Source organism: Sinohyriopsis cumingii, unplaced genomic scaffold, assembly GCF_028554795.1.
Source record: "Sinohyriopsis cumingii isolate HCF-2022 unplaced genomic scaffold, ASM2855479v2 utg003020l, whole genome shotgun sequence".
NCBI classification, from domain to species: domain Eukaryota; kingdom Metazoa; phylum Mollusca; class Bivalvia; order Unionida; family Unionidae; genus Sinohyriopsis; species Sinohyriopsis cumingii.
Window position 1 is genome coordinate 78,140 of NW_028316368.1, and position 67,647 is coordinate 145,786.

The 67,647-nt window shown below is 34.6% G+C and overlaps 3 protein-coding genes across 3 annotated transcripts; all 3 read left to right on the forward strand.

The window, feature by feature from the left end:
- Positions 1 to 4,067: 4,067 nt before the first annotated feature.
- Positions 4,068 to 16,474, forward strand: LOC149769928 (beta-1,3-galactosyltransferase 2-like). Its single transcript, XM_089949653.1, has 2 exons — positions 4,068 to 4,267; positions 12,996 to 16,474. The coding sequence occupies exon 2, from the start codon at positions 13,151 to 13,153 to the stop codon at positions 14,456 to 14,458; it is 1,308 nt and encodes a 435-aa protein (XP_089805779.1). The 5' UTR covers positions 4,068 to 4,267; positions 12,996 to 13,150; the 3' UTR covers positions 14,459 to 16,474.
- Positions 16,475 to 26,227: 9,753 nt separating this feature from the next.
- On the forward strand, positions 26,228 to 38,562 carry LOC149769929 (beta-1,3-galactosyltransferase 2-like). The gene is made up of 2 exons (XM_089949651.1): positions 26,228 to 26,427; positions 35,084 to 38,562. Exon 2 carries the CDS (start codon positions 35,239 to 35,241, stop codon positions 36,544 to 36,546), a length of 1,308 nt encoding a protein of 435 aa, XP_089805777.1. The 5' UTR covers positions 26,228 to 26,427; positions 35,084 to 35,238; the 3' UTR covers positions 36,547 to 38,562.
- A 9,759-nt stretch (positions 38,563 to 48,321) lies between these two features.
- LOC149769930 (beta-1,3-galactosyltransferase 2-like) lies at positions 48,322 to 60,618 on the forward strand. The gene is made up of 2 exons (XM_089949652.1): positions 48,322 to 48,521; positions 57,140 to 60,618. The coding sequence occupies exon 2, from the start codon at positions 57,295 to 57,297 to the stop codon at positions 58,600 to 58,602; it is 1,308 nt and encodes a 435-aa protein (XP_089805778.1). The 5' UTR covers positions 48,322 to 48,521; positions 57,140 to 57,294; the 3' UTR covers positions 58,603 to 60,618.
- Positions 60,619 to 67,647: the final 7,029 nt, after the last annotated feature.

A 67,647-nucleotide genomic window follows, 5' to 3' on the forward strand; every position in this document is an offset into this window, starting at 1 on the left:
CGTGCCAAGAACAAAAATTGTGATGGGATCTGAAACCAATCACACATGTCCTCCACCATTTCAGTTGTCAAGTTAGTTATTAGAACATTTGGACTAAAACACTATCATTCAATTATTTTGAATTCGACCATTGGTTTTCTGGATTAAATCATTGGGATACATCAAGTCTGTTAGTAAATCAAACTATTCAGGACTACCGGTACATCAGCACATTCAAGGCGTGGAATTCTTCCGGAATATTCCATAATTCTGTACATCTGATAGAACATTTAGGAATTATTTGGGATTTAATTAAAAGTGCTCTAAGTTAATTATATATTTCCACGTTATATTCTAAGAATAAAAAATATTTTGTCACATTGTAAGAAAATTGTAGGCTTTTTGTTTAATGTTATTTAGTTTAAGACCATAGAGTACGAACAATCTTTTTTCAGACATTCCAATACAATCGTCCTTACGCCAAGCATAAATAAAATGATCATCTTTTTGCAGTCTCAACAGGACCTAGACGTTGAAAGTTTAATTAGTAAATAGCATAGTTTAGATAAATAGCATGAACAGTGCAGCATAACCGATCATTTACCTCTCTTATTTGCCCCTCACTTTTATTGATTATTCCGATTTGCTTGCTATTTTCCCTTAGTAAATTACTAGTGTTTCGTTCTCGTCCTGAACAAGATATTTACGGAACATCTCGACCTCAAGGTACTTATTGTTCCAGACAAACCATTCTAAAAATGTTAGATGCAAGAAGACTAGCTAAGTAGCATACCTAAATCTGTGATGACAATATAATACCATTCCCGTACAAGCATCCTTATACGCACAATTCGCAAATAAGCACGCCTGTACACACAATTCGCATCGAAGAATGCTTCTACACACATTTCACTTCTAAGCATGTTTGTATAAACCATTCATATACAAGCATTCTTGTAGACACGCTTCACATACAATCAATATTGTACACAGTTCGCATATAAGCGTGCATGTACACACATTTGGTAAACAAAAATGCTTGTATACACAATTCACCTATAAACATTCTTGTACACGAAATTAACATATTAGCATGCTGGAGCACACAATTCACATATAAGCATGTTTGGTTACAAAATTCAAGCATAAGCATGCCTGTAAACAGCATTCACATATGAGGAGAAGTTTGCTAGTAGCTACATGGGAGGATTCAGGATATTACATGGGAGGGTCGTTAGGGGATTCAGGATATCCTTTAACAAAATACATCATTATCCTCAAGCTTAATCTACCATTCCACTCGGAAATCAATTTTAATATAGCTCATTGTAAATGAGAAATGTCATTGCTGATGAGTATTTTAGATATGTTTGAATAGACTAGAATGTTGAAGATAAAGGAATGGATTGATTTCGAATAAATAAGAAACTCCAACGTCATGAGACTAACATGGCTGATAATTGATTTTTCCAAAACAATGTTTACTTTACTACATATAATTTCATGACATTTGTCGTGCATACCACATAACCTGCAAATATAAATTGAAATAAAAGGTAATGAACAAGACTCAACCAATTGTTTTCTGTTATTAATGTACTGAATTGTGTGAAAATGTTCTGATACTCTTTGGTAAGGACATTCATTCCATTTAACTGGAAATATTTGGTTATCACATAAGAAAGATGAAACCATATCGAAGCTTAATACAAATATGAGCGATGGATATTTTATTTTGCATCTTTGTTTCCTGTAGGAAAAAGAAGACTTTAAACTTTGGAAAATATATTTTTCTGTTTTAACGCTTATCCATTTCAAGGTGATTATTTCATAACTAAACAAATACTTATTAAACTAAACGAATACTTTTATATCAGTCATATACTTTGTAAAACGCGGTTATTTTGCATAAATTTAGAATTAAAAGGTAGACATGACATTAATTTGAACAACTGCTAAGGTTTATGCCAGTGAGAAACGTCCTATGTACAAGGACATCACTTAACATCCAGCCGGCCGCTTGGATTTAGACATCCAATCTGGTTAGGTCCGTTGTCGGAGGATATGACAGCTATTTCTGCATTTGGTGATGAATGGTCTTCAACAGATGTTGCAAACCTCTCTCTCATCGTTGAGCTAGTCAGCCGTCCTGGCTTCAAACTTCCACGACATATGTTGACCACGCTAAACAGTTTTCGGGCAGGACAGGGTCGTTGTACAGTCAAACGTGTCCGATGGGGCAAGGCCAGTGAATCTTCGTTTATCTGTTAAGCTTTACGGACGATGTCACACACTGTGAACAATTGACAGGCTACGCACCATGATAATGATAACGATGTTAAATGGCTGCGCATGCATTACACACGATAAAAATAAATAAACATTTTTAAAAAGAAACTTCTATACTGAATTAAAAGCATTTCACATGAATATCCACTTGGCACATTAATGTCATATGAAACTAGTATCGCAATATATTGTCTATAATAATTAAAACAAAGGAATTATTCATGTTTGATTATTTTCTTTTTTATGAACAGATGCTTGCAAACAAATGGTGGATGCTTGCCTTTCATGCTAGGAAAATGTGCTGAAGTAATTGTATAACAAATGCATGACCCAACAAATCCCAAAACCAGAACTGCTACATGACCTGAACAGTCTTAATGATGAAATTTATGAGCGTGGAAATAATAATCAACAACAAATTAGACGTGTTTATTTAAACTTATGTGTCATGTCTAGTTACTTTAGTGTGAGAATTCAAGTTTTGCATCACAAGGGGAGATTTCTGGTATTTGAATTAATGTTTAAAGAATAAAAATAAACTGCCTCGATTGCCATCTGTTTCTCTGTTGACTGCCTCTTAACCATTAATTCACGACCTGTTCACCAAAGGCAAGTCAGTATTTACTATATTTGACATTTACACAGTGACTGAAATTTGTCTTTTTGGCATGTCCAGCTGTCATAATAACTAGCTTAGCATTATTTGATTCAACTATTCTTACATGATAAAATGCGTCTGATCAAAGTGTATCAGTTTGTTACAAAACATATATTGAATAAACTAAAAGAGTTATTAGGCATTATAACATTAGGGTAAACAGTATTCAGTAATGTTAAATCTCACTTCAATTTCAATTTATGTTACTCCAGAAGACTGAAAACATATTGCTGTCTGAAATGTATATAATATGAGCATTATATGCACAACGTTTAGAAAAGTTATATTCTATATTTTGAGTGGACGGGGAGGATATCACAATATCGCTTACTACAGTGGAGAAATAAAATGACATTCAAATCGCTTGTTTTCTGCATTTACCATTAATTCCTGTAAAAAAACAATTCGAGAATCTCCATTTCCGTCACGCCATTTATTTAACATCTTGTTTAGTTTTTCAACGCTTATTTTAAATAAAACACATTCACACGATTGTTTATTGTTTAAATATAGTATATTCTATTAGAATAACATTGTCTGTACTTTATGTTCAATCCAGTATAAATGAGTTTTAGAAATCCTATCGAAATATAAAGACAACCTCGTACAGAAGTAATCCTAATGAGATGTACTTTCCTGTACACAAAAATCATCCTAGCGAGATGCACACAGACATACTCATACACAAAAATTCCATCCTATCGAGATGTACACAGATATACTCATACACTTGAAATCTTAATAAAATGCAAAGACATACTCGTATACAAAATATCATAACGAGATGTACAGGCACACTCGCACATATATTTAAAGAATAAGAGGCTGTTTTTTATTTTTGTGAATGTGTATGTATGTACGTGTATACACACACACACACACATATATATATATATGTGTGTGTGTGTGTGTGTGTGTGTGTGTTGTACCCACTATTAATTGCTTTTGATTGGTCTATACAGTTTAATGAAGCATAATAATTTACAAAAATTCAATACAAGTACAAAAACACAGCGTCATTGCACACCTACAGATTGATTATAGTGCACATAAATACAATCTGTTACAGCGAAATCTATTGTGAGAGTGTATTTATATCCTTATGCAAATTTCATACATGCAGTCATGATGATTACTGGAAGAAGCTGCTCCGCCTATTTTTACGTCAACATTGTTGCCGCTTTTTTAAAACAATTTTCTTGACGTGCCCAGCATCCTATGTAGAGCTTCACCATTCAAAAAGTCCTTTTTATAAGGGTGTTTCTCATTTGGCGATATTGTTCTTTGATGGTACATTTATCTGATGCAATTTACATTTGAGACTCTACATCTGTTAAAAGGGTAAGTATAACATCATTTATTTGTGCGTGTGTTGATATATCAAGCTACGAGTAAATAGAAATGATCCCTATTATGTTCCCGGCAATTAACGATGCAGATGTCCAATCAAAGGAGAACGTGAATCATAATTCATAATTCTGTCCAGGTAGGTGTTTTGCACATTATTCTAAGCGATTAAAACAAACATTGTGATTAGGTTTATTTAAGACGACTCTTTTACTCGTCGTTAGAATTACTATTTTTAATGATATGAAACTAATCAGATAACAATCCTCATAACTTTCATCGAGCCACAAATGACTATTTTTCTTGGCGTGGTTGTAATATTGTTTTTGTAGTCTTACAAACTGGCCATATCATTGCATTGTGTAACTTTCATGTCATACATCCATCCATCCATCCATCCATCCATTCATCCATCCATCCATACATACAAACATACATACATGCATGCACGAGTACATTCATGCATACGTTGTACGTACATTAGCGCTTGCGTGTTTTATTTACGTTTCAATTTCTTCGCATAGAAGCGAAATTTACTAAGAAAACTTGATATTGAAAAATGTCAGTTTAGAGTATTAAACAGTCAGGATGATTTTTCTTCTAGGAGTCTAAATGAAACTGTTGCATATGTTCTCATTATTATATAATTAAAGAGATTACTTTACATCTATCCGTTGAACAAGAATAATGGATGGATTGAACAAATTTACGATTACATAGAGGACAGGATGAAGACTTACTTATCAATTTACTTATTTACATTCGACATGAAAATGTACATTTCAGTTTGACTATCTTTATTGTAATACAGATTAATATAATTTGAGCATGTGTATGGCGTTTTGCGTCATTTGAACGCATTACAGATATGCACACTTGTGAGTTTAAATAACTATATTCTGTGACGATTCGGAAACAAAGTTTTAAAGTAAACCAAAGCTGTGTTCTGGGGATACAGATGCACAGCCCATATAGAAAATTAACGTTCTTGCGATACAGATGTCCAGCCCGTATAACACTCTAAAGTTCTGGCGATAGAGATACCACGCCCATCTAAGACACTATCGTTCAGGCGATACAGATGCCAAGCCCATATCAAAAACTACCATTCTGGCTACACAGATGCCCAGCCCATATAGCAAACTAAGGAAACTGATGTTGAAACATAATTCAAAGTCAAACCAAAATATATCTCAGTTTGATGCGTGGAACCTCACCAAAATCGTTTTATATCACACAGAATAGCAGACATTGATTCAGATCACGGAATACTTTGCAAATATGGAAAGTAATTCTTAATTTAAGAACAGTGCTTTAACACAATAAATTCAAAATATGAGCTATATATTTTATTTACTGAGTGGGTTGGTTGTCGGTTTATGGAATGCATGCAAAGTATTAGAGCATACTGCATTCTTAGGCACTAATTACACTATTTCTTCTCAAAATATTAAAATTAGTTTATCAAATCCTGCAAACATAGTTGCGCCATGCTCAGTTAATTTCATAATTTCATGTCTTAAGTATATCATATATAAGTTGAATCTTACCAAAAAGATTGTGAACTATCAATGCAAAAAAATGTAAAATAATATACGAGTGTTTCCGCCGTAATGTGCCTAAGTCTGGAGTCGTGATGTGCCTTAGTATGGTGGTCGTGATGTGCCTTAGTCTGGCAGTCGTGATATTCCTTAGTCTTGGAGTCGTAATGTGCCTTGATCTAGGAGTCGTGATGTAATATAGTCTGGGAGTCGTGATGTGCCTTAGTCTGGGGGTAGTGATGAACTTTAATCTGGGGGTCGTAATATGTCTTAGTCTTGGAATCGTGATGTGCTAACATTCTAGATGTTACAAGATGATATAATCAAAAAGTCTCAAATTGCCATCACAATAGTCCCTTGAATAGTAATATAGTCCGAAGCATTAATGATCATTTATTAAATCCAATAAAAATAATCCTCTCAAATTAAAAATTAAACAGAACTAAACGACCGACTCCACTTGAAATGTTAAAACAGGAATAAACATTTCTGATGTAAAGAGTCTTAATATAAAAACCTTAGTCACAATCAGAGGCCAATGTTAAAGGTCAGAAATTCCAGAAAATTATATATTGTAAACAAGGTCATATCATTCACTCAAATTTTATTAAAGAACATGGCAAATATCAAATAGACAATGAACAATGCAAAATATACATGTGACAGTACATCTGCAATTAGATTATCCTTTCCCTTCGTGTGCCTAATGTCAGTGTTGTGTTCGTGCAAAATCAAACGACCTTAACAATCTCTGATATTTTGTTTTGTTTTTCATTTTGTTAATGAAAAACAGGGGATTGGGATCACTGAATACAATATTCGGAGAAGGAACTCAATTCGCATACTCTTCAAAGTGGCAAATCCAGTATCAAAGCCAAATATTGCTTCCGAATTGTGGAATAATTTATAAGGTGCTTGTTTAGGTTTTTGATAAAAAATATAGCACAGCGGACGTTCCATCCCATTTTTGTCTTCTTGAATGAATACTCCACTAACTCTTACATCACTTGCATCAGCACGTTTTAACTTACTGATTGTAATCTGTAGCGGCAAATCGTGCACCTTTAATTCCAGAATTAAAATGTATTAGAAGATTCCTGATATTTATTCACACCAATGAAACTTAGTTTTCTTACTCAACAAATTGGTTAGAGGAACTTCAGTCAGGGACAAATTTGATAATATCCAGCCATTCCCCAAATTACATCAGTTGCTTTTACTGATAGGCATGAAATGCTGAGTTATCATGGACCTTATTTTATATTGGCTTAACTTGACCGTGTATCACAAAATGTTTCAAAAGCTATAACAAAAACACGGCAAAACTCACTTTTACCTACAATAATTGTCATGTTTGCAAGCATTAGTCGTTCAATGAATTTCCAAACGTTTTTCAAGTGATTTTTCCAGATGGCTTCATAGATGACTACGTCATTGATATAAGCGTCACAATTATATAGACCAGACGTTATCATGTTCATGAAGCTCTGGAAAGCTAAAGTAAGACATCTCATACCAAAAGGCATCCTTTTATATTGATAATGTCCATCTAGGGTCACAAATATCCTTGGCCCATCTAAAGAGTGGAATTAGATACAATCCTTTCAAAAGGTCTAACCCGGTATCATAGTTTGCATGTCCATCTTTGTCAGTGCAATAATCGATTTTAGACATTGAAAATTATTCTACTTTGGTGACGCTGTTCACTTTTCTAGTGTCGGTGCGCATTGTAAAAGTATTATGAGATTTTGGCACTATACTACATGGAGAACTGCAAATACATTGACATAGTTCTATGAAATCATTCTCCAGCAAATAATGAATTTTTATTCAGACATTCCTTTTAAGATGATTCATTCTGTAAATAAGATGTTGGATAGATGTAGAATCTACAATGTTAGAGATATGGTAGATTTTATTGTTCGTGTTGGCACATATGGAAGTGTCCATATTTATATTACAGCCATTTTCGTATGGATATTGATGTGAGAGTTTGTTTCAAATTATTTATATTTCTGAATTTGGAAGATCGTTTAACTATAGTCAAATTGCATTGCATCGTTTAAATACTCACTGTGTGAGACAGGTACAAATAAACTGAGTGATAGCATAAATATCTCTGTCAACATATTCCAATGACATATTTACAAATTATGTATGTTTTAGACTCTTATGAGATTTAATAATATAATTTAATTGGCTTAATTTATTTCATCTGTATTAGAGCCATGCTACATAGCCTGAAGAAGGTTTTGAGGTTTGGGGCAAGAAAGCCAGAACTCTATTACCAGGCCGAAAATTCTCGTCCTTTGCGTTGCTGTCATAACTTAATTTTGTTTCTGATTTGGCTAGACAGAGTGAATATTAGTACTTGCCACTTCACAAGTCTTTGGAAACTGATATTTGAACTGAGAGGCGTCGTCAGTGAGATTAATCTTTGAGTTTTCTATTGCAGGAAGTTTCTACTTTAATATTGTCATTGCTCCACAGACAGTATGTCCAATAACTATTACAACAAGGACTAAAACCTAATGTTTATTGAAAAAAATTTAATTCCGTAACGAACAATAGAGGAATACCTTCAACTCAATCATTTGATGTATCAAAGCGATATGACAGAATGATATTTTCCAAAGTTTGATGAAATCTCTCTAAAGTCTTTTGACTTTTATGTTGAAATGCAGAAGACTTAAACTGTTAAATGCCGTAAATATGCAAATATACTGGAAAATATCGGACATGCAAATTTACCCTTGATAATGTTGGTCGGATTTAGGAAGGCCCTGAATTAGAGGTTTTAGTATGGTTTCAGTTGCAATATTCCTCCACGGAATCGCCTCTGAAAATTATGTGGTTGTACACGTTATGGTCAACAAGCATAGGTTGCCTAACGTGGTATTAGGTAAGAGATCGATCTGTTATTTGGTTTGTGAAATGCAAGGATATGTTGCATATAAGCAAAGGAGGTCAATAGCCTTGAGTAAGACTTTCCTGTCTATATGACTTAGGTTATGAGCAACAGTTTGAAAACACAATGACTACACGTAACCAGCCGGTGCATCAGATGGTCTATAATTTCTCATAATGACCCCCATTTTAACAAAATAACCAACTGATACATGTTAGGTTGCAATTTCTCTAATAGCCCTATGCAACATACATAAACACTTCCGGATCATATTCCCTTCCGATAACGAGAGACTGTTTTTTATTACAATGATTAGAATAAAAAGTATTTTAGTACTATGATTAGAATAAAGAAAATGAGTAGTAAAGATAGAATCAGTTTGATCAATTGATTGATCAATAAAAGGAGCAAAGAAGACGGAAAAACAAATGTGTCAACTAAAGGAATAATTTCCTAAGCTACATCATGTTCGAGACTATTTTAGTCACAGTCATTGGTGACACTCAATGATAAACTGCTCAAATTTGATGTTTAATGGAAAGAAACAAAAGGGAATATTTATAATTACTGGCAGAAGACTGTATCTGCATAAATAAGGTCCCTGTATGTGGTCATCTAGGTTTGTTGTGCTATGTAGGCTAATATGGGATTTTATTGGGCGTGGCCAATCTAGCACCTGAAAAGTGAGATTCCGCCATTAAGGGGTCTCAAAACTAATTGTTTGCTACCTGTCTTGTACACTTGCAGTTTGTAACTGGCTATGATTGCTTAAAACATTGAGTCACTGCTCTGTAGAGTTTGACAATGTTCCGCATGTTTGAATACGTGTATACGCATGTTTGAATACGTGTATGTGCATGTTTGAATACGTGTATATTCATGTTTGGATACGTGCATATTCATGTTTGAATACGTGTATATGCGTGTTTGAATATGTGTATATGCATGTTTGAATATGTGTATATGCGTGTTTGAATATGTGTATATGCATGTTTGAATACGTGTATAAACATGTTTGAATACGTTTACATGCATGTTTGAATACGTGTATATGCGTGTTTGAATACGTGTATATGCATGTTTGAATACGTGTATATACATAATTGAATATGTGTATATGCATGTTTGAATACGTGTATGTGCATGTTTGAATACATGTATATGCGTGTTTGAATACGTGTATATGCATGTTTGAATACGTGTATATGCGTGTTTGAATACGTGTATATGCATGTTTGAATACGTGTATATACATAATTGAATATGTGTATATGCATGTTTGAATATGCGTTTATGCATGTTTGAATACGCGTATATGCATGTTTGAATACGTGTATGTGCATGTTTGAATACGTGTATATGCGTATTTGAATACGTGTATATGCATGTTTGAATACGTGTATATGCATGTTTGAATACGCCTATATGCATGTTTGAATACGTGTATGTGCATGTTTGAATACGTGTATATGCATGTTTGAATATGTGTATATGCTTCTGACATGTATGCGTATTTGAGATTTAGTTTAACTTATACTTTATCAACAGTTTCATTTATACTATTAAGATTGTTTTAGGTGGGTTCGCAGAAAGTCAGATGTTATTTGGGCACTATTTACTGCCGTGGTTTTATTCTGCGTCCATTTCACGTTTTGGGCTCATATCTGGAAATTAACCTTAACAATTATCTGCTCTGATTATTTGGTTAACTTCATCTGACAACATTTACAATATATATATATATATATATATATATATATATATATATATATATATATATATATATATATATATATATATATATATATATATATATATATATATATATATATATATATATATATATATATATATATATATATATATATATTATTACCTTTGATGATTATCAAGGATCTTTAATGAACGAGAAGTGACTTGTATTGTTTCCGTATCATCATTTTGCTCATCAGCTGCACCAATATTTGTACTTCATGAACATGATGTATTCATTCATATTGAAAATATTTATTTTTATATTATGATGTCTTTAGAGGCATTCCATCCATATTTAGTAATGTTGCACTGTTGACATTTCCTTCTACCTTCATATATTACATGTTGCAAACAAAATATTTTTATTTAGCTTAGGAACCGTCATCTGAAAACTGTGTTCAGGTTTAATCATCTCTATTGTTTATGAGATATCGTAATGTGTGGTAGTCTCATTTTAATCTAACGTGGTATCTTTCATATCTGTGGCGAGTTGCTTTTAACTGTGTTTTCTACTTCTTTTGATATGTTATGATCTATTATTGACAAAATCTTGTAAGCGTAATGTACATTAACGTTCCTCACAAACGTGAAGAATATTACTTGATCATAAAATGATGACATCACTGCTTCCATTTATGATAGTTTGCTTTTTCTTGGATACATTATTCTTTCATGCTTTCATTTATTTTGTACTGCATAGAAACATATTGAACAACATTATTTCCAAGAATGTTCAAATAATGATCTACGCTTTTGTTACAAATGCAAAATCGTTTGCTCTTAATCTCTGCTCGAACTGCCTGATCTTAGTGAATCTTGTAAAATTGTTATCTGCTGCAGCCAAATCAATAATGATTTGCTCAAGTATACCAATATGTGAGTTGTTTATATCGTTCCGGAGAATATAATAATAGATGCTGAAAAGCATTATTTACTAACATGCATTTAACAATATATACAGAAAATGAATGCATTAGTTGGATAAGAACAGCTAATAGATTAAACTCGCTGCATCTAAACAAATAGTTTGCCTATGAAATGAGATTACCACCATATCTAACGATTGACGTATTCTTCAGACTGCCAAATTAGTTCTTACCTCGAATAATTACTTCTTTAAGAGCTTACGATAGAAAGACTGACGAAATCTTAGTCAATATTTCAAGCACTAATGTTTATTGTGAGGCTTACAGTTCATTATTTCATTTTCTGCTTGATCTCGTTAGTACTATAACTAGCGTCTAATTCTGTTAACATTAAGTATACTTAGATTTTAAAAAAATATTAAGCCGTTAAAGACTTAAACTTCTTATGCCAAGACATCTCATGAATACCATATTAGTAAGATAAGAACACGTACAATCAAAATAATTCTCTCCTTAATATGTAGGAGGGGGGAGGGGTTGGCAGTGCAGTTGTGATCATCCGTAGAAAGCAAGACAAATAAAAACAAGAGTTAGCGCTAGGAACGCCACTTGCAAGTCCAGTTTTCGTTCCAACATCTGCAGAAACAAACAAAAATGATAAGGCTAATAATTAACATAAAATACTATAGAAAATAATCAAGGAGTGTATTTCAAAAGAACGGTATCATCACATAATCAGCTATTACACACACAGACACACACAAACACACACATATATGCATATAAATATAGATATAGATATGTAGGTGGATAAATAGATATAATGATATAACATGGGGCTCTTTGGTGCTTTCTCAATACAACTAACTTAAGTCTGGAAAATACTCTAAACGAACGACAATTTGTTTGTTCATGATGGGCAAATTACCTTGATTCTGCATAGACAAACTACGTTCATTCCGCATGGAGAAACTACTTTTATTCCACGTGACAAACTACCTTCTGTCTGCATGGACATACTACCTTGATTCCGCGTGACAAACTACCTTCAGTCCGCATGGACAAACTGTCTTCATCCTGCGTGACGAACTACCTTCATTCCGCATGGACAAACTACCTTAATTCAGCATGACAAACTACCTTCATCCAGTGTGTCGTCAATGCATCTCTTATTACTGCCGATTTTAAGGGTTATTGTTCGCATCAATTAGTGTTAACCTTTGTAAGGAAACTCTTCTGGTGTAAAGATAAGTACTTGCATTGACTAATCGAATATCATATCCATGTTTAATAGTTAACAAGTAATCGTGACAAAAGTAAACGTTTCACTGAGTGTATTCAACGCTAAAATTGCATTAGCAAAGTAATGTCGTTCATAGTCAGTCAGATTCGAAATTATGCACATTATATAGTATACATTCAGGACACAATATGTCCCCTTCCAGCATTAACAATTAATATACGATGGATAATCGTGGTGGACTTTTCAGGGAATAATGTTTACCTATCACGTATTCATGTTCCCAGATTGACTGAATATAGGGTTCTCCAAAAGAACCCATATAAATGCAACCTTTTGAGAGTGCTTCTTTCACATAGAGATGCGGGTTCCTTTATATCAAAATTGTCTTATTAATGTTATTTCGTTTCAGAAGATTTCGTGCTGGTCTGGTTTGATTTTGTCCAGAGATTATCATTGATGGAAAGCATTGTCAAGTCTTCCGACGAAAATAAAACCATGAAAAGGTCGACTGACATGAATGTGCGATGAACACATTTACAGAGGTCTAGATCCTATCCTGAAGGAATGTCCATTGGTAATATTAACGCTATGGATAATTTGATGAATGTGCTTGTGTCAACGGTTGCGGTACGATGGTGTTTTCGAAACATCCTAGTGGTCATTGTCTTTCTTGGAATATCATTCATAATTATGAGCTTCCATCACTTCTCGACCGTAAATCACCACGGTATCGTCCGACCAAGAATTATCGATTTTCACAGACAAGGTGGGTCAACATATAGGCCATACCGTATCCAAAGCGACGATGAATACTATACCATAAATCATAAAGGTGAGATACAAAATGGCTCTGAAAATCTTAAATTTAATCTCACCACGATTGATGGAGTCAACATTGATGGAGTCTACAAAACAGGATCAGGTCATACCAAAACTCTATATCCTTTAACATTAGACGCACCATATTTGTTGTCAAATCCAACCTTATGCAAGTCAGCGGTGAATCTATCAGCTCTTGTGATAGTTCACACTGCACCGAGTCATTTTGAGAGGCGTGATGTCATGAGAAAAACATGGACTAATAATTCATATTTTCGTCACTTAGGGTCTGTCAGGATTTTGTTTCTGCTTGGCACGGTTCTTGATAATGCAACGCAAATACAAATTGAGAATGAATTTATAAAGCATGGCGATCTTGTACAAGGAAATTTTATTGATGCTTATAGAAACCTTACACATAAGGGGGTCATGGGATACAAGTGGATATCAGAGAACTGCATGAATGCTAAGATGATTGTCAAGGTTGATGATGATGTAGTTGTGGATACATACAAATTGCTAAAAGAATATATTCCAAAACTTTCTGGTAGAACACGATACATTCTTTGTAACTATATTTTTGATCGCACGATGCCAATCATAAGAGACAAGAGAAATAAATGGTACGTCGATTCTGATTTTTTCAGGGGATACCAGTTTTATCCACAATATTGCAGTGGGTTCGGTGTAATTTTATCTACTGATATTATCCGTTTTCTCTACAGGGCTGCGTATTTAACACCGTTTTTCTGGGTTGATGACGTTTATCTCTATGGAATGTTACCATCGAAGGTCAAACATATAACCTATATCTCACTTGCCGGGAATTTTTCTTTGGATTTTAAAGAAGGACTGGAATGTATTGAACATAGCATAAATCCGTGTCCCTTTCTGATATCTGGTGGGGAAAATTTAGAAGAAGTCGTAAAGTTGTGGGATGCGATGGGGAAAGCATATGAACGAACTTTAAATGTACAGTTTAAATTGTCAAATACACCATATGAAATGAATGCCGCAAATAAAACAGAGTGGCAAAGGCAAAATGAAAAATAGCCTTAGTGATAGACATTGGATGCCACAACTTAGCATTATATTAATAATAGAGGAACGACTTAAAAGCTGCAGCGAAAACGATCATAGTAACCTTGATGTAAATAAGACAGCTGGCGAAAAGGAGCAAATAAAACAGCTAAATATTTGTCGCAGAATAGAAACCGAGTGGGTTTTTGGACTAATTGAATACGACAAGGAAAATGTGTGAAAGATGGAAATTTATAAAATGAATTGATAAAGAAAAAGATATGGTTTAAAAAATACAATGATTCTCTGAAGCTGTTAACATACGACTGACCCAATCACTCTACACAAACATTCACACATTGAAAATAAACCAAATATATGAATTCAATATGAAATACAGATCCAAGAAACCTGCAGATACGTTTCACACAGTATCATATACTACACGAGAGATTCACATAATCTCAAATATGGACTCCGATAAAGATTCAAAATAATGTCATAAACTATAACAGACATTCACATAATCTCTTGGAACACAACAAAGATTCAAAATAATCTTATTAACATAAAAATGCACCCAATTTTTGGAACAACAATTGAACCAAACGTATGCTTCTAGACCCTTGTACAGTCGTACGATTCCTTGGGTTATCCCATGCTCTTATCGGCCGCTCGCACCCTTCGTGGATCCACCACATGTACAGTCATACGTATACACAAGTACAGCCAGCATACAGCCCCCTTTTGAATTAGCTACGTCTACGTCCGTGGCTCAGACATACGTACATACATACGTATCGACAGCACGCAGCCTTAAATGCTTTAGAAACTCCAGACAGCTCTAAACAGTTTCAGATAGCTCTAGACAGTTCTAGTCAACTCTAGGCAGCTCTAGTCATAGTCACAGTCAGCTACAATAAAACCAAACTGCTCATAATAATAGATTCTGTAAAAACTCTAGATATATGCTAATACATTAACCTCTAATAGTGACTTGTAATTCAAAGTTCAAATCTGCGGTGTAATAAATGCATTATTACGCGATAAGACATTACAAACCGAATAAGCTTCTCATATCAAATGAAATATAAATTGAACACTTACCCCTATGGCTGGAGAACAATGGAGAGCGTACACTCCTTGACGTGATCCAAAACGACCAGTGTCGGTTTAGAAATTGATCTTACTTGAATCCATAGGAGAGTGATCAAAAGTCAGGGTAAAATACCCGTGCATATCATATTTTTAATGTCCCTCGTCGCAAGTAATTTCCGGCGATGTACATATTAATACAGTCACTTACCTGGAAAAACACTTATTCACCCTAGACAACGTTGTACGTATGTACAACGAAAAATAGTCCAAAGGCAAAACTAAGTTATTATTTTGCCTAACTCTGTGACAATGTTTAAAACATGTTCCTGGAAAAAGAACTTTCAAATGCAGATAGGGACGCTTGATGTGGGTGAAACTAAGTTAGGAACATAATGTATGTGAATGAAACGGGAATATTATAGCGACATAGTTGAAGTGCGGATGCATAATGAAAAATATCCTTTTGTCAACGAAGTGTTCATTCAAATCTTGATATCATTTTTTGGAAGTCAGTGATTCGAGATTCTAGTTGCGTTCAAATAATGTTAGAGGAATCATGATATTTATTCATTGTAATAGCAAAGTGATCATCTTGGACCAAAACTCTACTTTGGGATTATTGTCAAATTAAATACAGTTTTCATTATATCATCGTCATCCACGAAAATTATTAGGTATAAGTATGGAGGCATATTCAAGATTATCGGTACATCAGCATGGTCAAAACTATACTTCTGGACGTGTAGTTGAAATTTAAAATTATTTGCAATTTAAATTTCCACCTTTGTATTTTAAGGAAATAAATTGTTGGTTGAACTTTACAAAACTTGTGTTTATTTCCTTCTGTTACATAGTTTAGCAACATAAGTTAATTATAAATTATCATTGATTAAACGGAACACAATGACCTTTATGTACAAATCTTTAGAAAAGACTGATAAAAGGTTGCACATTTTAAGAGAAAACAATCTGTTTCGTACATATAATTTGGAGATAATGAAACACAGAGCGCTCCGCCATTGTTTGTAGCTTTCAACTACCGATCATAAGATTAGTTTTAAGTTGTTGAAAATCAATAAAGTTAGAAAAGAATTGTTCAAAAATATTTAATATAATTGAGATGTGAGCATACTGTATTTTATCGGATAGACGTTACCATTGCAACGACAATAAATGATGTGGGTGTCACGGAATTGTGTATGATTTATATCAATATGTATATCTGATCAAAAGTGTTTTCGGGTTTCTTTGCCACGTACAGCGTCACCCGAGGGTGGTGTATTTTTTTCGGCTCTAGTTATTAAAAAATACTGAGCGCGACTCAACTCATGCTGCATGTGCAATTGCCTGCAGTCAAAACCTAAGTACCTAGCTGAGCATATCTGTAGGGTGGTGTATTTTTTTCGGCTCTAGTTATTAAAAAATACTGAGCGCGACTCAACTCATGCTGCATGTGCAATTGCCTGCAGTCAAAACCTAAGTACCTAGCTGAGCATATCAGCTAGTATACATATAGAGCAAATTCTCTATAAATAAATTAAACTACGACGCGTCTTGTCAGAAAACTTACTTCTTTACTGGAGCAAATCTTGAAAGTGAGGACTCTCGATTGATCATTCAACGGACTGAGAGGGGCCGGCAATGCGTGGGCGCTTCTTTGACCATTGATTAGTTGACTAGAGCGGGTGGAACCGGAGATACATCTTGGACGTCAAATGGGCGCCACGATAGTTATGTATATATATATATATAAAAGACATCTTAAACAAGACGCCAATCAAGTTGTACAAATAGGTGATAAGTAGTATTAATGATGTCAAATCAGCGAACAATGTATGTCCTTACCTAGAAAGAATTTAGTTCGCTCATTGTGTGATGTCAATTTTTCCGTCCAATTACTTATGTAACTCTACAATTTTAGAAACAGTTTGTGTTGAGGAGGCCGATCCCAGAGTCTTTTTGAATTTCAATATTGATATACAGAAGGAAGCGATTAACACATTTATACACCTAATTTACAAAGTGCAGGTAAGGGAATGTGTGATAATGTTTAGGAATGGACTGAAGACTGGGAAATACAGCGCAAAATAAGTTGTTAAACTCTCATGATTATATAGATACCTGAAGCGACAACGACAAACTTACAAGCATTTGATCTGAAAATACTAATTGTATTACACTGGACAACAAATTTTTACAAAAGTCATGTTACTGAAATAAAATTAGTCAATTCTTATCAATTTTTATGTGCTGAACACGAATATGACAGTCAAATTGCAAAATTGGCTCTAGTTTTTTTGTAATCTGCAAGAAATTAATGTTTACATAACGAAATGCATTCCAATAGTAAAAGGTCAACTGTAATAGCCTACCTATAAAAAATCAAGTCATTGACTACATCTTAGATTTCTTCGCCTGTCTCTTGTACAGCTGTTCGGGAGCATCTCTGAGGAGTGTCCAGCAGTAGTCAGCCAGCATTGTAGTGGACCATTTTCCTTGGTATCTTTGTTCCATTGTTGCGATATCTTGATGAAAACGTTCGCCGTGTTCATCACTAACAATACCACAGTTGCTAGGAAAGAAATCCAAATGGGAATGAAGGAAGTGAATCTTTAGAGACATATTGCAGCCAAGTTTCTTATACTTCATCAACATGTCTTCTACTAGTTCCTTATAGTTTTCTGCCCTAACATTTCCGAGGAAGTTTGTAGAAACTAGGCGAAAAGCATTCCATGCTTGTTTCGCGTCACCTTCCAGCAAGTTGTTGAACCGGTCATCTTTGAAAAGCTCTCGAATCTGAGGACCCACAAAAACTCCCTCTTTAATCTTTGCTTCGCTGAGTCAAGGGAATTTTTCATGCAGGTATCGGAATGCTGGCAAAGTCCGGTCAATGGCTTTCACGAAGTTCTTCATCAAACCTAGTTTGATGTGAAGGGGTGGTAGCAAGATTTTCTGAGCCTCAACCAGAGCTGGGTGTTGGATATTCTTCTCTCCAATGGCTACATTCTGCCTGTGAGTCCATTCCTTCCTCATGTAGTGCATTTCCCTTGCTCGGCTATCCCACTCGCATAAGAAACACATGTATTTTGTATATCCTTGCTGCAGTCCCATTAAAAGGGCAACTACCTTCAAATCACCACAGAGGTGCCAGCTGTACTTGTTATACTCAATGGAATTCAGTAGCTGCCTTAAGTTATCGTATGTCTCTTTCATGTGGACAGCATACGCTACTGGAATAGATGGAAGAATGTTTCCATTGTGCAAAAGCACAGCCTTGAGACTCAGTTTCGAAGAGTCCACAAATAGTCTCCATTCTTGTGGGTCATGAGTGATTTTTAAAGCATTCATGAGGCCCTCAATATCGGAACAGAATATCAGATTACTTTCCTTTCTGAAGAAAGGCTCCAATTGCTGGTGGCGCTTTCGATATGCAGTAATTGTGACATCTTCTTCTAGAAGATTCCATTGTTGGAGTCTTGATCCTAGCAATTCTGCCTTGTTCTTTGATAAGTCCAAATCACGAATCAGGTCATTTAGTTCTTCCTGTGTTATTCTGTGTGGGGTTGATGATGCACCACAGTGAAAATCTGGATCACTGCATGCTGATGGACCAGGAGAAGAACAGGTCGACTCACCTTTGTCTTCGTCAGATGAATCAAGAGAATATTCTGCTGAAGGTTCTGGAATAGGAAGTCCCTCACCATGTGGAACTGGTCTCAATGCAGACGGAATGTTTGGGTAGACTATTCTCGACTTCTTTCGCTTCGTTATTCCGCCGGAAAGAGGAGGAACCAAGCAGAAGTAACAGTCATTTAGGTGGTTGCTTGGCTCTCTCCACACCATTGGGACTGCAAACGGCATTGATGACCTTTTGCAATTCAACCACTGTGAAAGCTGTGTTGTACATGTAGCACAGCATATATGCGGAGCCCAAGGCTTGTCTTGGTCACCAACCTTGCATCCGAAGTAAAGATGATATGCCTTCTTCACTTGAGAATTGATACTTTTCTTCTGGTTGGCAAAAGTCACTTCCCCACAAATATAGCAAAAATTGTCCGCGGTATTAACACACTTTCAAGGCATTACTGTTCTTTATTGTACGTAAATGGATAAAATAATAAGTTTTATGTAACAGTAGCTTGAACTGTCTCGCACAACGTCTAAAATATTTTAAATGCTGAACCTATCTGATTGGGCTTTATATAGTACACTGCTTACGTCAGCTTCAGCAGCCGCCTGGCATTAGTATAATAGGCCTACACATGTATAGTACACTGCTGACGTCAACTTACTTCAGCAGCCGCATGGCATTAGTATTGCATTGCATCAGAAAATGATGCAATCAACTGTGGATGATGTGAGCATGATGGTATTATGCAATGTTACATCATTATTCCGGATGTTGCTGCAGTCCTACTGGAGAAATTTACACAGTGAAACATAGAAAATGAGGTATATGAATATCTTCAAAACGAGAGCCAATACAAATTTTTCACGGTTATATTCGTGTTCGGCACACCAAAATACTACAGATTAGGGCCTTTTCAAGTCAGTAATGATTTCACTGTTGACCAGTGATATCCAACCATGTACATACCATTCAACACTAAATATCCAACCATGTACATACGATTCTTCATTAAATATCCAACCATGTACATACCATTCTACACTAAATATCCAACCATGTACATACCATTCTACACTAAATATCCAATCATTACACTAAATATCCAACCACGTATGAGATAGGAATGCTAATATGCATTACATAGTTTGCTTATTTGGGACCAATAATAGCGAATGGACCATTCCTACAGTAACAATTTCACAAAAGAGATTATATTTGTTCAACATTTCAGAAGTGTGCTTTATTAAATGTTTTAAGTGCAGATACGACGACAACAATCCGTCAAAGGAACAGTGTTGCGTCATAAACCACTATCAGCATAGTTGACAACAGAATGTTTGCGTTAACACTTTCTTTACGAAGCCTAGATTTGCCACTTCCATCTGAACAACATCCTTACCGTCAAACATAATCAGGGTAAATCTTCAACAGCATGTATGAATGAAACCCTTTTTCTGCCAGTGTGTATTAATCATACAATTATGTGGTACATTCTTTGAGTAGCAATGTATTCTAAGGATAAAATAATAATAATAATAATAATAATAATAATAATAATAATAATGAGAAGAAGATGAAGAAGAAGAAGAAGAAGAAGAAGAAGAAAAAGAAGAAGAAGAAGAAGAAGAAAAATAATTGATAAGAGTCTATGCTTTTAAAATAAGTTACAGAAACAAGTGAAGACAACAAGCTTTGTAAAATTTAACAAATACTTTATTTCCCTAGCATTCAAAGTGAAAAATGAGAAAAATGAAGTTAAAGTGTTACGAACTAAATCCAAAATTAATCCAAGAATTAAAAAACACAAGACCTATCAATGAAAACTTCTAAATGAATCTCAGTTCAAATCCCGATGAAATTCCAAGATGGAAGACGATGGCGACAATATTAACCTACGAAGTGCAGATGTGTCAACAGTCTTTTGTTGAATCACTGAAAATATTATTCCACTGTTAAATTCCTTATAAATTCAAGTGCATGTCTTTGCCCAAGAATTATTGTAGCAATTATTTTTTTCAGAGATAATAATCCCATGGAATTAAAAAAATTGAAGAAAATAAAATTCAGTCAACTGGTCACAACATGATACAATTTAACGTGTCAGATGTCAAAGAACGACTGGCAATCCTTTATCATTACATCAATTATACGCCTAAGACACAAAACAAATTCCAGAATGGGGGACAAAAGTTAATTCTTCTGGAAGAAAAAAGAAGTTCGTTTGCCAATTGACACACGATACTTGTCATATCGTCCAGGTGTGACCTTTACTCAACTTAATGATTCTTACTCTGGGAAAGATTTAAAAAACATTTTTAAAATTGTTTACCAAAACTGTCACTGATTTTGGAACAAGGTTAGGAACTTGATACAATGTTTCTATTGTGAATTGTTTACGTCGAAAATATAAAAGAATCAGTCAGGTCAAACATAACTGACCTCTGTACTGGACAATATATAATCCCGTAAATAATAATACATTATAATATCATGTAGTGGGATTAAAAAAATTTAAAACAATAAAACAATTAAATAATAATAATAATAATAATAATAATAATAATAATAATAATAATAATAAAAATAATAACGTTCATCTAGGAAATTAGAAATATGCATCTCCCTCTATTAAAACGTGACATGTTTCCCTTTTTGAGAGATTGAGAATATTGAATGGTATGTTCAGGTATAAAAGAAAACGTGAATTCAATCATATAAGATATGATTAGTATCGATATACCTCGCTACAGGCAGCAAACATCAATCAATGCATTACAAAGAATAACAATATGATTACAGCAATCAGTAAAAATTGTAGTCCTTAGGTCATGCCTCTATTCTCAACGGGGTACCTTTGGTAGCTCATCGGTTACAGGTGCTGCTGCTTCAAACGATTTTGCTGCTGGTATCTGAACTGAAACAATGTATTTGTTTATATTCCAAAAGGTAACTCGTTGGTTCTGTTAATTGACGTTATTCTACATGCATGAACCGATAGTTTATTCACGTGCCAAGAACAAAAATTGTGATGGGATCTGAAACCAATCACACATGTCCTCCACCATTTCAGTTGTCAAGTTAGTTATTAGAACATTTGGACTAAAACACTATCATTCAATTATTTTGAATTCGACCATTGGTTTTCTGGATTAAATCATTGGGATACATCAAGTCTGTTAGTAAATCAAACTATTCAGGACTACCGGTACATCAGCACATTCAAGGCGTGGAATTCTTCCGGAATATTCCATAATTCTGTACATCTGATAGAACATTTAGGAATTATTTGGGATTTAATTAAAAGTGCTCTAAGTTAATTATATATTTCCACGTTATATTCTAAGAATAAAAAATATTTTGTCACATTGTAAGAAAATTGTAGGCTTTTTGTTTAATGTTATTTAGTTTAAGACCATAGAGTACGAACAATCTTTTTTCAGACATTCCAATACAATCGTCCTTACGCCAAGCATAAATAAAATGATCATCTTTTTGCAGTCTCAACAGGACCTAGACGTTGAAAGTTTAATTAGTAAATAGCATAGTTTAGATAAATAGCATGAACAGTGCAGCATAACCGATCATTTACCTCTCTTATTTGCCCCTCACTTTTATTGATTATTCCGATTTGCTTGCTATTTTCCCTTAGTAAATTACTAGTGTTTCGTTCTCGTCCTGAACAAGATATTTACGGAACATCTCGACCTCAAGGTACTTATTGTTCCAGACAAACCATTCTAAAAATGTTAGATGCAAGAAGACTAGCTAAGTAGCATACCTAAATCTGTGATGACAATATAATACCATTCCCGTACAAGCATCCTTATACGCACAATTCGCAAATAAGCACGCCTGTACACACAATTCGCATCGAAGAATGCTTCTACACACATTTCACTTCTAAGCATGTTTGTATAAACCATTCATATACAAGCATTCTTGTAGACACGCTTCACATACAATCAATATTGTACACAGTTCGCATATAAGCGTGCATGTACACACATTTGGTAAACAAAAATGCTTGTATACACAATTCACCTATAAACATTCTTGTACACGAAATTAACATATTAGCATGCTGGAGCACACAATTCACATATAAGCATGTTTGGTTACAAAATTCAAGCATAAGCATGCCTGTAAACAGCATTCACATATGAGGAGAAGTTTGCTAGTAGCTACATGGGAGGATTCAGGATATTACATGGGAGGGTCGTTAGGGGATTCAGGATATCCTTTAACAAAATACATCATTATCCTCAAGCTTAATCTACCATTCCACTCGGAAATCAATTTTAATATAGCTCATTGTAAATGAGAAATGTCATTGCTGATGAGTATTTTAGATATGTTTGAATAGACTAGAATGTTGAAGATAAAGGAATGGATTGATTTCGAATAAATAAGAAACTCCAACGTCATGAGACTAACATGGCTGATAATTGATTTTTCCAAAACAATGTTTACTTTACTACATATAATTTCATGACATTTGTCGTGCATACCACATAACCTGCAAATATAAATTGAAATAAAAGGTAATGAACAAGACTCAACCAATTGTTTTCTGTTATTAATGTACTGAATTGTGTGAAAATGTTCTGATACTCTTTGGTAAGGACATTCATTCCATTTAACTGGAAATATTTGGTTATCACATAAGAAAGATGAAACCATATCGAAGCTTAATACAAATATGAGCGATGGATATTTTATTTTGCATCTTTGTTTCCTGTAGGAAAAAGAAGACTTTAAACTTTGGAAAATATATTTTTCTGTTTTAACGCTTATCCATTTCAAGGTGATTATTTCATAACTAAACAAATACTTATTAAACTAAACGAATACTTTTATATCAGTCATATACTTTGTAAAACGCGGTTATTTTGCATAAATTTAGAATTAAAAGGTAGACATGACATTAATTTGAACAACTGCTAAGGTTTATGCCAGTGAGAAACGTCCTATGTACAAGGACATCACTTAACATCCAGCCGGCCGCTTGGATTTAGACATCCAATCTGGTTAGGTCCGTTGTCGGAGGATATGACAGCTATTTCTGCATTTGGTGATGAATGGTCTTCAACAGATGTTGCAAACCTCTCTCTCATCGTTGAGCTAGTCAGCCGTCCTGGCTTCAAACTTCCACGACATATGTTGACCACGCTAAACAGTTTTCGGGCAGGACAGGGTCGTTGTACAGTCAAACGTGTCCGATGGGGCAAGGCCAGTGAATCTTCGTTTATCTGTTAAGCTTTACGGACGATGTCACACACTGTGAACAATTGACAGGCTACGCACCATGATAATGATAACGATGTTAAATGGCTGCGCATGCATTACACACGATAAAAATAAATAAACATTTTTAAAAAGAAACTTCTATACTGAATTAAAAGCATTTCACATGAATATCCACTTGGCACATTAATGTCATATGAAACTAGTATCGCAATATATTGTCTATAATAATTAAAACAAAGGAATTATTCATGTTTGATTATTTTCTTTTTTATGAACAGATGCTTGCAAACAAATGGTGGATGCTTGCCTTTCATGCTAGGAAAATGTGCTGAAGTAATTGTATAACAAATGCATGACCCAACAAATCCCAAAACCAGAACTGCTACATGACCTGAACAGTCTTAATGATGAAATTTATGAGCGTGGAAATAATAATCAACAACAAATTAGACGTGTTTATTTAAACTTATGTGTCATGTCTAGTTACTTTAGTGTGAGAATTCAAGTTTTGCATCACAAGGGGAGATTTCTGGTATTTGAATTAATGTTTAAAGAATAAAAATAAACTGCCTCGATTGCCATCTGTTTCTCTGTTGACTGCCTCTTAACCATTAATTCACGACCTGTTCACCAAAGGCAAGTCAGTATTTACTATATTTGACATTTACACAGTGACTGAAATTTGTCTTTTTGGCATGTCCAGCTGTCATAATAACTAGCTTAGCATTATTTGATTCAACTATTCTTACATGATAAAATGCGTCTGATCAAAGTGTATCAGTTTGTTACAAAACATATATTGAATAAACTAAAAGAGTTATTAGGCATTATAACATTAGGGTAAACAGTATTCAGTAATGTTAAATCTCACTTCAATTTCAATTTATGTTACTCCAGAAGACTGAAAACATATTGCTGTCTGAAATGTATATAATATGAGCATTATATGCACAACGTTTAGAAAAGTTATATTCTATATTTTGAGTGGACGGGGAGGATATCACAATATCGCTTACTACAGTGGAGAAATAAAATGACATTCAAATCGCTTGTTTTCTGCATTTACCATTAATTCCTGTAAAAAAACAATTCGAGAATCTCCATTTCCGTCACGCCATTTATTTAACATCTTGTTTAGTTTTTCAACGCTTATTTTAAATAAAACACATTCACACGATTGTTTATTGTTTAAATATAGTATATTCTATTAGAATAACATTGTCTGTACTTTATGTTCAATCCAGTATAAATGAGTTTTAGAAATCCTATCGAAATATAAAGACAACCTCGTACAGAAGTAATCCTAATGAGATGTACTTTCCTGTACACAAAAATCATCCTAGCGAGATGCACACAGACATACTCATACACAAAAATTCCATCCTATCGAGATGTACACAGATATACTCATACACTTGAAATCTTAATAAAATGCAAAGACATACTCGTATACAAAATATCATAACGAGATGTACAGGCACACTCGCACATATATTTAAAGAATAAGAGGCTGTTTTTTATTTTTGTGAATGTGTATGTATGTACGTGTATACACACACACACACACATATATATATATATGTGTGTGTGTGTGTGTGTGTGTGTGTGTTGTACCCACTATTAATTGCTTTTGATTGGTCTATACAGTTTAATGAAGCATAATAATTTACAAAAATTCAATACAAGTACAAAAACACAGCGTCATTGCACACCTACAGATTGATTATAGTGCACATAAATACAATCTGTTACAGCGAAATCTATTGTGAGAGTGTATTTATATCCTTATGCAAATTTCATACATGCAGTCATGATGATTACTGGAAGAAGCTGCTCCGCCTATTTTTACGTCAACATTGTTGCCGCTTTTTTAAAACAATTTTCTTGACGTGCCCAGCATCCTATGTAGAGCTTCACCATTCAAAAAGTCCTTTTTATAAGGGTGTTTCTCATTTGGCGATATTGTTCTTTGATGGTACATTTATCTGATGCAATTTACATTTGAGACTCTACATCTGTTAAAAGGGTAAGTATAACATCATTTATTTGTGCGTGTGTTGATATATCAAGCTACGAGTAAATAGAAATGATCCCTATTATGTTCCCGGCAATTAACGATGCAGATGTCCAATCAAAGGAGAACGTGAATCATAATTCATAATTCTGTCCAGGTAGGTGTTTTGCACATTATTCTAAGCGATTAAAACAAACATTGTGATTAGGTTTATTTAAGACGACTCTTTTACTCGTCGTTAGAATTACTATTTTTAATGATATGAAACTAATCAGATAACAATCCTCATAACTTTCATCGAGCCACAAATGACTATTTTTCTTGGCGTGGTTGTAATATTGTTTTTGTAGTCTTACAAACTGGCCATATCATTGCATTGTGTAACTTTCATGTCATACATCCATCCATCCATCCATCCATCCATTCATCCATCCATCCATACATACAAACATACATACATGCATGCACGAGTACATTCATGCATACGTTGTACGTACATTAGCGCTTGCGTGTTTTATTTACGTTTCAATTTCTTCGCATAGAAGCGAAATTTACTAAGAAAACTTGATATTGAAAAATGTCAGTTTAGAGTATTAAACAGTCAGGATGATTTTTCTTCTAGGAGTCTAAATGAAACTGTTGCATATGTTCTCATTATTATATAATTAAAGAGATTACTTTACATCTATCCGTTGAACAAGAATAATGGATGGATTGAACAAATTTACGATTACATAGAGGACAGGATGAAGACTTACTTATCAATTTACTTATTTACATTCGACATGAAAATGTACATTTCAGTTTGACTATCTTTATTGTAATACAGATTAATATAATTTGAGCATGTGTATGGCGTTTTGCGTCATTTGAACGCATTACAGATATGCACACTTGTGAGTTTAAATAACTATATTCTGTGACGATTCGGAAACAAAGTTTTAAAGTAAACCAAAGCTGTGTTCTGGGGATACAGATGCACAGCCCATATAGAAAATTAACGTTCTTGCGATACAGATGTCCAGCCCGTATAACACTCTAAAGTTCTGGCGATAGAGATACCACGCCCATCTAAGACACTATCGTTCAGGCGATACAGATGCCAAGCCCATATCAAAAACTACCATTCTGGCTACACAGATGCCCAGCCCATATAGCAAACTAAGGAAACTGATGTTGAAACATAATTCAAAGTCAAACCAAAATATATCTCAGTTTGATGCGTGGAACCTCACCAAAATCGTTTTATATCACACAGAATAGCAGACATTGATTCAGATCACGGAATACTTTGCAAATATGGAAAGTAATTCTTAATTTAAGAACAGTGCTTTAACACAATAAATTCAAAATATGAGCTATATATTTTATTTACTGAGTGGGTTGGTTGTCGGTTTATGGAATGCATGCAAAGTATTAGAGCATACTGCATTCTTAGGCACTAATTACACTATTTCTTCTCAAAATATTAAAATTAGTTTATCAAATCCTGCAAACATAGTTGCGCCATGCTCAGTTAATTTCATAATTTCATGTCTTAAGTATATCATATATAAGTTGAATCTTACCAAAAAGATTGTGAACTATCAATGCAAAAAAATGTAAAATAATATACGAGTGTTTCCGCCGTAATGTGCCTAAGTCTGGAGTCGTGATGTGCCTTAGTATGGTGGTCGTGATGTGCCTTAGTCTGGCAGTCGTGATATTCCTTAGTCTTGGAGTCGTAATGTGCCTTGATCTAGGAGTCGTGATGTAATATAGTCTGGGAGTCGTGATGTGCCTTAGTCTGGGGGTAGTGATGAACTTTAATCTGGGGGTCGTAATATGTCTTAGTCTTGGAATCGTGATGTGCTAACATTCTAGATGTTACAAGATGATATAATCAAAAAGTCTCAAATTGCCATCACAATAGTCCCTTGAATAGTAATATAGTCCGAAGCATTAATGATCATTTATTAAATCCAATAAAAATAATCCTCTCAAATTAAAAATTAAACAGAACTAAACGACCGACTCCACTTGAAATGTTAAAACAGGAATAAACATTTCTGATGTAAAGAGTCTTAATATAAAAACCTTAGTCACAATCAGAGGCCAATGTTAAAGGTCAGAAATTCCAGAAAATTATATATTGTAAACAAGGTCATATCATTCACTCAAATTTTATTAAAGAACATGGCAAATATCAAATAGACAATGAACAATGCAAAATATACATGTGACAGTACATCTGCAATTAGATTATCCTTTCCCTTCGTGTGCCTAATGTCAGTGTTGTGTTCGTGCAAAATCAAACGACCTTAACAATCTCTGATATTTTGTTTTGTTTTTCATTTTGTTAATGAAAAACAGGGGATTGGGATCACTGAATACAATATTCGGAGAAGGAACTCAATTCGCATACTCTTCAAAGTGGCAAATCCAGTATCAAAGCCAAATATTGCTTCCGAATTGTGGAATAATTTATAAGGTGCTTGTTTAGGTTTTTGATAAAAAATATAGCACAGCGGACGTTCCATCCCATTTTTGTCTTCTTGAATGAATACTCCACTAACTCTTACATCACTTGCATCAGCACGTTTTAACTTACTGATTGTAATCTGTAGCGGCAAATCGTGCACCTTTAATTCCAGAATTAAAATGTATTAGAAGATTCCTGATATTTATTCACACCAATGAAACTTAGTTTTCTTACTCAACAAATTGGTTAGAGGAACTTCAGTCAGGGACAAATTTGATAATATCCAGCCATTCCCCAAATTACATCAGTTGCTTTTACTGATAGGCATGAAATGCTGAGTTATCATGGACCTTATTTTATATTGGCTTAACTTGACCGTGTATCACAAAATGTTTCAAAAGCTATAACAAAAACACGGCAAAACTCACTTTTACCTACAATAATTGTCATGTTTGCAAGCATTAGTCGTTCAATGAATTTCCAAACGTTTTTCAAGTGATTTTTCCAGATGGCTTCATAGATGACTACGTCATTGATATAAGCGTCACAATTATATAGACCAGACGTTATCATGTTCATGAAGCTCTGGAAAGCTAAAGTAAGACATCTCATACCAAAAGGCATCCTTTTATATTGATAATGTCCATCTAGGGTCACAAATATCCTTGGCCCATCTAAAGAGTGGAATTAGATACAATCCTTTCAAAAGGTCTAACCCGGTATCATAGTTTGCATGTCCATCTTTGTCAGTGCAATAATCGATTTTAGACATTGAAAATTATTCTACTTTGGTGACGCTGTTCACTTTTCTAGTGTCGGTGCGCATTGTAAAAGTATTATGAGATTTTGGCACTATACTACATGGAGAACTGCAAATACATTGACATAGTTCTATGAAATCATTCTCCAGCAAATAATGAATTTTTATTCAGACATTCCTTTTAAGATGATTCATTCTGTAAATAAGATGTTGGATAGATGTAGAATCTACAATGTTAGAGATATGGTAGATTTTATTGTTCGTGTTGGCACATATGGAAGTGTCCATATTTATATTACAGCCATTTTCGTATGGATATTGATGTGAGAGTTTGTTTCAAATTATTTATATTTCTGAATTTGGAAGATCGTTTAACTATAGTCAAATTGCATTGCATCGTTTAAATACTCACTGTGTGAGACAGGTACAAATAAACTGAGTGATAGCATAAATATCTCTGTCAACATATTCCAATGACATATTTACAAATTATGTATGTTTTAGACTCTTATGAGATTTAATAATATAATTTAATTGGCTTAATTTATTTCATCTGTATTAGAGCCATGCTACATAGCCTGAAGAAGGTTTTGAGGTTTGGGGCAAGAAAGCCAGAACTCTATTACCAGGCCGAAAATTCTCGTCCTTTGCGTTGCTGTCATAACTTAATTTTGTTTCTGATTTGGCTAGACAGAGTGAATATTAGTACTTGCCACTTCACAAGTCTTTGGAAACTGATATTTGAACTGAGAGGCGTCGTCAGTGAGATTAATCTTTGAGTTTTCTATTGCAGGAAGTTTCTACTTTAATATTGTCATTGCTCCACAGACAGTATGTCCAATAACTATTACAACAAGGACTAAAACCTAATGTTTATTGAAAAAAATTTAATTCCGTAACGAACAATAGAGGAATACCTTCAACTCAATCATTTGATGTATCAAAGCGATATGACAGAATGATATTTTCCAAAGTTTGATGAAATCTCTCTAAAGTCTTTTGACTTTTATGTTGAAATGCAGAAGACTTAAACTGTTAAATGCCGTAAATATGCAAATATACTGGAAAATATCGGACATGCAAATTTACCCTTGATAATGTTGGTCGGATTTAGGAAGGCCCTGAATTAGAGGTTTTAGTATGGTTTCAGTTGCAATATTCCTCCACGGAATCGCCTCTGAAAATTATGTGGTTGTACACGTTATGGTCAACAAGCATAGGTTGCCTAACGTGGTATTAGGTAAGAGATCGATCTGTTATTTGGTTTGTGAAATGCAAGGATATGTTGCATATAAGCAAAGGAGGTCAATAGCCTTGAGTAAGACTTTCCTGTCTATATGACTTAGGTTATGAGCAACAGTTTGAAAACACAATGACTACACGTAACCAGCCGGTGCATCAGATGGTCTATAATTTCTCATAATGACCCCCATTTTAACAAAATAACCAACTGATACATGTTAGGTTGCAATTTCTCTAATAGCCCTATGCAACATACATAAACACTTCCGGATCATATTCCCTTCCGATAACGAGAGACTGTTTTTTATTACAATGATTAGAATAAAAAGTATTTTAGTACTATGATTAGAATAAAGAAAATGAGTAGTAAAGATAGAATCAGTTTGATCAATTGATTGATCAATAAAAGGAGCAAAGAAGACGGAAAAACAAATGTGTCAACTAAAGGAATAATTTCCTAAGCTACATCATGTTCGAGACTATTTTAGTCACAGTCATTGGTGACACTCAATGATAAACTGCTCAAATTTGATGTTTAATGGAAAGAAACAAAAGGGAATATTTATAATTACTGGCAGAAGACTGTATCTGCATAAATAAGGTCCCTGTATGTGGTCATCTAGGTTTGTTGTGCTATGTAGGCTAATATGGGATTTTATTGGGCGTGGCCAATCTAGCACCTGAAAAGTGAGATTCCGCCATTAAGGGGTCTCAAAACTAATTGTTTGCTACCTGTCTTGTACACTTGCAGTTTGTAACTGGCTATGATTGCTTAAAACATTGAGTCACTGCTCTGTAGAGTTTGACAATGTTCCGCATGTTTGAATACGTGTATACGCATGTTTGAATACGTGTATGTGCATGTTTGAATACGTGTATATTCATGTTTGGATACGTGCATATTCATGTTTGAATACGTGTATATGCGTGTTTGAATATGTGTATATGCATGTTTGAATATGTGTATATGCGTGTTTGAATATGTGTATATGCATGTTTGAATACGTGTATAAACATGTTTGAATACGTTTACATGCATGTTTGAATACGTGTATATGCGTGTTTGAATACGTGTATATGCATGTTTGAATACGTGTATATACATAATTGAATATGTGTATATGCATGTTTGAATACGTGTATGTGCATGTTTGAATACATGTATATGCGTGTTTGAATACGTGTATATGCATGTTTGAATACGTGTATATGCGTGTTTGAATACGTGTATATGCATGTTTGAATACGTGTATATACATAATTGAATATGTGTATATGCATGTTTGAATATGCGTTTATGCATGTTTGAATACGCGTATATGCATGTTTGAATACGTGTATGTGCATGTTTGAATACGTGTATATGCGTATTTGAATACGTGTATATGCATGTTTGAATACGTGTATATGCATGTTTGAATACGCCTATATGCATGTTTGAATACGTGTATGTGCATGTTTGAATACGTGTATATGCATGTTTGAATATGTGTATATGCTTCTGACATGTATGCGTATTTGAGATTTAGTTTAACTTATACTTTATCAACAGTTTCATTTATACTATTAAGATTGTTTTAGGTGGGTTCGCAGAAAGTCAGATGTTATTTGGGCACTATTTACTGCCGTGGTTTTATTCTGCGTCCATTTCACGTTTTGGGCTCATATCTGGAAATTAACCTTAACAATTATCTGCTCTGATTATTTGGTTAACTTCATCTGACAACATTTACAATATATATATATATATATATATATATATATATATATATATATATATATATATATATATATATATATATTATTACCTTTGATGATTATCAAGGATCTTTAATGAACGAGAAGTGACTTGTATTGTTTCCGTATCATCATTTTGCTCATCAGCTGCACCAATATTTGTACTTCATGAACATGATGTATTCATTCATATTGAAAATATTTATTTTTATATTATGATGTCTTTAGAGGCATTCCATCCATATTTAGTAATGTTGCACTGTTGACATTTCCTTCTACCTTCATATATTACATGTTGCAAACAAAATATTTTTATTTAGCTTAGGAACCGTCATCTGAAAACTGTGTTCAGGTTTAATCATCTCTATTGTTTATGAGATATCGTAATGTGTGGTAGTCTCATTTTAATCTAACGTGGTATCTTTCATATCTGTGGCGAGTTGCTTTTAACTGTGTTTTCTACTTCTTTTGATATGTTATGATCTATTATTGACAAAATCTTGTAAGCGTAATGTACATTAACGTTCCTCACAAACGTGAAGAATATTACTTGATCATAAAATGATGACATCACTGCTTCCATTTATGATAGTTTGCTTTTTCTTGGATACATTATTCTTTCATGCTTTCATTTATTTTGTACTGCATAGAAACATATTGAACAACATTATTTCCAAGAATGTTCAAATAATGATCTACGCTTTTGTTACAAATGCAAAATCGTTTGCTCTTAATCTCTGCTCGAACTGCCTGATCTTAGTGAATCTTGTAAAATTGTTATCTGCTGCAGCCAAATCAATAATGATTTGCTCAAGTATACCAATATGTGAGTTGTTTATATCGTTCCGGAGAATATAATAATAGATGCTGAAAAGCATTATTTACTAACATGCATTTAACAATATATACAGAAAATGAATGCATTAGTTGGATAAGAACAGCTAATAGATTAAACTCGCTGCATCTAAACAAATAGTTTGCCTATGAAATGAGATTACCACCATATCTAACGATTGACGTATTCTTCAGACTGCCAAATTAGTTCTTACCTCGAATAATTACTTCTTTAAGAGCTTACGATAGAAAGACTGACGAAATCTTAGTCAATATTTCAAGCACTAATGTTTATTGTGAGGCTTACAGTTCATTATTTCATTTTCTGCTTGATCTCGTTAGTACTATAACTAGCGTCTAATTCTGTTAACATTAAGTATACTTAGATTTTAAAAAAATATTAAGCCGTTAAAGACTTAAACTTCTTATGCCAAGACATCTCATGAATACCATATTAGTAAGATAAGAACACGTACAATCAAAATAATTCTCTCCTTAATATGTAGGAGGGGGGAGGGGTTGGCAGTGCAGTTGTGATCATCCGTAGAAAGCAAGACAAATAAAAACAAGAGTTAGCGCTAGGAACGCCACTTGCAAGTCCAGTTTTCGTTCCAACATCTGCAGAAACAAACAAAAATGATAAGGCTAATAATTAACATAAAATACTATAGAAAATAATCAAGGAGTGTATTTCAAAAGAACGGTATCATCACATAATCAGCTATTACACACACAGACACACACAAACACACACATATATGCATATAAATATAGATATAGATATGTAGGTGGATAAATAGATATAATGATATAACATGGGGCTCTTTGGTGCTTTCTCAATACAACTAACTTAAGTCTGGAAAATACTCTAAACGAACGACAATTTGTTTGTTCATGATGGGCAAATTACCTTGATTCTGCATAGACAAACTACGTTCATTCCGCATGGAGAAACTACTTTTATTCCACGTGACAAACTACCTTCTGTCTGCATGGACATACTACCTTGATTCCGCGTGACAAACTACCTTCAGTCCGCATGGACAAACTGTCTTCATCCTGCGTGACGAACTACCTTCATTCCGCATGGACAAACTACCTTAATTCAGCATGACAAACTACCTTCATCCAGTGTGTCGTCAATGCATCTCTTATTACTGCCGATTTTAAGGGTTATTGTTCGCATCAATTAGTGTTAACCTTTGTAAGGAAACTCTTCTGGTGTAAAGATAAGTACTTGCATTGACTAATCGAATATCATATCCATGTTTAATAGTTAACAAGTAATCGTGACAAAAGTAAACGTTTCACTGAGTGTATTCAACGCTAAAATTGCATTAGCAAAGTAATGTCGTTCATAGTCAGTCAGATTCGAAATTATGCACATTATATAGTATACATTCAGGACACAATATGTCCCCTTCCAGCATTAACAATTAATATACGATGGATAATCGTGGTGGACTTTTCAGGGAATAATGTTTACCTATCACGTATTCATGTTCCCAGATTGACTGAATATAGGGTTCTCCAAAAGAACCCATATAAATGCAACCTTTTGAGAGTGCTTCTTTCACATAGAGATGCGGGTTCCTTTATATCAAAATTGTCTTATTAATGTTATTTCGTTTCAGAAGATTTCGTGCTGGTCTGGTTTGATTTTGTCCAGAGATTATCATTGATGGAAAGCATTGTCAAGTCTTCCGACGAAAATAAAACCATGAAAAGGTCGACTGACATGAATGTGCGATGAACACATTTACAGAGGTCTAGATCCTATCCTGAAGGAATGTCCATTGGTAATATTAACGCTATGGATAATTTGATGAATGTGCTTGTGTCAACGGTTGCGGTACGATGGTGTTTTCGAAACATCCTAGTGGTCATTGTCTTTCTTGGAATATCATTCATAATTATGAGCTTCCATCACTTCTCGACCGTAAATCACCACGGTATCGTCCGACCAAGAATTATCGATTTTCACAGACAAGGTGGGTCAACATATAGGCCATACCGTATCCAAAGCGACGATGAATACTATACCATAAATCATAAAGGTGAGATACAAAATGGCTCTGAAAATCTTAAATTTAATCTCACCACGATTGATGGAGTCAACATTGATGGAGTCTACAAAACAGGATCAGGTCATACCAAAACTCTATATCCTTTAACATTAGACGCACCATATTTGTTGTCAAATCCAACCTTATGCAAGTCAGCGGTGAATCTATCAGCTCTTGTGATAGTTCACACTGCACCGAGTCATTTTGAGAGGCGTGATGTCATGAGAAAAACATGGACTAATAATTCATATTTTCGTCACTTAGGGTCTGTCAGGATTTTGTTTCTGCTTGGCACGGTTCTTGATAATGCAACGCAAATACAAATTGAGAATGAATTTATAAAGCATGGCGATCTTGTACAAGGAAATTTTATTGATGCTTATAGAAACCTTACACATAAGGGGGTCATGGGATACAAGTGGATATCAGAGAACTGCATGAATGCTAAGATGATTGTCAAGGTTGATGATGATGTAGTTGTGGATACATACAAATTGCTAAAAGAATATATTCCAAAACTTTCTGGTAGAACACGATACATTCTTTGTAACTATATTTTTGATCGCACGATGCCAATCATAAGAGACAAGAGAAATAAATGGTACGTCGATTCTGATTTTTTCAGGGGATACCAGTTTTATCCACAATATTGCAGTGGGTTCGGTGTAATTTTATCTACTGATATTATCCGTTTTCTCTACAGGGCTGCGTATTTAACACCGTTTTTCTGGGTTGATGACGTTTATCTCTATGGAATGTTACCATCGAAGGTCAAACATATAACCTATATCTCACTTGCCGGGAATTTTTCTTTGGATTTTAAAGAAGGACTGGAATGTATTGAACATAGCATAAATCCGTGTCCCTTTCTGATATCTGGTGGGGAAAATTTAGAAGAAGTCGTAAAGTTGTGGGATGCGATGGGGAAAGCATATGAACGAACTTTAAATGTACAGTTTAAATTGTCAAATACACCATATGAAATGAATGCCGCAAATAAAACAGAGTGGCAAAGGCAAAATGAAAAATAGCCTTAGTGATAGACATTGGATGCCACAACTTAGCATTATATTAATAATAGAGGAACGACTTAAAAGCTGCAGCGAAAACGATCATAGTAACCTTGATGTAAATAAGACAGCTGGCGAAAAGGAGCAAATAAAACAGCTAAATATTTGTCGCAGAATAGAAACCGAGTGGGTTTTTGGACTAATTGAATACGACAAGGAAAATGTGTGAAAGATGGAAATTTATAAAATGAATTGATAAAGAAAAAGATATGGTTTAAAAAATACAATGATTCTCTGAAGCTGTTAACATACGACTGACCCAATCACTCTACACAAACATTCACACATTGAAAATAAACCAAATATATGAATTCAATATGAAATACAGATCCAAGAAACCTGCAGATACGTTTCACACAGTATCATATACTACACGAGAGATTCACATAATCTCAAATATGGACTCCGATAAAGATTCAAAATAATGTCATAAACTATAACAGACATTCACATAATCTCTTGGAACACAACAAAGATTCAAAATAATCTTATTAACATAAAAATGCACCCAATTTTTGGAACAACAATTGAACCAAACGTATGCTTCTAGACCCTTGTACAGTCGTACGATTCCTTGGGTTATCCCATGCTCTTATCGGCCGCTCGCACCCTTCGTGGATCCACCACATGTACAGTCATACGTATACACAAGTACAGCCAGCATACAGCCCCCTTTTGAATTAGCTACGTCTACGTCCGTGGCTCAGACATACGTACATACATACGTATCGACAGCACGCAGCCTTAAATGCTTTAGAAACTCCAGACAGCTCTAAACAGTTTCAGATAGCTCTAGACAGTTCTAGTCAACTCTAGGCAGCTCTAGTCATAGTCACAGTCAGCTACAATAAAACCAAACTGCTCATAATAATAGATTCTGTAAAAACTCTAGATATATGCTAATACATTAACCTCTAATAGTGACTTGTAATTCAAAGTTCAAATCTGCGGTGTAATAAATGCATTATTACGCGATAAGACATTACAAACCGAATAAGCTTCTCATATCAAATGAAATATAAATTGAACACTTACCCCTATGGCTGGAGAACAATGGAGAGCGTACACTCCTTGACGTGATCCAAAACGACCAGTGTCGGTTTAGAAATTGATCTTACTTGAATCCATAGGAGAGTGATCAAAAGTCAGGGTAAAATACCCGTGCATATCATATTTTTAATGTCCCTCGTCGCAAGTAATTTCCGGCGATGTACATATTAATACAGTCACTTACCTGGAAAAACACTTATTCACCCTAGACAACGTTGTACGTATGTACAACGAAAAATAGTCCAAAGGCAAAACTAAGTTATTATTTTGCCTAACTCTGTGACAATGTTTAAAACATGTTCCTGGAAAAAGAACTTTCAAATGCAGATAGGGACGCTTGATGTGGGTGAAACTAAGTTAGGAACATAATGTATGTGAATGAAACGGGAATATTATAGCGACATAGTTGAAGTGCGGATGCATAATGAAAAATATCCTTTTGTCAACGAAGTGTTCATTCAAATCTTGATATCATTTTTTGGAAGTCAGTGATTCGAGATTCTAGTTGCGTTCAAATAATGTTAGAGGAATCATGATATTTATTCATTGTAATAGCAAAGTGATCATCTTGGACCAAAACTCTACTTTGGGATTATTGTCAAATTAAATACAGTTTTCATTATATCATCGTCATCCACGAAAATTATTAGGTATAAGTATGGAGGCATATTCAAGATTATCGGTACATCAGCATGGTCAAAACTATACTTCTGGACGTGTAGTTGAAATTTAAAATTATTTGCAATTTAAATTTCCACCTTTGTATTTTAAGGAAATAAATTGTTGGTTGAACTTTACAAAACTTGTGTTTATTTCCTTCTGTTACATAGTTTAGCAACATAAGTTAATTATAAATTATCATTGATTAAACGGAACACAATGACCTTTATGTACAAATCTTTAGAAAAGACTGATAAAAGGTTGCACATTTTAAGAGAAAACAATCTGTTTCGTACATATAATTTGGAGATAATGAAACACAGAGCGCTCCGCCATTGTTTGTAGCTTTCAACTACCGATCATAAGATTAGTTTTAAGTTGTTGAAAATCAATAAAGTTAGAAAAGAATTGTTCAAAAATATTTAATATAATTGAGATGTGAGCATACTGTATTTTATCGGATAGACGTTACCATGGCAACGACAATAAATGATGTGGGTGTCACGGAATTGTGTATGATTTATATCAATATGTATATCTGATCAAAAGTGTTTTCGGGTTTCTTTGCCACGTACAGCGTCACCCGAGGGTGGTGTATTTTTTTCGGCTCTAGTTATTAAAAAATACTGAGCGCGACTCAACTCATGCTGCATGTGCAATTGCCTGCAGTCAAAACCTAAGTACCTAGCTGAGCATATCTGTAGGGTGGTGTATTTTTTTCGGCTCTAGTTATTAAAAAATACTGAGCGCGACTCAACTCATGCTGCATGTGCAATTGCCTGCAGTCAAAACCTAAGTACCTAGCTGAGCATATCAGCTAGTATACATATAGAGCAAATTCTCTATAAATAAATTAAACTACGACGCGTCTTGTCAGAAAACTTACTTCTTTACTGGAGCAAATCTTGAAAGTGAGGACTCTCGATTGATCATTCAACGGACTGAGAGGGGCCGGCAATGCGTGGGCGCTTCTTTGACCATTGATTAGTTGACTAGAGCGGGTGGAACCGGAGATACATCTTGGACGTCAAATGGGCGCCACGATAGTTATGTATATATATATATATAAAAGACATCTTAAACAAGACGCCAATCAAGTTGTACAAATAGGTGATAAGTAGTATTAATGATGTCAAATCAGCGAACAATGTATGTCCTTACCTAGAAAGAATTTAGTTCGCTCATTGTGTGATGTCAATTTTTCCGTCCAATTACTTATGTAACTCTACAATTTTAGAAACAGTTTGTGTTGAGGAGGCCGATCCCAGAGTCTTTTTGAATTTCAATATTGATATACAGAAGGAAGCGATTAACACATTTATACACCTAATTTACAAAGTGCAGGTAAGGGAATGTGTGATAATGTTTAGGAATGGACTGAAGACTGGGAAATACAGCGCAAAATAAGTTGTTAAACTCTCATGATTATATAGATACCTGAAGCGACAACGACAAACTTACAAGCATTTGATCTGAAAATACTAATTGTATTACACTGGACAACAAATTTTTACAAAAGTCATGTTACTGAAATAAAATTAGTCAATTCTTATCAATTTTTATGTGCTGAACACGAATATGACAGTCAAATTGCAAAATTGGCTCTAGTTTTTTTGTAATCTGCAAGAAATTAATGTTTACATAACGAAATGCATTCCAATAGTAAAAGGTCAACTGTAATAGCCTACCTATAAAAAATCAAGTCATTGACTACATCTTAGATTTCTTCGCCTGTCTCTTGTACAGCTGTTCGGGAGCATCTCTGAGGAGTGTCCAGCAGTAGTCAGCCAGCATTGTAGTGGACCATTTTCCTTGGTATCTTTGTTCCATTGTTGCGATATCTTGATGAAAACGTTCGCCGTGTTCATCACTAACAATACCACAGTTGCTAGGAAAGAAATCCAAATGGGAATGAAGGAAGTGAATCTTTAGAGACATATTGCAGCCAAGTTTCTTATACTTCATCAACATGTCTTCTACTAGTTCCTTATAGTTTTCTGCCCTAACATTTCCGAGGAAGTTTGTAGAAACTAGGCGAAAAGCATTCCATGCTTGTTTCGCGTCACCTTCCAGCAAGTTGTTGAACCGGTCATCTTTGAAAAGCTCTCGAATCTGAGGACCCACAAAAACTCCCTCTTTAATCTTTGCTTCGCTGAGTCAAGGGAATTTTTCATGCAGGTATCGGAATGCTGGCAAAGTCCGGTCAATGGCTTTCACGAAGTTCTTCATCAAACCTAGTTTGATGTGAAGGGGTGGTAGCAAGATTTTCTGAGCCTCAACCAGAGCTGGGTGTTGGATATTCTTCTCTCCAATGGCTACATTCTGCCTGTGAGTCCATTCCTTCCTCATGTAGTGCATTTCCCTTGCTCGGCTATCCCACTCGCATAAGAAACACATGTATTTTGTATATCCTTGCTGCAGTCCCATTAAAAGGGCAACTACCTTCAAATCACCACAGAGGTGCCAGCTGTACTTGTTATACTCAATGGAATTCAGTAGCTGCCTTAAGTTATCGTATGTCTCTTTCATGTGGACAGCATACGCTACTGGAATAGATGGAAGAATGTTTCCATTGTGCAAAAGCACAGCCTTGAGACTCAGTTTCGAAGAGTCCACAAATAATCTCCATTCTTGTGGGTCATGAGTGATTTTTAAAGCATTCATGAGGCCCTCAATATCGGAACAGAATATCAGATTACTTTCCTTTCTGAAGAAAGGCTCCAATTGCTGGTGGCGCTTTCGATATGCAGTAATTGTGACATCTTCTTCTAGAAGATTCCATTGTTGGAGTCTTGATCCTAGCAATTCTGCCTTGTTCTTTGATAAGTCCAAATCACGAATCAGGTCATTTAGTTCTTCCTGTGTTATTCTGTGTGGGGTTGATGATGCACCACAGTGAAAATCTGGATCACTGCATGCTGATGGACCAGGAGAAGAACAGGTCGACTCACCTTTGTCTTCGTCAGATGAATCAAGAGAATATTCTGCTGGAGGTTCTGGAATAGGAAGTCCCTCACCATGTGGAACTGGTCTCAATGCAGACGGAATGTTTGGGTAGACTATTCTCGACTTCTTTCGCTTCGTTATTCCGCCGGAAAGAGGAGGAACCAAGCAGAAGTAACAGTCATTTAGGTGGTTGCTTGGCTCTCTCCACACCATTGGGACTGCAAACGGCATTGATGACCTTTTGCAATTCAACCACTGTGAAAGCTGTGTTGTACATGTAGCACAGCATATATGCGGAGCCCAAGGCTTGTCTTGGTCACCAACCTTGCATCCGAAGTAAAGATGATATGCCTTCTTCACTTGAGAATTGATACTTTTCTTCTGGTTGGCAAAAGTCACTTCCCCACAAATATAGCAAAAATTGTCCGCGGTATTAACACACTTTCAAGGCATTACTGTTCTTTATTGTACGTAAATGGATAAAATAATAAGTTTTATGTAACAGTAGCTTGAACTGTCTCGCACAACGTCTAAAATATTTTAAATGCTGAACCTATCTGATTGGGCTTTATATAGTACACTGCTTACGTCAGCTTCAGCAGCCGCCTGGCATTAGTATAATAGGCCTACACATGTATAGTACACTGCTGACGTCAACTTACTTCAGCAGCCGCATGGCATTAGTATTGCATTGCATCAGAAAATGATGCAATCAACTGTGGATGATGTGAGCATGATGGTATTATGCAATGTTACATCATTATTCCGGATGTTGCTGCAGTCCTACTGGAGAAATTTACACAGTGAAACATAGAAAATGAGGTATATGAATATCTTCAAAACGAGAGCCAATACAAATTTTTCACGGTTATATTCGTGTTCGGCACACCAAAATACTACAGATTAGGGCCTTTTCAAGTCAGTAATGATTTCACTGTTGACCAGTGATATCCAACCATGTACATACCATTCAACACTAAATATCCAACCATGTACATACGATTCTTCATTAAATATCCAACCATGTACATACCATTCTACACTAAATATCCAACCATGTACATACCATTCTACACTAAATATCCAATCATTACACTAAATATCCAACCACGTATGAGATAGGAATGCTAATATGCATTACATAGTTTGCTTATTTGGGACCAATAATAGCGAATGGACCATTCCTACAGTAACAATTTCACAAAAGAGATTATATTTGTTCAACATTTCAGAAGTGTGCTTTATTAAATGTTTTAAGTGCAGATACGACGACAACAATCCGTCAAAGGAACAGTGTTGCGTCATAAACCACTATCAGCATAGTTGACAACAGAATGTTTGCGTTAACACTTTCTTTACGAAGCCTAGATTTGCCACTTCCATCTGAACAACATCCTTACCGTCAAACATAATCAGGGTAAATCTTCAACAGCATGTATGAATGAAACCCTTTTTCTGCCAGTGTGTATTAATCATACAATTATGTGGTACATTCTTTGAGTAGCAATGTATTCTAAGGATAAAATAATAATAATAATAATAATAATAATAATAATAATAATGAGAAGAAGATGAAGAAGAAGAAGAAGAAGAAGAAGAAGAAAAAGAAGAAGAAGAAGAAGAAGAAAAATAATTGATAAGAGTCTATGCTTTTAAAATAAGTTACAGAAACAAGTGAAGACAACAAGCTTTGTAAAATTTAACAAATACTTTATTTCCCTAGCATTCAAAGTGAAAAATGAGAAAAATGAAGTTAAAGTGTTACGAACTAAATCCAAAATTAATCCAAGAATTAAAAAACACAAGACCTATCAATGAAAACTTCTAAATGAATCTCAGTTCAAATCCCGATGAAATTCCAAGATGGAAGACGATGGCGACAATATTAACCTACGAAGTGCAGATGTGTCAACAGTCTTTTGTTGAATCACTGAAAATATTATTCCACTGTTAAATTCCTTATAAATTCAAGTGCATGTCTTTGCCCAAGAATTATTGTAGCAATTATTTTTTTCAGAGATAATAATCCCATGGAATTAAAAAAATTGAAGAAAATAAAATTCAGTCAACTGGTCACAACATGATACAATTTAACGTGTCAGATGTCAAAGAACGACTGGCAATCCTTTATCATTACATCAATTATACGCCTAAGACACAAAACAAATTCCAGAATGGGGGACAAAAGTTAATTCTTCTGGAAGAAAAAAGAAGTTCGTTTGCCAATTGACACACGATACTTGTCATATCGTCCAGGTGTGACCTTTACTCAACTTAATGATTCTTACTCTGGGAAAGATTTAAAAAACATTTTTAAAATTGTTTACCAAAACTGTCACTGATTTTGGAACAAGGTTAGGAACTTGATACAATGTTTCTATTGTGAATTGTTTACGTCGAAAATATAAAAGAATCAGTCAGGTCAAACATAACTGACCTCTGTACTGGACAATATATAATCCCGTAAATAATAATACATTATAATATCATGTAGTGGGATTAAAAAAATTTAAAACAATAAAACAATTAAATAATAATAATAATAATAATAATAATAATAATAATAATAATAATAATAATAAAAATAATAACGTTCATCTAGGAAATTAGAAATATGCATCTCCCTCTATTAAAACGTGACATGTTTCCCTTTTTGAGAGATTGAGAATATTGAATGGTATGTTCAGGTATAAAAGAAAACGTGAATTCAATCATATAAGATATGATTAGTATCGATATACCTCGCTACAGGCAGCAAACATCAATCAATGCATTACAAAGAATAACAATATGATTACAGCAATCAGTAAAAATTGTAGTCCTTAGGTCATGCCTCTATTCTCAACGGGGTACCTTTGGTAGCTCATCGGTTACAGGTGCTGCTGCTTCAAACGATTTTGCTGCTGGTATCTGAACTGAAACAATGTATTTGTTTATATTCCAAAAGGTAACTCGTTGGTTCTGTTAATTGACGTTATTCTACATGCATGAACCGATAGTTTATTCACGTGCCAAGAACAAAAATTGTGATGGGATCTGAAACCAATCACACATGTCCTCCACCATTTCAGTTGTCAAGTTAGTTATTAGAACATTTGGACTAAAACACTATCATTCAATTATTTTGAATTCGACCATTGGTTTTCTGGATTAAATCATTGGGATACATCAAGTCTGTTAGTAAATCAAACTATTCAGGACTACCGGTACATCAGCACATTCAAGGCGTGGAATTCTTCCGGAATATTCCATAATTCTGTACATCTGATAGAACATTTAGGAATTATTTGGGATTTAATTAAAAGTGCTCTAAGTTAATTATATATTTCCACGTTATATTCTAAGAATAAAAAATATTTTGTCACATTGTAAGAAAATTGTAGGCTTTTTGTTTAATGTTATTTAGTTTAAGACCATAGAGTACGAACAATCTTTTTTCAGACATTCCAATACAATCGTCCTTACGCCAAGCATAAATAAAATGATCATCTTTTTGCAGTCTCAACAGGACCTAGACGTTGAAAGTTTAATTAGTAAATAGCATAGTTTAGATAAATAGCATGAACAGTGCAGCATAACCGATCATTTACCTCTCTTATTTGCCCCTCACTTTTATTGATTATTCCGATTTGCTTGCTATTTTCCCTTAGTAAATTACTAGTGTTTCGTTCTCGTCCTGAACAAGATATTTACGGAACATCTCGACCTCAAGGTACTTATTGTTCCAGACAAACCATTCTAAAAATGTTAGATGCAAGAAGACTAGCTAAGTAGCATACCTAAATCTGTGATGACAATATAATACCATTCCCGTACAAGCATCCTTATACGCACAATTCGCAAATAAGCACGCCTGTACACACAATTCGCATCGAAGAATGCTTCTACACACATTTCACTTCTAAGCATGTTTGTATAAACCATTCATATACAAGCATTCTTGTAGACACGCTTCACATACAATCAATATTGTACACAGTTCGCATATAAGCGTGCATGTACACACATTTGGTAAACAAAAATGCTTGTATACACAATTCACCTATAAACATTCTTGTACACGAAATTAACATATTAGCATGCTGGAGCACACAATTCACATATAAGCATGTTTGGTTACAAAATTCAAGCATAAGCATGCCTGTAAACAGCATTCACATATGAGGAGAAGTTTGCTAGTAGCTACATGGGAGGATTCAGGATATTACATGGGAGGGTCGTTAGGGGATTCAGGATATCCTTTAACAAAATACATCATTATCCTCAAGCTTAATCTACCATTCCACTCGGAAATCAATTTTAATATAGCTCATTGTAAATGAGAAATGTCATTGCTGATGAGTATTTTAGATATGTTTGAATAGACTAGAATGTTGAAGATAAAGGAATGGATTGATTTCGAATAAATAAGAAACTCCAACGTCATGAGACTAACATGGCTGATAATTGATTTTTCCAAAACAATGTTTACTTTACTACATATAATTTCATGACATTTGTCGTGCATACCACATAACCTGCAAATATAAATTGAAATAAAAGGTAATGAACAAGACTCAACCAATTGTTTTCTGTTATTAATGTACTGAATTGTGTGAAAATGTTCTGATACTCTTTGGTAAGGACATTCATTCCATTTAACTGGAAATATTTGGTTATCACATAAGAAAGATGAAACCATATCGAAGCTTAATACAAATATGAGCGATGGATATTTTATTTTGCATCTTTGTTTCCTGTAGGAAAAAGAAGACTTTAAACTTTGGAAAATATATTTTTCTGTTTTAACGCTTATCCATTTCAAGGTGATTATTTCATAACTAAACAAATACTTATTAAACTAAACGAATACTTTTATATCAGTCATATACTTTGTAAAACGCGGTTATTTTGCATAAATTTAGAATTAAAAGGTAGACATGACATTAATTTGAACAACTGCTAAGGTTTATGCCAGTGAGAAACGTCCTATGTACAAGGACATCACTTAACATCCAGCCGGCCGCTTGGATTTAGACATCCAATCTGGTTAGGTCCGTTGTCGGAGGATATGACAGCTATTTCTGCATTTGGTGATGAATGGTCTTCAACAGATGTTGCAAACCTCTCTCTCATCGTTGAGCTAGTCAGCCGTCCTGGCTTCAAACTTCCACGACATATGTTGACCACGCTAAACAGTTTTCGGGCAGGACAGGGTCGTTGTACAGTCAAACGTGTCCGATGGGGCAAGGCCAGTGAATCTTCGTTTATCTGTTAAGCTTTACGGACGATGTCACACACTGTGAACAATTGACAGGCTACGCACCATGATAATGATAACGATGTTAAATGGCTGCGCATGCATTAGACACGATAAAAATAAATAAACATTTTTAAAAAGAAACTTCTATACTGAATTAAAAGCATTTCACATGAATATCCACTTGGCACATTAATGTCATATGAAACTAGTATCGCAATATATTGTCTATAATAATTAAAACAAAGGAATTATTCATGTTTGATTATTTTCTTTTTTATGAACAGATGCTTGCAAACAAATGGTGGATGCTTGCCTTTCATGCTAGGAAAATGTGCTGAAGTAATTGTATAACAAATGCATGACCCAACAAATCCCAAAACCAGAACTGCTACATGACCTGAACAGTCTTAATGATGAAATTTATGAGCGTGGAAATAATAATCAACAACAAATTAGACGTGTTTATTTAAACTTATGTGTCATGTCTAGTTACTTTAGTGTGAGAATTCAAGTTTTGCATCACAAGGGGAGATTTCTGGTATTTGAATTAATGTTTAAAGAATAAAAATAAACTGCCTCGATTGCCATCTGTTTCTCTGTTGACTGCCTCTTAACCATTAATTCACGACCTGTTCACCAAAGGCAAGTCAGTATTTACTATATTTGACATTTACACAGTGACTGAAATTTGTCTTTTTGGCATGTCCAGCTGTCATAATAACTAGCTTAGCATTATTTGATTCAACTATTCTTACATGATAAAATGCGTCTGATCAAAGTGTATCAGTTTGTTACAAAACATATATTGAATAAACTAAAAGAGTTATTAGGCATTATAACATTAGGGTAAACAGTATTCAGTAATGTTAAATCTCACTTCAATTTCAATTTATGTTACTCCAGAAGACTGAAAACATATTGCTGTCTGAAATGTATATAATATGAGCATTCTATGCACAACGTTTAGAAAAGTTATATTCTATATTTTGAGTGGACGGGGAGGATATCACAATATCGCTTACTACAGTGGAGAAATAAAATGACATTCAAATCGCTTGTTTTCTGCATTTACCATTAATTCCTGTAAAAAAACAATTCGAGAATCTCCATTTCCGTCACGCCATTTATTTAACATCTTGTTTAGTTTTTCAACGCTTATTTTAAATAAAACACATTCACACGATTGTTTATTGTTTAAATATAGTATATTCTATTAGAATAACATTGTCTGTACTTTATGTTCAATCCAGTATAAATGAGTTTTAGAAATCCTATCGAAATATAAAGACAACCTCGTACAGAAGTAATCCTAATGAGATGTACTTTCCTGTACACAAAAATCATCCTAGCGAGATGCACACAGACATACTCATACACAAAAATTCCATCCTATCGAGATGTACACAGATATACTCATACACTTGAAATCTTAATAAAATGCAAAGACATACTCGTATACAAAATATCATAACGAGATGTACAGGCACACTCGCACATATATTTAAAGAATAAGAGGCTGTTTTTTATTTTTGTGAATGTGTATGTATGTACGTGTATACACACACACGCACACACATATATATATATATATATGTGTGTGTGTGTGTGTGTGTGTGTGTGTTGTACCCACTATTAATTGCTTTTGATTGGTCTATACAGTTTAATGAAGCATAATAATTTACAAAAATTCAATACAAGTACAAAAACACAGCGTCATTGCACACCTACAGATTGATTATAGTGCACATAAATACAATCTGTTACAGCGAAATCTATTGTGAGAGTGTATTTATATCCTTATGCAAATTTCATACATGCAGTCATGATGATTACTGGAAGAAGCTGCTCCGCCTATTTTTACGTCAACATTGTTGCCGCTTTTTTAAAACAATTTTCTTGACGTGCCCAGCATCCTATGTAGAGCTTCACCATTCAAAAAGTCCTTTTTATAAGGGTGTTTCTCATTTGGCGATATTGTTCTTTGATGGTACATTTATCTGATGCAATTTACATTTGAGACTCTACATCTGTTAAAAGGGTAAGTATAACATCATTTATTTGTGCGTGTGTTGATATATCAAGCTACGAGTAAATAGAAATGATCCCTATTATGTTCCCGGCAATTAACGATGCAGATGTCCAATCAAAGGAGAACGTGAATCATAATTCATAATTCTGTCCAGGTAGGTGTTTTGCACATTATTCTAAGCGATTAAAACAAACATTGTGATTAGGTTTATTTAAGACGACTCTTTTACTCGTCGTTAGAATTACTATTTTTAATGATATGAAACTAATCAGATAACAATCCTCATAACTTTCATCGAGCCACAAATGACTATTTTTCTTGGCGTGGTTGTAATATTGTTTTTGTAGTCTTACAAACTGGCCATATCATTGCATTGTGTAACTTTCATGTCATACATCCATCCATCCATCCATCCATCCATTCATCCATCCATCCATACATACAAACATACATACATGCATGCACGAGTACATTCATGCATACGTTGTACGTACATTAGCGCTTGCGTGTTTTATTTACGTTTCAATTTCTTCGCATAGAAGCGAAATTTACTAAGAAAACTTGATATTGAAAAATGTCAGTTTAGAGTATTAAACAGTCAGGATGATTTTTCTTCTAGGAGTCTAAATGAAACTGTTGCATATGTTCTCATTATTATATAATTAAAGAGATTACTTTACATCTATCCGTTGAACAAGAATAATGGATGGATTGAACAAATTTACGATTACATAGAGGACAGGATGAAGACTTACTTATCAATTTACTTATTTACATTCGACATGAAAATGTACATTTCAGTTTGACTATCTTTATTGTAATACAGATTAATATAATTTGAGCATGTGTATGGCGTTTTGCGTCATTTGAACGCATTACAGATATGCACACTTGTGAGTTTAAATAACTATATTCTGTGACGATTCGGAAACAAAGTTTTAAAGTAAACCAAAGCTGTGTTCTGGGGATACAGATGCACAGCCCATATAGAAAATTAACGTTCTTGCGATACAGATGTCCAGCCCGTGTAACACTCTAAAGTTCTGGCGATAGAGATACCACGCCCATCTAAGACACTATCGTTCAGGCGATACAGATGCCAAGCCCATATCAAAAACTACCATTCTGGCTACACAGATGCCCAGCCCATATAGCAAACTAAGGAAACTGATGTTGAAACATAATTCAAAGTCAAACCAAAATATATCTCAGTTTGATGCGTGGAACCTCACCAAAATCGTTTTATATCACACAGAATAGCAGACATTGATTCAGATCACGGAATACTTTGCAAATATGGAAAGTAATTCTTAATTTAAGAACAGTGCTTTAACACAATAAATTCAAAATATGAGCTATATATTTTATTTACTGAGTGGGTTGGTTGTCGGTTTATGGAATGCATGCAAAGTATTAGAGCATACTGCATTCTTAGGCACTAATTACACTATTTCTTCTCAAAATATTAAAATTAGTTTATCAAATCCTGCAAACATAGTTGCGCCATGCTCAGTTAATTTCATAATTTCATGTCTTAAGTATATCATATATAAGTTGAATCTTACCAAAAAGATTGTGAACTATCAATGCAAAAAAATGTAAAATAATATACGAGTGTTTCCGCCGTAATGTGCCTAAGTCTGGAGTCGTGATGTGCCTTAGTATGGTGGTCGTGATGTGCCTTAGTCTGGCAGTCGTGATATTCCTTAGTCTTGGAGTCGTAATGTGCCTTGATCTAGGAGTCGTGATGTAATATAGTCTGGGAGTCGTGATGTGCCTTAGTCTGGGGGTAGTGATGAACTTTAATCTGGGGGTCGTAATATGTCTTAGTCTTGGAATCGTGATGTGCTAACATTCTAGATGTTACAAGATGATATAATCAAAAAGTCTCAAATTGCCATCACAATAGTCCCTTGAATAGTAATATAGTCCGAAGCATTAATGATCATTTATTAAATCCAATAAAAATAATCCTCTCAAATTAAAAATTAAACAGAACTAAACGACCGACTCCACTTGAAATGTTAAAACAGGAATAAACATTTCTGATGTAAAGAGTCTTAATATAAAAACCTTAGTCACAATCAGAGGCCAATGTTAAAGGTCAGAAATTCCAGAAAATTATATATTGTAAACAAGGTCATATCATTCACTCAAATTTTATTAAAGAACATGGCAAATATCAAATAGACAATGAACAATGCAAAATATACATGTGACAGTACATCTGCAATTAGATTATCCTTTCCCTTCGTGTGCCTAATGTCAGTGTTGTGTTCGTGCAAAATCAAACGACCTTAACAATCTCTGATATTTTGTTTTGTTTTTCATTTTGTTAATGAAAAACAGGGGATTGGGATCACTGAATACAATATTCGGAGAAGGAACTCAATTCGCATACTCTTCAAAGTGGCAAATCCAGTATCAAAGCCAAATATTGCTTCCGAATTGTGGAATAATTTATAAGGTGCTTGTTTAGGTTTTTGATAAAAAATATAGCACAGCGGACGTTCCATCCCATTTTTGTCTTCTTGAATGAATACTCCACTAACTCTTACATCACTTGCATCAGCACGTTTTAACTTACTGATTGTAATCTGTAGCGGCAAATCGTGCACCTTTAATTCCAGAATTAAAATGTATTAGAAGATTCCTGATATTTATTCACACCAATGAAACTTAGTTTTCTTACTCAACAAATTGGTTAGAGGAACTTCAGTCAGGGACAAATTTGATAATATCCAGCCATTCCCCAAATTACATCAGTTGCTTTTACTGATAGGCATGAAATGCTGAGTTATCATGGACCTTATTTTATATTGGCTTAACTTGACCGTGTATCACAAAATGTTTCAAAAGCTATAACAAAAACACGGCAAAACTCACTTTTACCTACAATAATTGTCATGTTTGCAAGCATTAGTCGTTCAATGAATTTCCAAACGTTTTTCAAGTGATTTTTCCAGATGGCTTCATAGATGACTACGTCATTGATATAAGCGTCACAATTATATAGACCAGACGTTATCATGTTCATGAAGCTCTGGAAAGCTAAAGTAAGACATCTCATACCAAAAGGCATCCTTTTATATTGATAATGTCCATCTAGGGTCACAAATATCCTTGGCCCATCTAAAGAGTGGAATTAGATACAATCCTTTCAAAAGGTCTAACCCGGTATCATAGTTTGCATGTCCATCTTTGTCAGTGCAATAATCGATTTTAGACATTGAAAATTATTCTACTTTGGTGACGCTGTTCACTTTTCTAGTGTCGGTGCGCATTGTAAAAGTATTATGAGATTTTGGCACTATACTACATGGAGAACTGCAAATACATTGACATAGTTCTATGAAATCATTCTCCAGCAAATAATGAATTTTTATTCAGACATTCCTTTTAAGATGATTCATTCTGTAAATAAGATGTTGGATAGATGTAGAATCTACAATGTTAGAGATATGGTAGATTTTATTGTTCGTGTTGGCACATATGGAAGTGTCCATATTTATATTAGAGCCATTTTCGTATGGATATTGATGTGAGAGTTTGTTTCAAATTATTTATATTTCTGAATTTGGAAGATCGTTTAACTATAGTCAAATTGCATTGCATCGTTTAAATACTCACTGTGTGAGACAGGTACAAATAAACTGAGTGATAGCATAAATATCTCTGTCAACATATTCCAATGACATATTTACAAATTATGTATGTTTTAGACTCTTATGAGATTTAATAATATAATTTAATTGGCTTAATTTATTTCATCTGTATTAGAGCCATGCTACATAGCCTGAAGAAGGTTTTGAGGTTTGGGGCAAGAAAGCCAGAACTCTATTACCAGGCCGAAAATTCTCGTCCTTTGCGTTGCTGTCATAACTTAATTTTGTTTCTGATTTGGCTAGACAGAGTGAATATTAGTACTTGCCACTTCACAAGTCTTTGGAAACTGATATTTGAACTGAGAGGCGTCGTCAGTGAGATTAATCTTTGAGTTTTCTATTGCAGGAAGTTTCTACTTTAATATTGTCATTGCTCCACAGACAGTATGTCCAATAACTATTACAACAAGGACTAAAACCTAATGTTTATTGAAAAAAATTTAATTCCGTAACGAACAATAGAGGAATACCTTCAACTCAATCATTTGATGTATCAAAGCGATATGACAGAATGATATTTTCCAAAGTTTGATGAAATCTCTCTAAAGTCTTTTGACTTTTATGTTGAAATGCAGAAGACTTAAACTGTTAAATGCCGTAAATATGCAAATATACTGGAAAATATCGGACATGCAAATTTACCCTTGATAATGTTGGTCGGATTTAGGAAGGCCCTGAATTAGAGGTTTTAGTATGGTTTCAGTTGCAATATTCCTCCACGGAATCGCCTCTGAAAATTATGTGGTTGTACACGTTATGGTCAACAAGCATAGGTTGCCTAACGTGGTATTAGGTAAGAGATCGATCTGTTATTTGGTTTGTGAAATGCAAGGATATGTTGCATATAAGCAAAGGAGGTCAATAGCCTTGAGTAAGACTTTCCTGTCTATATGACTTAGGTTATGAGCAACAGTTTGAAAACACAATGACTACACGTAACCAGCCGGTGCATCAGATGGTCTATAATTTCTCATAATGACCCCCATTTTAACAAAATAACCAACTGATACATGTTAGGTTGCAATTTCTCTAATAGCCCTATGCAACATACATAAACACTTCCGGATCATATTCCCTTCCGATAACGAGAGACTGTTTTTTATTACAATGATTAGAATAAAAAGTATTTTAGTACTATGATTAGAATAAAGAAAATGAGTAGTAAAGATAGAATCAGTTTGATCAATTGATTGATCAATAAAAGGAGCAAAGAAGACGGAAAAACAAATGTGTCAACTAAAGGAATAATTTCCTAAGCTACATCATGTTCGAGACTATTTTAGTCACAGTCATTGGTGACACTCAATGATAAACTGCTCAAATTTGATGTTTAATGGAAAGAAACAAAAGGGAATATTTATAATTACTGGCAGAAGACTGTATCTGCATAAATAAGGTCCCTGTATGTGGTCATCTAGGTTTGTTGTGCTATGTAGGCTAATATGGGATTTTATTGGGCGTGGCCAATCTAGCACCTGAAAAGTGAGATTCCGCCATTAAGGGGTCTCAAAACTAATTGTTTGCTACCTGTCTTGTACACTTGCAGTTTGTAACTGGCTATGATTGCTTAAAACATTGAGTCACTGCTCTGTAGAGTTTGACAATGTTCCGCATGTTTGAATACGTGTATACGCATGTTTGAATACGTGTATGTGCATGTTTGAATACGTGTATATTCATGTTTGGATACGTGCATATTCATGTTTGAATACGTGTATATGCGTGTTTGAATATGTGTATATGCATGTTTGAATATGTGTATATGCGTGTTTGAATATGTGTATATGCATGTTTGAATACGTGTATAAACATGTTTGAATACGTTTACATGCATGTTTGAATACGTGTATATGCGTGTTTGAATACGTGTATATGCATGTTTGAATACGTGTATATACATAATTGAATATGTGTATATGCATGTTTGAATACGTGTATGTGCATGTTTGAATACATGTATATGCGTGTTTGAATACGTGTATATGCATGTTTGAATACGTGTATATGCGTGTTTGAATACGTGTATATGCATGTTTGAATACGTGTATATACATAATTGAATATGTGTATATGCATGTTTGAATATGCGTTTATGCATGTTTGAATACGCGTATATGCATGTTTGAATACGTGTATGTGCATGTTTGAATACGTGTATATGCGTATTTGAATACGTGTATATGCATGTTTGAATACGTGTATATGCATGTTTGAATACGCCTATATGCATGTTTGAATACGTGTATGTGCATGTTTGAATACGTGTATATGCATGTTTGAATATGTGTATATGCTTCTGACATGTATGCGTATTTGAGATTTAGTTTAACTTATACTTTATCAACAGTTTCATTTATACTATTAAGATTGTTTTAGGTGGGTTCGCAGAAAGTCAGATGTTATTTGGGCACTATTTACTGCCGTGGTTTTATTCTGCGTCCATTTCACGTTTTGGGCTCATATCTGGAAATTAACCTTAACAATTATCTGCTCTGATTATTTGGTTAACTTCATCTGACAACATTTACAATATATATATATATATATATATATATATATTATTACCTTTGATGATTATCAAGGATCTTTAATGAACGAGAAGTGACTTGTATTGTTTCCGTATCATCATTTTGCTCATCAGCTGCACCAATATTTGTACTTCATGAACATGATGTATTCATTCATATTGAAAATATTTATTTTTATATTATGATGTCTTTAGAGGCATTCCATCCATATTTAGTAATGTTGCACTGTTGACATTTCCTTCTACCTTCATATATTACATGTTGCAAACAAAATATTTTTATTTAGCTTAGGAACCGTCATCTGAAAACTGTGTTCAGGTTTAATCATCTCTATTGTTTATGAGATATCGTAATGTGTGGTAGTCTCATTTTAATCTAACGTGGTATCTTTCATATCTGTGGCGAGTTGCTTTTAACTGTGTTTTCTACTTCTTTTGATATGTTATGATCTATTATTGACAAAATCTTGTAAGCGTAATGTACATTAACGTTCCTCACAAACGTGAAGAATATTACTTGATCATAAAATGATGACATCACTGCTTCCATTTATGATAGTTTGCTTTTTCTTGGATACATTATTCTTTCATGCTTTCATTTATTTTGTACTGCATAGAAACATATTGAACAACATTATTTCCAAGAATGTTCAAATAATGATCTACGCTTTTGTTACAAATGCAAAATCGTTTGCTCTTAATCTCTGCTCGAACTGCCTGATCTTAGTGAATCTTGTAAAATTGTTATCTGCTGCAGCCAAATCAATAATGATTTGCTCAAGTATACCAATATGTGAGTTGTTTATATCGTTCCGGAGAATATAATAATAGATGCTGAAAAGCATTATTTACTAACATGCATTTAACAATATATACAGAAAATGAATGCATTAGTTGGATAAGAACAGCTAATAGATTAAACTCGCTGCATCTAAACAAATAGTTTGCCTATGAAATGAGATTACCACCATATCTAACGATTGACGTATTCTTCAGACTGCCAAATTAGTTCTTACCTCGAATAATTACTTCTTTAAGAGCTTACGATAGAAAGACTGACGAAATCTTAGTCAATATTTCAAGCACTAATGTTTATTGTGAGGCTTACAGTTCATTATTTCATTTTCTGCTTGATCTCGTTAGTACTATAACTAGCGTCTAATTCTGTTAACATTAAGTATACTTAGATTTTAAAAAAATATTAAGCCGTTAAAGACTTAAACTTCTTATGCCAAGACATCTCATGAATACCATATTAGTAAGATAAGAACACGTACAATCAAAATAATTCTCTCCTTAATATGTAGGAGGGGGGAGGGGTTGGCAGTGCAGTTGTGATCATCCGTAGAAAGCAAGACAAATAAAAACAAGAGTTAGCGCTAGGAACGCCACTTGCAAGTCCAGTTTTCGTTCCAACATCTGCAGAAACAAACAAAAATGATAAGGCTAATAATTAACATAAAATACTATAGAAAATAATCAAGGAGTGTATTTCAAAAGAACGGTATCATCACATAATCAGCTATTACACACACAGACACACACAAACACACACATATATGCATATAAATATAGATATAGATATGTAGGTGGATAAATAGATATAATGATATAACATGGGGCTCTTTGGTGCTTTCTCAATACAACTAACTTAAGTCTGGAAAATACTCTAAACGAACGACAATTTGTTTGTTCATGATGGGCAAATTACCTTGATTCTGCATAGACAAACTACGTTCATTCCGCATGGAGAAACTACTTTTATTCCACGTGACAAACTACCTTCTGTCTGCATGGACATACTACCTTGATTCCGCGTGACAAACTACCTTCAGTCCGCATGGACAAACTGTCTTCATCCTGCGTGACGAACTACCTTCATTCCGCATGGACAAACTACCTTAATTCAGCATGACAAACTACCTTCATCCAGTGTGTCGTCAATGCATCTCTTATTACTGCCGATTTTAAGGGTTATTGTTCGCATCAATTAGTGTTAACCTTTGTAAGGAAACTCTTCTGGTGTAAAGATAAGTACTTGCATTGACTAATCGAATATCATATCCATGTTTAATAGTTAACAAGTAATCGTGACAAAAGTAAACGTTTCACTGAGTGTATTCAACGCTAAAATTGCATTAGCAAAGTAATGTCGTTCATAGTCAGTCAGATTCGAAATTATGCACATTATATAGTATACATTCAGGACACAATATGTCCCCTTCCAGCATTAACAATTAATATACGATGGATAATCGTGGTGGACTTTTCAGGGAATAATGTTTACCTATCACGTATTCATGTTCCCAGATTGACTGAATATAGGGTTCTCCAAAAGAACCCATATAAATGCAACCTTTTGAGAGTGCTTCTTTCACATAGAGATGCGGGTTCCTTTATATCAAAATTGTCTTATTAATGTTATTTCGTTTCAGAAGATTTCGTGCTGGTCTGGTTTGATTTTGTCCAGAGATTATCATTGATGGAAAGCATTGTCAAGTCTTCCGACGAAAATAAAACCATGAAAAGGTCGACTGACATGAATGTGCGATGAACACATTTACAGAGGTCTAGATCCTATCCTGAAGGAATGTCCATTGGTAATATTAACGCTATGGATAATTTGATGAATGTGCTTGTGTCAACGGTTGCGGTACGATGGTGTTTTCGAAACATCCTAGTGGTCATTGTCTTTCTTGGAATATCATTCATAATTATGAGCTTCCATCACTTCTCGACCGTAAATCACCACGGTATCGTCCGACCAAGAATTATCGATTTTCACAGACAAGGTGGGTCAACATATAGGCCATACCGTATCCAAAGCGACGATGAATACTATACCATAAATCATAAAGGTGAGATACAAAATGGCTCTGAAAATCTTAAATTTAATCTCACCACGATTGATGGAGTCAACATTGATGGAGTCTACAAAACAGGATCAGGTCATACCAAAACTCTATATCCTTTAACATTAGACGCACCATATTTGTTGTCAAATCCAACCTTATGCAAGTCAGCGGTGAATCTATCAGCTCTTGTGATAGTTCACACTGCACCGAGTCATTTTGAGAGGCGTGATGTCATGAGAAAAACATGGACTAATAATTCATATTTTCGTCACTTAGGGTCTGTCAGGATTTTGTTTCTGCTTGGCACGGTTCTTGATAATGCAACGCAAATACAAATTGAGAATGAATTTATAAAGCATGGCGATCTTGTACAAGGAAATTTTATTGATGCTTATAGAAACCTTACACATAAGGGGGTCATGGGATACAAGTGGATATCAGAGAACTGCATGAATGCTAAGATGATTGTCAAGGTTGATGATGATGTAGTTGTGGATACATACAAATTGCTAAAAGAATATATTCCAAAACTTTCTGGTAGAACACGATACATTCTTTGTAACTATATTTTTGATCGCACGATGCCAATCATAAGAGACAAGAGAAATAAATGGTACGTCGATTCTGATTTTTTCAGGGGATACCAGTTTTATCCACAATATTGCAGTGGGTTCGGTGTAATTTTATCTACTGATATTATCCGTTTTCTCTACAGGGCTGCGTATTTAACACCGTTTTTCTGGGTTGATGACGTTTATCTCTATGGAATGTTACCATCGAAGGTCAAACATATAACCTATATCTCACTTGCCGGGAATTTTTCTTTGGATTTTAAAGAAGGACTGGAATGTATTGAACATAGCATAAATCCGTGTCCCTTTCTGATATCTGGTGGGGAAAATTTAGAAGAAGTCGTAAAGTTGTGGGATGCGATGGGGAAAGCATATGAACGAACTTTAAATGTACAGTTTAAATTGTCAAATACACCATATGAAATGAATGCCGCAAATAAAACAGAGTGGCAAAGGCAAAATGAAAAATAGCCTTAGTGATAGACATTGGATGCCACAACTTAGCATTATATTAATAATAGAGGAACGACTTAAAAGCTGCAGCGAAAACGATCATAGTAACCTTGATGTAAATAAGACAGCTGGCGAAAAGGAGCAAATAAAACAGCTAAATATTTGTCGCAGAATAGAAACCGAGTGGGTTTTTGGACTAATTGAATACGACAAGGAAAATGTGTGAAAGATGGAAATTTATAAAATGAATTGATAAAGAAAAAGATATGGTTTAAAAAATACAATGATTCTCTGAAGCTGTTAACATACGACTGACCCAATCACTCTACACAAACATTCACACATTGAAAATAAACCAAATATATGAATTCAATATGAAATACAGATCCAAGAAACCTGCAGATACGTTTCACACAGTATCATATACTACACGAGAGATTCACATAATCTCAAATATGGACTCCGATAAAGATTCAAAATAATGTCATAAACTATAACAGACATTCACATAATCTCTTGGAACACAACAAAGATTCAAAATAATCTTATTAACATAAAAATGCACCCAATTTTTGGAACAACAATTGAACCAAACGTATGCTTCTAGACCCTTGTACAGTCGTACGATTCCTTGGGTTATCCCATGCTCTTATCGGCCGCTCGCACCCTTCGTGGATCCACCACATGTACAGTCATACGTATACACAAGTACAGCCAGCATACAGCCCCCTTTTGAATTAGCTACGTCTACGTCCGTGGCTCAGACATACGTACATACATACGTATCGACAGCACGCAGCCTTAAATGCTTTAGAAACTCCAGACAGCTCTAAACAGTTTCAGATAGCTCTAGACAGTTCTAGTCAACTCTAGGCAGCTCTAGTCATAGTCACAGTCAGCTACAATAAAACCAAACTGCTCATAATAATAGATTCTGTAAAAACTCTAGATATATGCTAATACATTAACCTCTAATAGTGACTTGTAATTCAAAGTTCAAATCTGCGGTGTAATAAATGCATTATTACGCGATAAGACATTACAAACCGAATAAGCTTCTCATATCAAATGAAATATAAATTGAACACTTACCCCTATGGCTGGAGAACAATGGAGAGCGTACACTCCTTGACGTGATCCAAAACGACCAGTGTCGGTTTAGAAATTGATCTTACTTGAATCCATAGGAGAGTGATCAAAAGTCAGGGTAAAATACCCGTGCATATCATATTTTTAATGTCCCTCGTCGCAAGTAATTTCCGGCGATGTACATATTAATACAGTCACTTACCTGGAAAAACACTTATTCACCCTAGACAACGTTGTACGTATGTACAACGAAAAATAGTCCAAAGGCAAAACTAAGTTATTATTTTGCCTAACTCTGTGACAATGTTTAAAACATGTTCCTGGAAAAAGAACTTTCAAATGCAGATAGGGACGCTTGATGTGGGTGAAACTAAGTTAGGAACATAATGTATGTGAATGAAACGGGAATATTATAGCGACATAGTTGAAGTGCGGATGCATAATGAAAAATATCCTTTTGTCAACGAAGTGTTCATTCAAATCTTGATATCATTTTTTGGAAGTCAGTGATTCGAGATTCTAGTTGCGTTCAAATAATGTTAGAGGAATCATGATATTTATTCATTGTAATAGCAAAGTGATCATCTTGGACCAAAACTCTACTTTGGGATTATTGTCAAATTAAATACAGTTTTCATTATATCATCGTCATCCACGAAAATTATTAGGTATAAGTATGGAGGCATATTCAAGATTATCGGTACATCAGCATGGTCAAAACTATACTTCTGGACGTGTAGTTGAAATTTAAAATTATTTGCAATTTAAATTTCCACCTTTGTATTTTAAGGAAATAAATTGTTGGTTGAACTTTACAAAACTTGTGTTTATTTCCTTCTGTTACATAGTTTAGCAACATAAGTTAATTATAAATTATCATTGATTAAACGGAACACAATGACCTTTATGTACAAATCTTTAGAAAAGACTGATAAAAGGTTGCACATTTTAAGAGAAAACAATCTGTTTCGTACATATAATTTGGAGATAATGAAACACAGAGCGCTCCGCCATTGTTTGTAGCTTTCAACTACCGATCATAAGATTAGTTTTAAGTTGTTGAAAATCAATAAAGTTAGAAAAGAATTGTTCAAAAATATTTAATATAATTGAGATGTGAGCATACTGTATTTTATCGGATAGACGTTACCATGGCAACGACAATAAATGATGTGGGTGTCACGGAATTGTGTATGATTTATATCAATATGTATATCTGATCAAAAGTGTTTTCGGGTTTCTTTGCCACGTACAGCGTCACCCGAGGGTGGTGTATTTTTTTCGGCTCTAGTTATTAAAAAATACTGAGCGCGACTCAACTCATGCTGCATGTGCAATTGCCTGCAGTCAAAACCTAAGTACCTAGCTGAGCATATCTGTAGGGTGGTGTATTTTTTTCGGCTCTAGTTATTAAAAAATACTGAGCGCGACTCAACTCATGCTGCATGTGCAATTGCCTGCAGTCAAAACCTAAGTACCTAGCTGAGCATATCTGTAGGGTGGTGTATTTTTTTCGGCTCTAGTTATTAAAAAATACTGAGCGCGACTCAACTCATGCTGCATGTGCAATTGCCTGCAGTCAAAACCTAAGTACCTAGCTGAGCATATCAGCTAGTATACATATAGAGCAAATTCTCTATAAATAAATTAAACTACGACGCGTCTTGTCAGAAAACTTACTTCTTTACTGGAGCAAATCTTGAAAGTGAGGACTCTCGATTGATCATTCAACGGACTGAGAGGGGCCGGCAATGCGTGGGCGCTTCTTTGACCATTGATTAGTTGACTAGAGCGGGTGGAACCGGAGATACATCTTGGACGTCAAATGGGCGCCACGATAGTTATGTATATATATATATATAAAAGACATCTTAAACAAGACGCCAATCAAGTTGTACAAATAGGTGATAAGTAGTATTAATGATGTCAAATCAGCGAACAATGTATGTCCTTACCTAGAAAGAATTTAGTTCGCTCATTGTGTGATGTCAATTTTTCCGTCCAATTACTTATGTAACTCTACAATTTTAGAAACAGTTTGTGTTGAGGAGGCCGATCCCAGAGTCTTTTTGAATTTCAATATTGATATACAGAAGGAAGCGATTAACACATTTATACACCTAATTTACAAAGTGCAGGTAAGGGAATGTGTGATAATGTTTAGGAATGGACTGAAGACTGGGAAATACAGCGCAAAATAAGTTGTTAAACTCTCATGATTATATAGATACCTGAAGCGACAACGACAAACTTACAAGCATTTGATCTGAAAATACTAATTGTATTACACTGGACAACAAATTTTTACAAAAGTCATGTTACTGAAATAAAATTAGTCAATTCTTATCAATTTTTATGTGCTGAACACGAATATGACAGTCAAATTGCAAAATTGGCTCTAGTTTTTTTGTAATCTGCAAGAAATTAATGTTTACATAACGAAATGCATTCCAATAGTAAAAGGTCAACTGTAATAGCCTACCTATAAAAAATCAAGTCATTGACTACATCTTAGATTTCTTCGCCTGTCTCTTGTACAGCTGTTCGGGAGCATCTCTGAGGAGTGTCCAGCAGTAGTCAGCCAGCATTGTAGTGGACCATTTTCCTTGGTATCTTTGTTCCATTGTTGCGATATCTTGATGAAAACGTTCGCCGTGTTCATCACTAACAATACCACAGTTGCTAGGAAAGAAATCCAAATGGGAATGAAGGAAGTGAATCTTTAGAGACATATTGCAGCCAAGTTTCTTATACTTCATCAACATGTCTTCTACTAGTTCCTTATAGTTTTCTGCCCTAACATTTCCGAGGAAGTTTGTAGAAACTAGGCGAAAAGCATTCCATGCTTGTTTCGCGTCACCTTCCAGCAAGTTGTTGAACCGGTCATCTTTGAAAAGCTCTCGAATCTGAGGACCCACAAAAACTCCCTCTTTAATCTTTGCTTCGCTGAGTCAAGGGAATTTTTCATGCAGGTATCGGAATGCTGGCAAAGTCCGGTCAATGGCTTTCACGAAGTTCTTCATCAAACCTAGTTTGATGTGAAGGGGTGGTAGCAAGATTTTCTGAGCCTCAACCAGAGCTGGGTGTTGGATATTCTTCTCTCCAATGGCTACATTCTGCCTGTGAGTCCATTCCTTCCTCATGTAGTGCATTTCCCTTGCTCGGCTATCCCACTCGCATAAGAAACACATGTATTTTGTATATCCTTGCTGCAGTCCCATTAAAAGGGCAACTACCTTCAAATCACCACAGAGGTGCCAGCTGTACTTGTTATACTCAATGGAATTCAGTAGCTGCCTTAAGTTATCGTATGTCTCTTTCATGTGGACAGCATACGCTACTGGAATAGATGGAAGAATGTTTCCATTGTGCAAAAGCACAGCCTTGAGACTCAGTTTCGAAGAGTCCACAAATAGTCTCCATTCTTGTGGGTCATGAGTGATTTTTAAAGCATTCATGAGGCCCTCAATATCGGAACAGAATATCAGATTACTTTCCTTTCTGAAGAAAGGCTCCAATTGCTGGTGGCGCTTTCGATATGCAGTAATTGTGACATCTTCTTCTAGAAGATTCCATTGTTGGAGTCTTGATCCTAGCAATTCTGCCTTGTTCTTTGATAAGTCCAAATCACGAATCAGGTCATTTAGTTCTTCCTGTGTTATTCTGTGTGGGGTTGATGATGCACCACAGTGAAAATCTGGATCACTGCATGCTGATGGACCAGGAGAAGAACAGGTCGACTCACCTTTGTCTTCGTCAGATGAATCAAGAGAATATTCTGCTGGAGGTTCTGGAATAGGAAGTCCCTCACCATGTGGAACTGGTCTCAATGCAGACGGAATGTTTGGGTAGACTATTCTCGACTTCTTTCGCTTCGTTATTCCGCCGGAAAGAGGAGGAACCAAGCAGAAGTAACAGTCATTTAGGTGGTTGCTTGGCTCTCTCCACACCATTGGGACTGCAAACGGCATTGATGACCTTTTGCAATTCAACCACTGTGAAAGCTGTGTTGTACATGTAGCACAGCATATATGCGGAGCCCAAGGCTTGTCTTGGTCACCAACCTTGCATCCGAAGTAAAGATGATATGCCTTCTTCACTTGAGAATTGATACTTTTCTTCTGGTTGGCAAAAGTCACTTCCCCACAAATATAGCAAAAATTGTCCGCGGTATTAACACACTTTCAAGGCATTACTGTTCTTTATTGTACGTAAATGGATAAAATAATAAGTTTTATGTAACAGTAGCTTGAACTGTCTCGCACAACGTCTAAAATATTTTAAATGCTGAACCTATCTGATTGGGCTTTATATAGTACACTGCTTACGTCAGCTTCAGCAGCCGCCTGGCATTAGTATAATAGGCCTACACATGTATAGTACACTGCTGACGTCAACTTACTTCAGCAGCCGCATGGCATTAGTATTGCATTGCATCAGAAAATGATGCAATCAACTGTGGATGATGTGAGCATGATGGTATTATGCAATGTTACATCATTATTCCGGATGTTGCTGCAGTCCTACTGGAGAAATTTACACAGTGAAACATAGAAAATGAGGTATATGAATATCTTCAAAACGAGAGCCAATACAAATTTTTCACGGTTATATTCGTGTTCGGCACACCAAAATACTACAGATTAGGGCCTTTTCAAGTCAGTAATGATTTCACTGTTGACCAGTGATATCCAACCATGTACATACCATTCAACACTAAATATCCAACCATGTACATACGATTCTTCATTAAATATCCAACCATGTACATACCATTCTACACTAAATATCCAACCATGTACATACCATTCTACACTAAATATCCAATCATTACACTAAATATCCAACCACGTATGAGATAGGAATGCTAATATGCATTACATAGTTTGCTTATTTGGGACCAATAATAGCGAATGGACCATTCCTACAGTAACAATTTCACAAAAGAGATTATATTTGTTCAACATTTCAGAAGTGTGCTTTATTAAATGTTTTAAGTGCAGATACGACGACAACAATCCGTCAAAGGAACAGTGTTGCGTCATAAACCACTATCAGCATAGTTGACAACAGAATGTTTGCGTTAACACTTTCTTTACGAAGCCTAGATTTGCCACTTCCATCTGAACAACATCCTTACCGTCAAACATAATCAGGGTAAATCTTCAACAGCATGTATGAATGAAACCCTTTTTCTGCCAGTGTGTATTAATCATACAATTATGTGGTACATTCTTTGAGTAGCAATGTATTCTAAGGATAAAATAATAATAATAATAATAATAATAATAATAATAATAATGAGAAGAAGATGAAGAAGAAGAAGAAGAAGAAGAAGAAGAAAAAGAAGAAGAAGAAGAAGAAGAAAAATAATTGATAAGAGTCTATGCTTTTAAAATAAGTTACAGAAACAAGTGAAGACAACAAGCTTTGTAAAATTTAACAAATACTTTATTTCCCTAGCATTCAAAGTGAAAAATGAGAAAAATGAAGTTAAAGTGTTACGAACTAAATCCAAAATTAATCCAAGAATTAAAAAACACAAGACCTATCAATGAAAACTTCTAAATGAATCTCAGTTCAAATCCCGATGAAATTCCAAGATGGAAGACGATGGCGACAATATTAACCTACGAAGTGCAGATGTGTCAACAGTCTTTTGTTGAATCACTGAAAATATTATTCCACTGTTAAATTCCTTATAAATTCAAGTGCATGTCTTTGCCCAAGAATTATTGTAGCAATTATTTTTTTCAGAGATAATAATCCCATGGAATTAAAAAAATTGAAGAAAATAAAATTCAGTCAACTGGTCACAACATGATACAATTTAACGTGTCAGATGTCAAAGAACGACTGGCAATCCTTTATCATTACATCAATTATACGCCTAAGACACAAAACAAATTCCAGAATGGGGGACAAAAGTTAATTCTTCTGGAAGAAAAAAGAAGTTCGTTTGCCAATTGACACACGATACTTGTCATATCGTCCAGGTGTGACCTTTACTCAACTTAATGATTCTTACTCTGGGAAAGATTTAAAAAACATTTTTAAAATTGTTTACCAAAACTGTCACTGATTTTGGAACAAGGTTAGGAACTTGATACAATGTTTCTATTGTGAATTGTTTACGTCGAAAATATAAAAGAATCAGTCAGGTCAAACATAACTGACCTCTGTACTGGACAATATATAATCCCGTAAATAATAATACATTATAATATCATGTAGTGGGATTAAAAAAATTTAAAACAATAAAACAATTAAATAATAATAATAATAATAATAATAATAATAATAATAATAATAATAATAAAAATAATAACGTTCATCTAGGAAATTAGAAATATGCATCTCCCTCTATTAAAACGTGACATGTTTCCCTTTTTGAGAGATTGAGAATATTGAATGGTATGTTCAGGTATAAAAGAAAACGTGAATTCAATCATATAAGATATGATTAGTATCGATATACCTCGCTACAGGCAGCAAACATCAATCAATGCATTACAAAGAATAACAATATGATTACAGCAATCAGTAAAAATTGTAGTCCTTAGGTCATGCCTCTATTCTCAACGGGGTACCTTTGGTAGCTCATCGGTTACAGGTGCTGCTGCTTCAAACGATTTTGCTGCTGGTATCTGAACTGAAACAATGTATTTGTTTATATTCCAAAAGGTAACTCCTTGGTTCTGTTAATTGACGTTATTCTACATGCATGAACCGATAGTTTATTCACGTGCCAAGAACAAAAATTGTGATGGGATCTGAAACCAATCACACATGTCCTCCACCATTTCAGTTGTCAAGTTAGTTATTAGAACATTTGGACTAAAACACTATCATTCAATTATTTTGAATTCGACCATTGGTTTTCTGGATTAAATCATTGGGATACATCAAGTCTGTTAGTAAATCAAACTATTCAGGACTACCGGTACATCAGCACATTCAAGGCGTGGAATTCTTCCGGAATATTCCATAATTCTGTACATCTGATAGAACATTTAGGAATTATTTGGGATTTAATTAAAAGTGCTCTAAGTTAATTATATATTTCCACGTTATATTCTAAGAATAAAAAATATTTTGTCACATTGTAAGAAAATTGTAGGCTTTTTGTTTAATGTTATTTAGTTTAAGACCATAGAGTACGAACAATCTTTTTTCAGACATTCCAATACAATCGTCCTTACGCCAAGCATAAATAAAATGATCATCTTTTTGCAGTCTCAACAGGACCTAGACGTTGAAAGTTTAATTAGTAAATAGCATAGTTTAGATAAATAGCATGAACAGTGCAGCATAACCGATCATTTACCTCTCTTATTTGCCCCTCACTTTTATTGATTATTCCGATTTGCTTGCTATTTTCCCTTAGTAAATTACTAGTGTTTCGTTCTCGTCCTGAACAAGATATTTACGGAACATCTCGACCTCAAGGTACTTATTGTTCCAGACAAACCATTCTAAAAATGTTAGATGCAAGAAGACTAGCTAAGTAGCATACCTAAATCTGTGATGACAATATAATACCATTCCCGTACAAGCATCCTTATACGCACAATTCGCAAATAAGCACGCCTGTACACACAATTCGCATCGAAGAATGCTTCTACACACATTTCACTTCTAAGCATGTTTGTATAAACCATTCATATACAAGCATTCTTGTAGACACGCTTCACATACAATCAATATTGTACACAGTTCGCATATAAGCGTGCATGTACACACATTTGGTAAACAAAAATGCTTGTATACACAATTCACCTATAAACATTCTTGTACACGAAATTAACATATTAGCATGCTGGAGCACACAATTCACATATAAGCATGTTTGGTTACAAAATTCAAGCATAAGCATGCCTGTAAACAGCATTCACATATGAGGAGAAGTTTGCTAGTAGCTACATGGGAGGATTCAGGATATTACATGGGAGGGTCGTTAGGGGATTCAGGATA

Bases quoted from the DNA above. Each gene is read 5' to 3' on its own strand.
- LOC149769928 (XM_089949653.1), top strand. From the start codon at position 13,151: ATGTCCATTGGTAATATTAACGCTATGGATAATTTGATGAATGTGCTT.
- LOC149769930 (XM_089949652.1), top strand. From the start codon at position 57,295: ATGTCCATTGGTAATATTAACGCTATGGATAATTTGATGAATGTGCTT.
- LOC149769929 (XM_089949651.1), top strand. From the start codon at position 35,239: ATGTCCATTGGTAATATTAACGCTATGGATAATTTGATGAATGTGCTT.